The sequence below is a fragment of the Rhinopithecus bieti genome, unplaced genomic scaffold (genome assembly GCF_001698545.2).
Source record: "Rhinopithecus bieti isolate Rb0 unplaced genomic scaffold, ASM169854v2 scaffold_68553, whole genome shotgun sequence".
Lineage (NCBI taxonomy): Eukaryota > Metazoa > Chordata > Mammalia > Primates > Cercopithecidae > Rhinopithecus > Rhinopithecus bieti.
The window spans coordinates 663-72,751 of record NW_016826183.1 but is presented as its reverse complement, the minus strand read 5'-3'; the positions used below and the strand labels follow the sequence as shown (position 1 = coordinate 72,751).

General features: G+C 46.1%; 1 protein-coding gene across 1 annotated transcript; it reads right to left on the bottom strand.

The window, feature by feature from the left end:
• Nucleotides 1-11,998: 11,998 nt before the first annotated feature.
• ADAMTS16 (ADAM metallopeptidase with thrombospondin type 1 motif 16) lies at nt 11,999-71,234 on the bottom strand (the record flags this gene model as incomplete). Its single annotated transcript, XM_017863343.1, has 6 exons — nt 11,999-13,294; nt 14,035-14,182; nt 26,928-27,152; nt 29,281-29,475; nt 29,578-29,779; nt 71,108-71,234. Coding segments are annotated over 6 exons (1,013 nt in total), but the record flags the coding sequence as incomplete, so codon positions are not given.
• Nucleotides 71,235-72,089: the final 855 nt, after the last annotated feature.

Here is a 72,089-nt window from a genome sequence, read left to right as displayed (position 1 = left end):
GACAGAACGTCTTGAAGACGTGAACCTTTATCGTTGTAAGTGGCCAAGATCTCGAGGCTCTTGTTCCAGTGACCAAGTTGACAGATACAGTGGTGTGCAGCGACTGTAGGTTGAATTAATGGAACAATAAATGACCAGGGATAAAGGTTGTTTCTTTCCATGCCCTCTAGATACTGTGGTGTTCATCTGGATTTCAGGCCACTACTTTTACAAGTTGGTGATGTGATAAATGGAGTTAAAGTAGAAGAATTCGGGCAGGGACAAGGGATACCAAGATGAAGGAGTGTTCTTGAGAATACAGCCTGAGGCAGGTATGGACCCAGTGTGGTGACACTGCCAATATGTATGCTTTGCACGGCTCTGCAGGTGACCCACAGACAGCATCAGCTCCTGCTGCTGTCACTTCTGGTAGGTATAGTGAGTAAAGCCATTGTCTCACCTGGAGGAGACTAAAAGCAGTTCCAATGAAATGGCTAAAGCAGCGTGTTGCACGTGTTGGTGAGCCTGTGCCTCCCGCGCCATCCTGGCGAGTGTGTTGCTTTGCCCTTTCTTGTCCTCCGAAGTGAGGTGATCCTTCTTGGATGATGAGACACGTGGTTGCCCTAGGGAGGGCTCAACTCCAAATGCAAAACTAGTTCATCTGGACAGTAGCAGATAGGACTAGCCAAAGACTAAGCAAAAAGTCTTTAATCACTTTGGGTTGAAGATAATTAAAATGAATTGCTATGAAAATAACTTATTATGTATCTATCTGTCCTACTGATAACTCAAATACACACACATTACTTAAGTATTGCATTTGCATATCTGAACGTATGTGTAGAAATAAATCAGGATCTTGAATTCACAGATTTGTGTTTTCAATCCCTCATCACAGCACCCCTTTTCCATGTCTAGGTGATCAGGTAAAATTGGGGTTTGGTTCTAGGGCAAATGATCATCCCAGTGTAATCTCTGCTTGATCCTGGGACTCTGCTCACCTGAGTTACGCTCTCAACCTGGATGGGTCAAGGAATCTTTTCTCCCTGGTGAGCTCTTTTAAACCTGCTGTCGTGACACGGAGGACAATGACATGTAGATGGTTACCGAGCCTAGAGTCACCATAAAATGGGACAAAAATATGTGTGAGAACCAGGGTGTATTCATCCGTTTTCACACTGTTGATAAAGACAAACCCGAGACTGGCTAATTTATAAAGAAAAAGGCAGTGTGCCGCCAAGATATAACACATTGAAGAAATGAACCTTTATTGTTGTAAGTGGCTGAGATCTTGAGGCTCTTGAGCTTGGAAAGCCAGCATACCAAGTTAACCAAAGATGAGTGCATTCGTTAGGGTTCTTCTGTGAAACAGAACCAATGGGATACTTGCCTACGTACATAGACAGATATGAATATCGACATATAGATATACGAGAGGGGATTTATTACGGGAATTGGCTCACGTGGTTATGGAAGTCCCCATTTATTCCGTCTGCAGGCTGGAGAACCGGGAAAACTGGTGCTGTAATTTAGTCCAAGGCAGAAGATCCGAGAGCTTGGGAAGGGGCCGGTGTAAGTCCTGGGGTCTAAAGGCCCCGTGCTCAGGGGAGCTCTGATGTCTGAGGGCAGGAGAAGATGCGTGTGTGTCCTTGCTCAAGCAGAAAGAGCTGATGTGCACTTTTTCTGCCTTTTGTTCTGTTTGGGCCTTCAGTGGACTGATGGTGCATACTCACATAGGTGAGGGCAGACCTTTACTCCGTTTACCAATTCAAATGCTAATCTCTCCTGGAAACACCCTCACAGATGCGACTGGAAATAACGGTTTTGCAAGCTTGTCCAACCCGAGGCCTGCGGGCTGCATGCGAACCAGGATGGCTTTGAGTGCAGCTAACATTAAACATTCTTTCTTAAAACATTGTGAGATTGTGTGTGTGTGTGTGTGTGTGTGTGTTTTATAGCTCATCAGCTATCACTAGTGTCAGTGTATTTTATGTGTGGTCCAAGACAATTCTTCTTCCAACGTGCCCAGGGAATCCAAAAGATTGGACACCTCTGGGTTAAAGGGACCTGAGTATCCCTTAATCCAGTCAAGCTGACATCTAAAATTAACTATCACAAAATTAACCAACTGAGTTAGTTGGGCGCTGGCCTCCGACGACCTGCTGATCTGTCAGCACCTACTCAGCCTGATAAGGCAGACCATCTCTCTGCTTGCAGCAGTGGAACCATTTTCCAGACTAGCTGCTCCATGACCTCACCAGACTCCCAGGTGGCCCACGCCCAAAGGAATCCATTTTCAAGCATCTGAATTTATGGCACTCTTGAATGGCCACTATTTACTATTAAGAGTTTCACTGTATTCCAAACTCCTTATGACTTCCTGAAAATGGTCTTTTAAAGAGCTGAATCTTCTACAGGGTAAGGGGAGACGGTGAAGTCTGCGAAGCTGAGCTTGCAATGAGGTGATAGTCTGTTCTAGGATTCCGCAGAGAAAATAAGAGCCTATTAGGATGCTCTTGAGTTCTAAAAAATAAAGGGTACATTAAAAGTACCTACTGATGGCCGGGCGCGGTGGCTCACAACTGTAATCCCAGCACTTTGGGAGGCTGAGGCGGGCGGATCACGAGGTCAGGAGATCGAGTCCATCCTGGCGAACACAGTGAAACCTCGTCTCTACTAAAAATACAAAAAATTAGCAGGGTGTGGTGGCAGGTGTGGTGGCAGGCCCCTGTAGTCCCAGCTACTCGGAAGGCTGAGGCAGGAGAATGGCGTGAACCTGGGAGTGGAGCTTCATGAGCCGACGATGCGCCACTGCACTCCACCCTGGGAGACAGAGCGAGACTCCTTCCCCAAAAAAAAAAAAAAAAAAAAAAAAAACTAAATTATATATATTAAATATATATATATATATTTAATTATATAAATATTAATTTTTTAAATTATAATATAGTAGTTATTATCTAACATTTACTGATATATACGATTATGTTTAGCTTTCAACTATACAATTTTGACCACTAGAATCAATAATTATAGGAGCAGCAAAAAATTGTGCTTGAGATAACTGAGTTGGCCTCAGGCTGGGATCGTGTCCTCTGTAGTGTAAGCCAAATCATCCTAATTCACACTGCAATAGGTTTCCCCTCATTCTAGCAACCACAGAATGGCATCGGAATTAAATGTCAAAATATGGGACTCTTATATTTAGCCTTTAATCCTAATCTTGATACAATATCTTCTTGCAAAAAAAAAAAAAAATTGCAAAACATTGCCGAATGAGGTGCTGTTGTTTCTTTCCAAATGGAAGCTCCTTTTCTTTCTGGGGTTTAAAGTTTGCCATCAAGTAGTAAGGGCAGAAAGTGAAGGCTTTCCCCTGAGCTATGAAATCCTGGGGAAGGCGCCTGCCTTTCTTGGGTATCAGGATCTCCCTCTGTAAATTTAGGCCTGGACTGCAGGGTCTCTAAGATTCTTTTCAGTTCTGACAGCCTGTACCTCTGTGATACATTTTGGCTGTGTCCCCACCCAAATCTCATCTTGAATTGTGGCTCTCCTAATTCCCACGTGTCATGGGAGAGACCCAGCGGGAAAGCAGTGAATCATGGGGGTGGTTTTCCCCATACTATTCTCGTGGTATTGTATAAGTCTCATGAGATCTGATGGTTTTATAAAAGGGTTTCCCGTTTGTTTGGCTCTCATTCCCTCTTGCCTGCTGCCATATAAGACGTACCTTTCACCTTCCACCATGATGGTGAGGCCTCCCAGTCACATGGAACTGTGAGTCCATTAAACCTCTTTTTCTTTATAAATTACCCAGTCTCGGGTTTGTCTTTACCAGCAGTGTGAAAACAGACAAATACACCCTGGTTCTCACACACATGTTTATCCCAGGCAGTTCAAATCTCTCAGAGCCCTTTCCACAGGGTCTCTGGTCTTGGTGAGCCAGAGCCCAGCATGTGATGTCCCTGGAGGCTGTATCCCATCTTTGCTTATTATTTTCCTCTTTCTTGGTACCTCTTATTAGGTACCACTCTTGCCGACTTTTCCCTATTTCTTTGACTTCCTCTTGTATAAAGTCCTTTCTTCTCAAATCTTAATACTCTGTGTTTGCTGAGGCTCACTAGATGCCAGACCCTTACTAATCCCAGGACATGCACAGTTGGCTGAAAACAAAGTTCCTACCCTTGAAGAAATCCCCCCAAGGTGAAGAGGCAGGAGGCCAACCAGCCTCACATGCAGTGGTTGGTGCTGTGATGGGGTCTCCACGACCCAGTACTGGGGGCCAGAGGAACTTGGGAGGCTGGGGAAGTCCTCTCAAAAGTACCCATGTTTGAGAGGGAGGACCCCTTAAATAAACTGGACCTTTCCACCTGCACTGGAGAGAAAAGTACAGTGCTGGCTCAGAGGTGACTGGAGATTTCCAGTGAATGGCTATTGCTAATTAGGAGGAAACAGAGGAAGTTCGGTCCACAGTGAGGGGCTCTGCACACCCCACTGAGAAGCACAGGTTTTATCCACAAGTCCTTCACCCAGCGGCTGACTGTGATCTGACGGGTTCATATGGCAGATAGAATGAGAAAAGACAACTGAATGGCAACCATTTACAAGATTATTGCAACAATCTAGGCAAGACGCTAGAACAGAACACTTTTTAAGACCGGACAGTGACAGCGCTCAGGGAGTGATTTGGAGGGGGTTGTAGAGTGGAGTTGGAGCAAGAGAGGAGTCCAAGCATGACCCTAAGTTTCCAGTTGAGGACACTGTGTGAGTAGCGACCCCAGGATAGAGCAGACAAGAGGCATAACTTTGGGGGCTAAAGAGTAGGAAATAGTGAGCTTGGCCTGGGGTGTGTGGCATCACAGTGCCTGGGAGCTTTTGGAGAACTAGGAGGAGACAGAAGAAAGGTATGCCCCAGGCCCAGGAAGGTGAGTTCTATGGAGGAGGACATGTCTGTAGCAGAGATGCTTGACAGAGGCCATCAGCAGCTTTAGTAACAGCAGTTTCCTGAGAGAGAGCAGGGCAGGAATCAGAGACAATAGATGAGTGGGTGGTACTTGAGGGGTCACCAAAAGGGATCTCTCTCCCCTCTCCAGAATACTTTTGATTACTTAAACTACAATGAGACACTGGAGCAGAGAGGGGTTGGTGACAATGTTTGATGTACCCTCGGCCCTCTGTCCATGCAATGAGATGCGACCACCTGGTCTTTGGCCTCCAGCCATCTGAGCTCTGCACCCCGAGCCCCTGTGGCTGGGAGGGACGGCAGACCGGTGCACATCCTCTGCAGGTGTGCCCTGTGCAGAGCTTGGGGCCAGCAGAGTGCTGGGTGCTCTGACCTGTCTTATTACTGTGTCTGGACTGGGGTGAAAGCCCGGGGGGGAAGCTTGTGATTACATTCCTCAGAGTAGAGCCTTGCTGCCTCTGCTGACGGCCTCTCCAGACACAACTGAGCAACAGTACATCATGGGGGAAAGAGAATAGGGTTTTCTTCTGATGTATGCAGGAGCAACAAATGGCAAGAAGGAGTGAGCAACTCCCTGCCCACAGGAGCTTCCAGGCGAGTGGCTGTGTGGTCCTCTTGCAGAGCTGAGGAGTGGCTGCTGTGTAGGGAAGGGCCTGGTCTTGCCTATGGACCCTGGACATGATTCCCATTAAGGGGACGATCACTAGTGGCGGGTCTCAGGAGGCCCACCTCTGCAGGATGTCCCAGATGACCCCATCCTCATGGAGGAAGTGAGAAAGCAAACACAGGGCCCAGGGCACACAACTTGCATAAGTGAGGGCAGGGTCAGGAGGGTGCCTTTGGTGGGACAGGTGCAGCACCTGGCGTTGCTGAAGCTCTCAGAAGGGGACTGGGAGAAGTGGAACACCAGGGAGAGATTACGGGGGGGGTGGGGGGGCTTAGGGGGGTTCAGGGAGGCCGCGGGCTAGCCTGGCCTGCTGCCTTGGGGAGCAGACTCCGCTGGCAAACTGGCCCGAGGAGCCTCTGAACCCATCCTGTGCGATACAGAAGTGAGAATTCCAGGCTGAGAAAGGGCCTGTGCTGAGCCCCTGGTCCAGGCTCACACACACTATTCAGGATGCAGACACGATGGTAGGGGTGGGGTGGGTGGTTCACATGGTTTTTGTCATAGGAAAGGTGCAGTGTTCTGGGGTTTTGGGGAGAGTTTCTTCACTTTCCCAAGTCTCCTGCTGACTTTCTCTGTTAAGGCTGCTGAGCTGGGAGCAGTGGTGTTTCTAGCTGGGGTGGGGGTGGGGGTGGCATTAGAGAGCTGGAGGGAGACAGAAAGAGGCAGCCTGATTGCGGGCTGGGCTGTGTCCAGCCAGGGCCAGCCCCGCTCCTCCTCCAGCACAGCTTTGTTTTGTCTGGACTCCTTCACTCAGCCTGGAATTTCTGGGGGCTGCCTTTAGTCCAGGGCATTGTGCTTCCTGGCACACAGGGATGTCCCCCTTCTCCCCCTCAGGTTCCATGGGGCAGCTCCTGGTGGGCTTCCCGGGGGTCCAGCGAGACTGGAACAAAGGCTCTCTGGGCCCTGTCCTGGCACTGGAAGGCAACTGAGAAGCAAGTGGAGAAAATCCCCACAGGCAGCCCCCTGCGATAAGGAGAAGCCTGGGTCTCACCACCTGGTGCAGCTGGGCGTCCACCTATACCTCGGCCAGGGTGCTGTCCAGATGCTAAGACGGCTGTGTAACTGCACCAGTCTGGCCCCCTTGTCACCCATTTAGGGCAGGCAAGGGCAGTGAGGATCACACTGTGATTTGTGAGAATCAGGTTAACTCAACGCCCCCCAGACAAAGCCCCCCACAGCCCAGGAACCACACAGTGACTTCTGGGGAGCTGCAGTTTTGCAGCATGGTGGCCTGTGACTGAGTGGACAGGGGAGTGAATTGTGGGCACCTGTGGATCCACTGAGGCTGAGGATTCAAGATATTCATGTCAGGAGGGGACGCAGGGGAAGGAGGTCTCTCTAGACTTGGATTTTGAAGTCACCCCTGTGGTAGCTATCGACTTCACATCTAGAGCTTGTTTCCAGCCAAACATGCTGAGACTATATTGTGCAAAAACAAGGAAAAGAATCCCAAACCCCATCACTCCAGATGGAAAGAGATTCTCGGCTGGCCAGAAGTTTCCAGAGTGCTCGGTGGGCAAGGCCAGGCACTTGTCTCTGAGGAGCTCTTGGAACATCAGGAAGCCAAGAGGTGCGGGCAGGAAGATGGTGGCGTACAGGGAGGGGCTGCACTGTGGAAGAGATGATAGACATGGCCCGGCAAAGCCACCGAAGCCGAGATGACATGGGCACTGTGTGTCCACAAAAGACAGACCAAGTGGAGAGAGGAACAGGAGGTGAGGGGCACAGGATGAGGTGCGAGGTCACAGTTTAGCACCCACCTGTGCCATTTACTGGCTCCATGGCCTGGGAAAGTCAAGAGGCCTTGGTGTGCTGCTCCCTCTTCCTCCTGCCGTGGACAGGCCCATTGATGGTGCCTCCCCCAAGGGAGGGTCAAGTGGGGCTTGAAGTAGACATCTTAGGGCTTGGCACACAGCCAGTGCTAAATATAGCCTAAGGCAAATGCAGCCCACACGAGTTGGATGTTGTGATGTTGGCCATAGAAGCAGATGAAGGCTTTGGCCAGTGCTGACATGATCTAAGCCAGCCTCTCTCGAGCCCCTTGTGGAGGTGTGTCAGGCCAGTTGGAGCAGTCAACTGGGACAGAGATGGCCTGGGTGAGGGATGCTAGCCAGGTGCCAGGATGATGAGTCTTGCAGCCCCAACAAGCCGGGCCCTAGGCAACCCCTCACCTGCCACGCCACCCTTCTCCAGCTGGCATCTATCTCCAGTGCACAGTCATGAACAGAACACAGGCTGGTCATAGGCAACTTATTGGCAGATCATTGGCAGGTCACAGGCAAGTCATAGGCAGAGCCTGGGCAGGTCACAGGCAGACCATGGGCAGGTCACAGGCAAGTCACAGACAAATCATGGGTGGATCCTGGGAAGGTCATAGGTGCTTCGTCCATCTGCCCCTCTTGCCCATGCTCTCGTTTCACTGTAAGAGCCCAGGTTGAAGAGCCCAGGTCTCTGGTCTACCATTTCCCTCCTTAACAGAAGCAAATCCACCCCCTCATCCTAGCCCCATCCTGTGGTCATGGTCAACCTCATAGTACACCCATTTGCCGCCATACATTATTTCACTGCTGGAACATAAAGCCCTTGAAGGCAGGCCCACATCTTGGCCATTTTTGCCTCCTTCATGGAACAAGGTCAGCAGGTGTCCCATGAAGGGCTACTGACAATATGATAAAAGGATTACTGAAAAGCCTCTGTTTGAAGGACAGAGGTCTGGAGGACAGCCCCAGTGCCTGGGTGAATCAATAAGACTGTGGTACCTGACGGCTCTGGGTTTTGGAATAAGCTGCCCCCAGCTCCCCAGAATCCCGTAGAATTCTACAGAATCCCCCTTTCTCTCTGGCAACTCCAGAAAAAGCTATATAAATTTTCTGTCAGAATTTCTGCTCTGTAAAATGGGACTGGGAATATCTCCTCCCATGAGTGGGTCTGTGCGTTGGAAGAGGTGGTGCAGAGCCTGCTGTGCCACGTCAACAGCTGGTGTTATGCACAGACGAGGCAGCCAGAGCACGTGTAGTACCAGTTATCCATTCCAGCAGCTGACATCCCGAGAGCAGGTGTCTGCCTCTGTCACACCAGTGGTAGTGGCTTCTCACTGGGTCCCAGTTACTGCTGGTTAAATCCAACCCCAGGGAAAGGGGCATAATGGTGAATTTTATGTGGCAATGTGGCTGTGCAGTCTTGAGGCAGAATTGCTGCTTCTCAGGGAAATCTCAGTCTTTGCTCTTAAAACCTTCATCTGACTGGATGAGGCCCACCCATATTATGGAGGGTGCTCTGCTTACAGTCAATTGATTGAAACGTTAAGCACCAAAAAGAGCCCTATTCTAGATGGATTCACAGATGAATTCTACCAGAGACACAAAGAAGAGCTGGTACCATTTCTGCTGAAAGTATTCCAAACAATTGAAAAGGAGGGACTCCTTTCTAAATCGTATTATGAGGCCAGCATAATTTGGTATGCTGATACCAAAACCTTGCAGAGATACAACAACAAAAAAAGAAAACTTCAGACCTGTATCTTTGACGAACACCGATGCAAAAACCCTCAATAAAATACTGGCAGACTGAATCCAGCACACATCAAGAAGCTTATCCACCATGATCAAGTGGGCTTCATCCCCATGATGTAAGTTTGATTCAACATATGCAAATCAAAAAATGTTATTCATCACATAAACAGACTAAAGACAAAAACCACATGGTTTATCTTAATAGATGCAGAAAAGGCCTTTAATAAAATTCAACACCCCTTCATGTTAAAAACTCTCAATAAGTTAGGTTTTGAAGAAACATACCTCAAAATAATAAGAGCCATATATGACAAACCCACAGCCAATATCACACGGAATGGGCAAAAGCTGGAGGCATTGCCCTTGAAAACTGCCACAACAAAAGGATGCCCTCTCTCACCACTCCTCTTACACATAGTATTGAAGTTCTGGCCAGGAAAATCAGGCAAGAGAAAGAAATAAAGGGTATATTCAAATAGGAAGAGAGGAAGTCAACCTATCTGTATTTACAGATGACATGATCCTACATCTAGAAAATCCCATTGTCTCAGCCCAAACCTTCTTAAGCTGATAAGCAACTTCAGCATAGTCTTAGGATACAAAATCAATGTGCAAAAATTGCTAGCGTTCCTATATACCAAAAGGCAAGCCAAGAGCCAAATCATGAATGAACTCCCATTCACAATTGCTACAAAAAGAATAAAATACCTAGTAATATAGCTAACAAGGGAAGTGAAGGACCTCTTGAAGGAGAACTACAAACCACTGGTCAAAGAAATCTGAGATGACACAAACAAACCATTCCATGCTCATGGATAGGAACAATTAATTTCATGAAAATGGCCATACCACCCAAAGCAATTCACAGATTCAGTGCTATTCCCATTAAACTACCACTGACATTTTTCACAGAATTAGAAAAAAATCTATTTTGAAGTTCATATAGAACCCAAAAAGAACCGAAATAGCCAAGACAATCATAAGCAAAAATAACAAAGGTGGAGACATTATGCTAGCTAACTTCAAACTATAGTATAAGGCTGCAGTACCAGCATGGTAATGGTACAGGGACAGACACACAGACAAATGGAACAAAATAAAGAATGCAGAAATAAGATAACAAACCTACAATTGCCTGATCTTTGACAAACCTGACAAAAGCAATGAGGAAAGGAGTCCCTATTTAATGAACGGTGTTGAGAGAACTGGCTAGCCTTATGCAGAAAACTGAAACGGGACCCCTCCTTACACCATACACAAAAATCAACTAAATACCCTAGAAGAAAATCTAGGCAATACCATTCAGGACATAGGCACGGGCAATTGTAACAAAAGCAAAAATTGACAAATGGAATCTAATTAAACTAAAGAGCTTTTGCACAGCAAAAGAAACTATCATCAGAGTGAACAGGCAACCTAAGAACGGGAGACAATGTTTGCAATATATGCATCTGACAAAGGTCTAATATCCAGCATCTACAAGGAACAAATTCACACACACACACAAAACAAAGAACCTCATTAAAAAGTGGACAAATCACATGATTGGACACTTCTCAAAAGAAGACATACATGAGGGCCAAAAAATAAATGAGAAAAAGCTCAACATCACTGATCATTAGAGAAATTCAAATCAAAACCATAGTAAGATACCATCTCACACCAGTCAGAATAGCTATTATTAACATGTCAAAAAACAACAGATGCTGGCGAGGTTATGGAGAAGAAGGAACGCTTTTACACTGTTGGTGGGAGTGTAGATGAGCTCAAGCATTGTGGAAGACAGTGTGGTGGCTCTTCAAAGGCCTAGAGACAAAAATACCATTCAACCCAGAAATTCCATTACTGGGTATATACCCAAAGGAGTAGAAAATGTTCCGTTATAAAGACACATGCACGTGTATATTCATTGCAGCACTATTCACAACACCAAAGACATGATCAACCCAAATGCCCATTAGTGATAGACTGGATAAAGAAAATGTGATATATATACACCATGGAACACTATACAGCCATAAAAAGGAGGAAGATCATGTCCACTGTAGGGACATGGATGGAGCTGAAAGCCATTATCCTTAGCAGACTAACGCAGGAACATAAAACCAAATACTACATTTCCTCACTTGTAAGTGGGAGCTGAATGATGAGAACATACGGACACGAGGTTGGGGGGGAACAACACATACTGGGTCCTGTCGGAGGGTGGGGGATTGGGGTAGGGGAGAGCATCAGGAAGAACAGCTAATGGACGCTGGGCTTAAAACCTAGGTGATGGGATGATCTGTGCCGCAAACCAGCATAGCACACGTTTACCTATGTAACAAGCGTGCACATCCTGCACAATTTCGAACTTAAAATAAAAGTTGGAAAAAAGAGAAGAAAAAGAAAGAAAAGACACTCTGCTTGGGGCGCCAGGCAGATGTCCTGTGGAATTCAAACTAGAGGCTGCAACATCAACTTTTACCATATCTCCAGCCTGCCGGCCTGCCCTCCAAATTTCAAAACTGCCAGCCTCCACAATCCTGAGAGCCAATTTCTGAAAATAATTTCCTCCCCATCCCCCGCCCCACCAACCCTCTCGATATCCTACTCGTTCTGCTTCTCTGAAGAAGCCTGACTAACAGGAGTTGAGGTGGCACGGGGAGGTCCCACCTCCTTTTAATTAAATGCAGCAGGAAGCCGCCATCACCAGCCACCACCATCTCCCCTGCAGCCTCCTCCGTACTCAGGGGCACTTTCTTTAAGGCCATTTCTAGTTTTCTCCTACAGTCTAGAGCCCCATTTCCTCCGCTTTGAGACCCGTCTCCCAGTATGTTTGTTCCATCTTTCGATTTCAGAAACTAACCTTGTGAAGAATCATGAGGTAGTTCAGAAGCACACTGTACAATATAAACTTTATTATAAAACTTCAGCAAATATAAATATCCAGGTGCCGCTTCCGAATGGAGCCACAGCGCCGGACAGGAGAACAGCAGCGGCACTGAGGATGGCAGGGGGGCGTGCCGGAGACGCCGGGCAGATTCCCACCCAAACACCCGAGGCCTGGCTTCCCATCTGGCATTGTAGAAATGGCCAGACTCACCGAAAAAAAAAGAAAGAAAGAAAAAAACATTAAAATCTCACAACACACAAAAACAAAACACAGGACTCTAAGGTTATTGTCACATCGGCTGTGTGGCTGACGTCTGCTATAGCAGAACCATAACTCTTCTCAGGATGGTAGGGTTTTGATGTAACCTATACTTCTGATCTTTCATTTACAAAGAAAAGCATGAATAAATGGGGTTTTAAAAGGACACTCACTTGCAAATAACTGAGAAAGATAAAACATAAAATATAAAAATCTCTCCTTCAAGGCATGAATCTGAAAGAGATGGAAGCACCTTAGCAGGAATTTCATTTTTCCTATTTCCATAGGCAAAGTTCCAAATCAGAATGCAGTCCCCTGGCCCTAGAGATGATGCTGGCTCCGGCGGTGGCTCCAGGTTCCTGGTAAGAGATGCTCAGCAGCTGGGGAGGAGGAGGAGGAGCCTGGGCAGCCTCCTGGAGCTCCCCTGACCTCCACTCAGGAAGTTGGTCACTCCTGATGGCTCCAGGGTCCTTCCCAGTGGGAGGGGAGGCTGGTGAACTTGGGGGCAGATATTTTGTATGTTTTCCTTATTTCATGGCCTTCCCTTCTTTTTATAAGGCACCAGACATTAAGCAAGTTCAGCCCTGCCTGTCTTTTTGACTTGATTTAGCTGCAGTACAGGCAGGGGTGAGAACTGCCTCTCCTCCCGTTGTGGAGCCTGCCTTCTGCCTCAAGAGCCACAGCTGTGCCTGCCAGGGTGCCTCATTTCAGCCTAACAGGAGAGGCTGTATGCGCAGGGACACAGGTCTGCACGCAGGCTCACGGTGAAGTGTACATACATACACTCCTGGTCAAAGAGCCTAACACGGTTTTCTTCTTTTGGCTTTGATCTTCCTTGGATGTACTCCGACATAGATTGCACAGCTCATTTGTGGGAAATTTATCTGCCACACAGCCACTTTCTCTGCCATGGAAAGCTGTCCTGACTCACAAGTTAGACTTGGAGCAGGTCTTGCAGCACTGCTTGCCATAGAACTTGTGGCTGCACATCCCGTGCTGGGGTACCAGGTAGCACCAGTGGAAGTAGTCTTTGCAGAAGGCATCTGAAAATGAGCAGAGCTGCATTACTCAGTGATCCCGAGCGCAGTGACTGATGTTGCCAGCTAATAGCTCTGTTTGGCAAATAAAAGCGAATTTGTCACACTCCGCGGCTGCTGCACAAAGGCAGCCCCCAGGTCTGATGGGGGTCCTGTGGCACATATTATTTTCACAAGACCCTTCTTGGAAGCTTCCTGCAAAACTGAAATTTGCTTCTTGTGCTGAACCCACTCACTCAACCATGCATCTAACCATTGGAGTCTCTGTTGACTGAATTTCAATTCTCCAGTCCTCCGGTTGAGCCAAACCACTCGCCTTCCTCGAGCCACATTATCTCTCAGAATAGCCTTAATGGGCGCCTGGCCATCTGTCTCTGCAATGCTGGGGGAATTTCTGTGTGCACAGGGATGGCATTTAGAGGGCACCCAGTTAATAAGGGAGGCTTTTGTTTAACCTAGGGAGAAAAGCTGCTTTAGTTAAGATTGCTTTCTTTAAATACAGTGAACAGCATTGATATGGGAAAGAGGTCATGCTTATGTTATGACCATCTATGTTGTCCTGGGGTATCATGAGAGGCAACAGGGTCCGCTCTATGGACCATTTCATTGTAGAACTGGAGAAGATGCAAAGAGAGAAAAGGTAGGTCAGACGTAAGACCCTAACTCCATGCCCTCCAAGGAACTGCTCAGAAACCTGACATTCCAGCCCCATGCCCAGGCCATGCTGAGGGGCCCCAGGCACTCACCTTTCTTCTCTGCAATGGGGCAGAAGTGAGTGTTGCAGGCAATGGAGGCCAAAGGCTTCTGGTGCAGGAGGCAGCCTGAGGCCGGCCGGCCCCCCACCAGGCACTGCACGGACCTCGTCTGAACGCCACCCCCACAGCTGGCTGTGCACTGTGAGAGCAACACACACATGTCACCATGGCCCCAGGCTCTCAGGCACCTGGTTAACCTCGGTGTGCCCACGTTTCTAAGAGGCCCGCTGCTGCAGGCCAGTGAGGGAAAAGTGACTTCAATGGGGAAGAGAGCCTCGTAGAGGCATGTGGAGTTATGGTTGGCCAGGATGTGCGCAAGCGAGCCCCATCCCTGCTCACCTTTTCCAGAAGCAAGCACCAGGCACGTGCTTGGCCAAGCCTCAAGCAAAGCATTCTAAACCAACCAGCTGACAAAGCTCCTGGAACCCTTCCTGTTGTTCAGATAGAAGACAGCCTTGGCCACCGACAGGATTTGCCCAGGCTGGGATTGGAACTGCTAGAGCTGGATGATACAGTCTCAACAGAGGGTTCCTGGGCTTGGGCTTTGTCGGGGCTGAGTTCACTTTTTTAAAAAGTAAGTATACTGACAGGTGCAGTGGCTCATGCCTGTAATCCCAGCACTGTGGGAGGCTGAGGCGGATGGATCACCTTGAGGTCAGGAGTTTGAGATCATCCTGGGCAACACAGTGAAACCCCGTCTCTATTAAAAATACAAAAAAAATTAGCTGGGTGTGATGGTGGGCACCTGTAATCCCAGCTGCTTGGGAGGCTGAGGCATGAAAATTGCCTGAACCTGGGAGGTGGAGGTTGCAGTGAGCTGAGATCATGCCACAGCACTTTAGCCTGGGCAATAAGAGCAAAACTCCAACTCAATAAATAAATAAATAAATAAATAAATAAATAAATAAATAAATAAATAAAACTGATTTAAAAAGCTGATATTCATGGATGGGCATATTATCTCTTCAAATTACAGGCAGCAAGGAAGAACAAACTTAGATCCCTCTGCCAATAAAGTTACCTAAAAGTTATCCTTCTGATTGAAAAACATGAAAAGACTTAACATCTTGGTTTCTATTTACGGTATTTCAGAGAACACGGTTGCTGATGTTACCATCTGGGACCCGGCGCAAAGGTACTTACTTACCTGGGCTGGGTTCTTCCCTAACTCTTGTCCCCAGGGCCAGCCCTTGTCACTGCTGGTTGGGGTAACCCCTCATTTCCTCTTGCCTCTCCACTTGAAAGCACCGCCCCCTCCACCCAGACCATTCAAGGTGACCTCTTTCTCTAAAACTGGGAGTGGCTGGCCAAAATTAATCTCAGGTATGGATAGAACGAGAAGTGCCTGGTAGTCTAGAGTATTTTTTGAGTGTGTCAATGATGGTTGCGTGGCCACAAGGAAACTTGTGCATATCTGGGGATAGCAAGCTTGTTCTCTGAGCCTAGCGTGAAAGAAGTAGTGCCCTTCAGGGAATGCCCTTGCCAAGCCATCCTTTCTGGTGGTCCGATGGGGAGAAGCTTGACAAGTCAATCTTTACAGTGGCACCATCACCCACATTCCCAGGCCCCCCATGCATGAGGGTAGGCACTGGCAGCTGCTGGGGCTCATTTTGCTAAGGTGTTGGCATCCTATTGAGGCCTCCCCAATACTCGGAGTATCAACAGCACAGGGAGAGAGAGGGAAGGAAGGGAGTGGGCTTGGTTAGATTATTTTTCATGAGCCAGCCTAATGCACACGCCACAGAACACAAGCGGGACCCATCTCAGATCAACCACTGCAAAAAAATCAGGGGATAGGCAACTAAAGAGACAGAGACACTGGAATCTGTGATTGAGTCATCTGAAAAATAAAACTACCCACTGTCTAGACTAAATCATGTAAATTGTGCTCAGACAAGGCTAGGGTTGGAATATGTTGAAAATGTAAGCAATTAAAGGAGTGCCTGCAAGAAGACTGGGTCAGATAACATTTTGGAAGTCCTGGCGCATGGTGGGCAAACAAAACAACAAAACTGTTGCTTTAAAATGCAAGGATCATACTGTGAAAAACTGGGGACATGCATGACTCCCTTTGCTGCCCCAAACCTACAAGAGAGTATGTCAGAGACCATTCCAGCAAGTGAAGGCATCAGGCCTGGGGCTGGTTCTCCACAGCCCAAACCAGCCTGCCAGTGAACAACCAGGGACTGAAGCTTTCTGGGACCTCCTGCAATCAGAGCTTTGCAAAAGTGACTTAAATTGCTGGGGACGGGATTCAGTGATGGAGCAGTCAAACATCTTTATCTGCCCACTGAGAGGAGAAAAGTTGGAGACACAAATGGCCCTGAAAGTCAGAAGCTGAAACTGTCTGCCTGGCTTTTTTTTCCTCTTTGGATGAAGAATGGTTGAGCCCCCCAGCATGTGTCTGGAACATATCTGGGAGGCTTACTCCCTTTGCTTCAAACCCAATTTTAGCAAAAGTTGTCAACAATATATGATTATGGAAACTAGAAAAAATAATGTGGGGAGATTCATGTTTAATTTCAGAATTATCAGGGTCACAAGGATAGAGCCAGATGCTGCCCATCACATATTACATCTTTCTGAACATTCTGCAGAACCACATTTCCGCCTTTTTTCTCCACTGTCTGCATTCCAGACACCCTCTTAGCTCACACAGTGCACCGAGAACCTTGGGGCTGTGGTCACTCTGTTGAGAAAGCAGGTCCCAGGAACTCATTGGTCACATCCGCTTCCATCAGTGTCTACAACATCTTTTGTTTCTTGGGTTAGATTTATTTTACGATAAGCAACTCAGGCAGAATTCCATTCTTGCTTAAGATATGCCTCAATTAGAAATCGAGAGATCTCACCATTGTTTTTGGGGGTTTTTTTTGTATCATTTAAACAGTTCCAAAATAATATGTGGTTTGATTCATTTTTGTCACTGATTCACTTATTCAGCAGATTTTAATCACTGATATGGTTTGGCTGTGTCCCCACCCAAATCACATCTTGAACTGTAGTTCCCATAATCCCTAAGTGTCATAATGCCATAATCCCCACGTGACCAGGAGGGTGGTAACTGAATCATGGGGCCGATTACCCCCATGCTATTCTTGTGATAGCGAGTGAGTGAATTCTCATAAGATCTGATGGTTTTGTAAGGGGCTTTTCCCCCTTTCCTCAGCACTTCTCCTTGCTGCCGTCACGTGAAGAAGGACATGTCTGCTTCCCATTCCACCATGATTGTAAGTTTCCTGAGGCCTCTCCTGTCCTGTGGAACTGTGAGTCAATCGAACCTCTTTCCTTTATAAATTGAGCATCTCAGGTATGTATTATTAGCAGCGTGAGAACGGGCTAATACAATTGCCCACCTCCCCAGTACCAGGCCCTGTTCTAGGCACTTGATACAAGTGATGAACACAATCGACTTGGCCCCGAGCCTTAGGACAGTTGCAAATCCTTGCTACTTATGGTGAGGTTCTTGGCCCAGCCACAGGGCCAAGAACTGGGCCAAGAACTGGGGGGAAGCTTGTTATCAGGGCTGACTCTCAGCATCCCTGCTTTCAAGACGCACAGCGTCAGAATCTGCGCCATTCCCACATGATTCCTATGCACAGGAGGTGTGAGAAGCACTCATCCCGAGAGTTTTACAATTCCTCATGAAAAAAATTCATGGGGAAAAAAGCTTCCATATTTCTCAAAATTTTCATTTCTTTATGTAGGATGACAGAAAGATGTTCAGCTGCACATTTTAGAAATATTTTGAATGGATAAAGATGGTTATATGCTTGGAGATGAAAAAGAAGAAACCTGAAATGTTTATTCACTTTTCATTCCAAGAAGAAAAAAGTCCAAGTTATTCCTCAGTCTCACAAATACGATGGCTTAAAACTCAGCATAGCCATTTAGAATCCACCTTCCAGACATTCCCTTGGATCTGTGACTTCCAAACAGACGGATCCTAAAAATCACCTGGAGCCTTGATAATCACACAGCCTCCTGGGTGATGACAGAGGGGGCAGGCAGGTCTGAGAGTGTCCAGGAGGCTGCAGTCTGACAGGTGTGGTGGGTAAGTCATATGACACAGCACCTTAAGGAAACATACTACTCAGTGGAAGGGGGGCCTGGGATTTGGATCTGGAAGTCAGTGCTTAGTGCTTCTTCCTCCAGCTTCTTGGGATCCAACCTGAGCATGCTACCGATGGCGCAGTGAGAGGGGACACCGGGCTGTGCTGTGATGGTGACCTGCACCTGTACCTCCTACCTATCCACTGTCAGAGCCAGCTGTCCAAACCCCCATGATGGCGGCTCCACCCCCAGACTAGCAGCTCTCCAATTTGAATGTGTATTAGAATCACCCAGAGGACTTATTAAAACAGACCACAGGACCCCACCCCAAATGGGCTCAAGCTTGAGCCAGTCTGGGTGGAGCCCAAGAGCCTGCACTTCTAACTGTGACTTTGCTGCTGCACTGCAGGTGGGGGCCACGCTAGGAGAGCCACCGCCCTAGGTTTTCAGAATTACACTGGAAAATGCTCTTCTGCCTTTTCTTATTTTCAGAACTGACTTTAGCCACATCTTAATCTAACAAAAGTGGTGCATAGAGCCAGCGTGTGGCCTGACTGCAAGCATTAGAGAGACTGAGACTCCTTTCCATCATTCTAGACAGATGGTTCCCCACCCTGCCCCACCCTGTCACACCCTGCCCCACCCTGTCACACCCTGCAGAGAACCTCGTGACCCCCAGTTCTACAGAGCTCTCTCCTGTCATAGACCCCTCTTCTGTGCACACAGCAGTTTTGCAGCGTCTGTGAGGACCTGTCTTTAAGGCTTGCCTCTCCTCCAGCTGTGGAAACTCCCCAGGGGCAGAGAAGGGTAAGCCTTGGCAGGCGTCCTATCTGAATGACTGGGGTTGATTCATCCCCCATGGGAGCGTGGAGCAGAGTGTGATGCAGAAGCATTGCAGGCTCCCATGGCCATCATCGGGCTGGTCATCCCACAGCCACCCAATCTTCCAGTGCCTTAGTAAGCCTCTTGGTCTGCGTCCATCATGGGGGTACGTGGCACTGCCCAGCTGTCTACCCGGGGCCTGACGCCAGTCCCAGGTGAGCCCAGGGGCTCTTGCCAAGACTGTTGGATTTGGGAAATTGGATGTGGAAAACCATCAATGCAGTGTCCAGGGGGATAGTTCTCCCCGAGGTCCTGCAAGCAGGGCCTTTTGGTCATCTTAGGACTCAATGACTTCCTCAAGAATGGTGGCAGCTTCTTCTTCACCTGAAAGGCCACCTTGTTAACTTTCAGGCTCTAAGAGAGGCTCTGCAGATAGCATTAGCTCCAGCCCCCTTCCAGCAAGTCTAATCCAAGACATGGACTAAGCACCAAGTTTCCTGAGCGCTGAAGTACTAGAAAATCTCTCCCTCCTAATCTTCTGTATGCTCCTGTTTCAGTGGCAGGCTCCAGGCTTTTAGAGAGTTCAGCAGCTAATGTACCAGAGATGAACCACACAACTACACGAACACTATTGAAGAATAGGAAGTCAATCATTACTCTTAGTCATTAATAAAATAAAAGAGATGCATTTTGTATAAGAACATTTGCTTCTAGTTTTGTTTTGTTTTTCTGTTGCTGTTGTTGTTGTTGTTTTTTTTTTTTTTTGAGATGGAGTCTCGCTCTGCTGCCTAGGCTGGAATGCAGTGGTGCGATCTCGGCTCACTGCAAGCTCCGCCTCCTGGGTTCACGCCATTCTCCTGCCTCAGCCTCTGGAGTAGCTGGGACTACAGGCACCCGCCAGCACGCCCAGGTAATTTTTGGTATTTTTAGTGGAGACGGGGTTTCACCGTGTTAGCCAGGATGGCCTCGATCTCCTGACTTTGTGATCTGCCCGCCTCGGCCTCCCAAAGTGCTGGGATTATAGGCATGAGCCACCACGTCCAGGCTTTTTTTTTTTAATTGGAGCAATTCCTCCTTGTTACATCACTGCTCTTTATGGAAAGGAGCTAGTGGGACTTGAGGTTGCCAGTCTCCCTCACGAATGAAGCTCTGGTGGCCTCTCTCCAGCATGCTCAGAGTAAGCATGACAACCTTGGGGCTTCGGCAGGGCAGAGCTCATGTCTCAAACAAAGGGAACAGAAAATAAACAAACACATGCTAATTCCTGGAGGCCATAGGCTTCACACACTTATTTTCTTACTGTGAAGTCTCTCCTGAGAAGCCTGCTCCAAGTCCCCCTCTTTATTCCCCTTCCTCCTGAGAGCCTTGGTGCACTCTCTCTCTCCCAGTTTAGAGCTTCTGCCCTGTAACTTTCCCACTATCCCAGGACCAAATGTCCATGCTCATTTCAGGATGGGATGGCAGAGACCTCAATGGCCTTATTCACAGAAACCTCTGCTGTCCACATAACCGAGGTCGTGAATTTTTGTACAAACCCCACTGGTTCCAAATACAAACTCCCTCAAACTCAGGAGGTGTGTGTGGTAACCTCTACCCAGCAGCAGGCCAGTTCTTGTTTTTCTGGGCACCACATAATTTTGGAAGATGATGAGAGCAGATTTACTGTGGAATTATCAGAGGTGGGAGACTAGATCAGGGTCCAGGGGATAACCCTGGGATGGACTGCGCAGCGCTCACACAGCCTCATCGGTTGAGATGTCCATGCACTCCGTGTGCATCTGTGTACACACGCAGGCACATGTATGCTCCTGTGTGCGCTTGGTGCAGGATGCAGTCTTATGCAGGCTTAACTGCCACGGTGGAAAATCAAATTCATTCTCTGACATGGCTGCTGCCCCTCAGTGCCCATGAGTTCCAAATCAGTGTGTGCTCTGTCCTGGTCACAAATTGACCAAATTGTGGGGAGCTCCTAGAATGAGCCAGGGCTGCCCCACACTGCCCAGCACCAAGGGCACACCCTGTCTCTACATGTGGGGTCAATGTCCAACAGGTGATTGCACACAAGCCATTCCCAGACCAAATTAGCGTGGGAACAACCTGACACTAAGCCCAAATGACTGCAGTGATTTAAATCAGTCCTGCGCTGCCCTGCACCATGAAATGTGAAGATAAGCAAAACATTTAAATCAATAGAAATCCTGCAGACCAAATAATAGGAACGGCGATCTTTACACTGTCACAAGAATAAGCCTGTCTGGTGGCAAAGTTCAGCCAGGCCCGGGCCATTCATTACCGTCTGACAAGTTCCCACAGTGTGAAGGCAGAGACTTGGGCGCAAGTGCTACGGTAAACATAGCCCTTTCAGCCATTACCACCCCCAGAAAAAGTTACAACCTCAGAACGCAGCAGATGAATCATGGTGGATAAAGACTTCAGCCAGCTTATGGTAAAAATGACTTAGACAAACAGATTGAGTATCTCAGAACGGCAACAGCTATTAAAGATGCAGTTTAGGTTTTAGATGTATTTTAGGGAATACATTAAATAATGATAAACGTTGTTTTCTACTTTCTAAATTTGCTGAAGTCTCTGCAGTAAGCTGGGGGGTGGGGAATGCGGGCTTGGCAGCCAGAGGACAGGGTTCAGTTTCAGGGTCCTCAGTTTCCTCTTTGTCCCTGACCCACATTTCTTACAGACAGAGAAGGCAAAGTGTCTGCCTGAGAAATGCCTCGACTCAGCTGCCTAGCTCACTTGCTGCTTCACCTGGCTCAAAAGACAGCAGACTCAGAAGAAAATGAAAGGAAGGGGACTGGGTACAGTGGCTCACGCCTGTAATCCCAGCACTTTGGGAGGCCGAGGTGGGTGAATCACCTGAAGTCAGGAGTTTGAGACCAGCCTGACCAACGTGGTGAAACCCTAACTCTACTAAAAAATACAAAAATTAGCTGGGCGTGGTGGCGTACAGCTGTAGTCCCAGCTACTTGGGAGGCTGAGGCAGGAGAATCCCTTGAACTGGGGAGGTGGAAATTGCAGTGAGCCAAGATCACCCCACTGCACTCCAGCCTGGTGACACAGCGAGGCTCCATCTCAAAAAAAAAAAAAAAAAAAAAAAAACCGAGAAGCAGACTGATACACAGCAATGCCGTCTCACACACGCACACCCAGAGCTCCAGCGAGCAGGGTGAAGCGTGGTGTCATTTGGAGGAGATTTTGAACTGATTTTATTTTTGTAAAATTGTAGCTAATACTGAAGAAAGATTCCAGGGTGGATTAAATCGGTTTGGACAAATATTTGTTTGTTTCCCTTAGATTTAGATGAAACAATAAGAATGTGTGATTTTTTTTGGGGGGGGGTATGTCAAACTTGCCTGGTTCATTGCAGCTTCCCATGCAGGGCTAGGTTTAAGTTGGCAATGCTGATTTTAGGTCTCAGGTGGTGGTGGGTGTGAGTGAAGGCAGAGGGCTGCAGAGCTGGGGCTACTCCGGTTCAAGAGGAGTCAGGAAGGCCGAGAGTGGAAGAGCCAGCAAATCCGTCCCTTCTCAATGTCCTGGCCACAGGGGCTGCGAGGCACAGGGCCCTGAGGTCTTGATTCTGTGTCTCTTGGTTGACACAGGAGAAGTCCAAGTGCCAGCAGAAGCCACGGGCATTCAGTGAGACCCAGCCCCTGCTACTCACATACCCCTGGTCCTCGTGGCTCTGGGCTAGGGCTCTGCAGCACTTAAAGTGAAAGAAGACACTTGCCTGCAGGCAGCTGACCCTCTCTGGGGTCAGGAACAGACACAAAGAGACAAGGACACAAACAACACCCACGTGAGTTGCCTGGGGCTGCTGTAATCATTGCTACAAACTAGGGGCTTGAATCAACAGAAATTTATTCTTCCACAGTTTAGGATGCCAGAAATCCAAAATCAAGGTATGAGCAGCAGAGGTGGTTCCTCCTGGAGGTTGAGGGAGAGCCCGTCATGCCTGGTCCAGAATCTGCTGGTGCTGGCAGCCCTCGGTGTTCTTTGTCATATGGGCACCACTCCGACGCCTGCCTCTGTCACCCATCACGCAGCCAGTGCCACCCACCACTTGTTCCCCACGTGAGGAGTCTCTGTGTCTTCCTGTGGTCTTCTCCCGAGGACAGCCAGTCCTTGGGTTTAGTACTCACTCTAATCCAGGATGATGTCAGCCCAGGTAATTACATCTGCATCTATTTCCAATAAGTCTACATTCGGAGGTCCTGGGCGGACTTGAGTTTTGGAGACATTACTCAGCTCAGGACGCTGCCAATGAGACATGGTGTGGGGTACCTCTCCAGAGGAGAGATGACCAGTGGCGGGCTGGAAGTGGCCACAGAAAAGGGAATTGGGAGCTAGGAAGGATGAGAGATGGGCTGTGCAATGGGGGTGGGGTCCTACCAGCTGGAGGATGGTGGACACAAGAGGAGAGACACAGGCTTGGGGAGAGCTGGTCACTGTCAGGGACCAGTGATTCCAACTGACCAAGCATTCAGGGGATGCTTGGTTGCTGAGCTCAGCCTCCCTTGTTCACACCTTGACTCTGGCTGCCCAACAGGCACCTGCACTGATTTCTGCGCTCCTCTGCCTGCGGAGTGGCCTGTGGTGGGTTTTGCCCCATTGGCAGGTCCATCTCAGGAATTCCTCAATCCTTAAAAACCCAATCAAATTTGTTACTAGGTGATCTGGCCACCTGACCGGGATGTGAACTGTGCACAACTCTTTATGAGCTCGTCTGGCCACATTCTGTTTGCTTTCTCTGGCAGTGCCTCTCCCTCTTCTGATCACATGCGTGCGCACACACGCACACACACACACACACACGAGGACATGGCCTGGATCTCCTAAACCCACACATGCACTCTCCAGCCCACCCCAAACCAGCCATGTGCTTGGGTGTGTCTGTTTCCACTTGCATCATGGGTCAGCAGCCAGGAAGCACACGGTTGGCCAATGAGGGTTACCTTTGGCTTTTAAAGATGACACCATCACAGACAGGTCTCTCAACAGATGCACAGTATCCACGGACAATGAAAGAAAAACCCAAGACAAGGGTGTGCTTTGATGGTCTGTGCTGCGGGAGGAAACTTCTCCAAAGACAGAATCTTAGTAGCTGCCGGGACTCGTTCACTGAATTTGCCTTTCCTTTAAAATTCACCATTCAGCAAGCATTTCCTGAATACTTAGTATGGGTTAGGTGCATGGCTGCCATATATATGGTATATCAAAGACAGTGAGCCCTCCTTATCTGTAGGTTGCACATCCCTGAAATCAACCAACCAAATCAACCAACTACAGATTAAAAATATTTGAAAAAAATTTTCATAAAATTTCAAAAAGTGCACCACTTACTACACTGACTCCATGAGAATGAAGTGATGTGTAGCATTGTATTAGGCATTATTAACAATCCAGAGATGGCTTAAGGCACCTGGAGGATGTGTGCAGGCTGCATGAAAATACTGTGCCATCTTCCTTCAGGAGCTTGTGCATCCTCAGATTTTGGTATCCAATTCCCATAGATAGAGAGGGATGACTGTGTATGTGGTTTATGCATGTGTGTGTGTGTGTGTGACTATGTATGTGTGTGAATATGCACACATGTAAATATAGAGAATATACATGTAAAACATGTAGCATAACAAAGCAATCTGGATAAACATCATTTTTGATAGTTTTCATGTGATCCTATGTGCTTTCTCTTTTTTTTTTTTGAGATGGAGTCTCTCTCTGTCACACAGACTGGGGTGCAGTGGCATCATCCAGGCTCACTGCAACCTCTGCCTCCTGGGTTCAAGCAATTCTCCTGCTTCAGCCTCCTGAATAGCTGGGACTACAGGCATGCACCACCACGCCCAAGTAATTTTTGTATTTTTTAGTAGAGATGGGGTTTCACCATATTGGGCAGGCTGGTCTTGAACTCCTGACCTCAAGGGATCCACCTGCCTCGGCCTCCCAAAGTGCCGGGATTAGAGGGATCCTATGTGCTTTTGAGCAGCCTTGATCTATGCTGGCCTTACTAGGTTTGGGGCCCACTATGGGATGGGAAGCGTGTCCAGGCAGCTATCTGTTTTCTGTCCATACTTCCTTTCAGCACAGGCCCTGGGGGAGGTTGAGGGTGTGAGGTGCTCCCTGGGAGGACGTTCCCTCCTCCATGGGATGGGCTTGTTATGCTGAGAGCTCACAGCAACACTTGGCACAGTGCAGGGACCCAGGACAGGGTGGCCTGGAGAGGAGATGAGTGGGCAAACCGGGAAGAGGACTCGTGGGAGAGTTCAAGCAGGGACTTCTCTGTGGACAGTGGCAAGAGGTGGGCAGAGAGGGAAGGCTGGACGTTCACTGTGGATAGGGTTATTCCTGTGGCATCAGGCACCACGCTGATCATTTGGGAAATGTCTCTGGAGAGAGACAAGGACCTGTGAAAGGTTTTCTGAGTGACAGAGCACAGGCCACAGCCCAGTGGCCTCTGGAATCAGATGCTGGAAACCACGGAGGCCCAGCTGGAGGCTGCAGGAAAACTCTTGGTGATGGGCATCTTGGTGGCACCATCAACGTAGGACTTCACCTTGGGTGTGTTGGGGCAAATGCCACCTTTTATGGTCACACAACCCTGGTGGAGGGTGGAGGTGTTTTGATAAGGTGGGAAGCAGAAGCACACGCATGAGGTCATTTTTACTTGCTTTTTAGCAACCAGCATTCAGTCCCCATGACAACAGGCTCCCATCAGGTCAGGTCTTTGTTCTGCTGCCCTCATCCAGGAAAGACAACCTCTGTCTGCCTCCCAGAAGTGGGGATATAGAGCAGAGGGCCCCGGGCAGCAACATCGCTAGGACCCAAGGACCCCGATACAGAGACTATTCTGACTATTCTCCGAAGCCAGACGATGCGTGTGGCCCCCATTGAGCAGGCGAGCTCGCACCTCTCACCAGCACTGTGGGGGCTGACTCTGTGCCTCAGTTGCCTCATCTGTGAAATAGGGATGATAATGTCACCCCCTTACAGGGCTGATAGGAGACAGAAAGGAACTGGCTCAGAGCAGCGCCAGCACACGGGGCTCTCGGTGGGGGCTAGCTGTCGTCCCTGTGCTTATTCCTCTTCATTCCACTGTGGGAATCCCTCATTCCCTGAGGGCCTAGTTAGGGACCCTCATGGAGATGGGCAAGACAGTGAGAGAGCGCATGTAGGGGGCTGCTGTCACACACAGTCACTTCTGTTCCCTTCTGCCTGCTTCCCTCCACCTCCATCTCTCCGAAACAAGAGAATCAGAGCCAGGACCTCTGCAGCAGGCAGAGAACCTCTGTGTAAATTGGAAAGAGGCTCACTCTCCCAGCCAAGAGATGGGAAAAGAGGGCCAGATAAAGTGCCACTCTGCTGGGCAGCCACGAGCCAGCGCACACGGTTGCGGTGAGCTGCAGAGAACCACGTATCAGCCTTCGGAACTCCTCAGGGGTCTGGGCCTACCACCACCCGAAAGCAGAACCGCCAGCGGCGTTGAGGGGCGGAGCGAGGCGCAGGCACAGACTCCGACGAGGATGAACACAGAAACAAAGGCTTCAAGTTAGGAACCCCCGCTCCATTGTGGGTGTGAGGCTGCTAGGGACCCCAGCAGGAAACGGTGAGGGCCGAGGGTGGGCTGAAAAGAACCGTAAACTTACAACCACCTATTTATTCCAGGGCCCACATTCCTTTCCCGGTCACACTCATCTCTGGGGAATTCAGCCCAGCTTTTACCCAAAGCATTGCATTTCCTTATACTTCATTGGGTGACATTTAGAGGAAAACACATGTGCCCTAAAAGATTCAGCAACACTTGGAGACCATCCTCAGACAGCCACACCCACACCCAGGAACCAGGCCACCCGCACACGCTCTGGAAAGAAAACCTCATGCAGTGGCTTGGCCAGCTTTGGAGGAACACCCTCGCAGAAGCATCCCCAGGAGCCACGTGCCAACCCCAGGCCCGAGCTGTGCTCGCCCACTCTCCAGGAACCGAGCGCCTCCCCTACCTGAGACCATGGTGAGGCAAACCAGCTGCCCCTCGAGGGTCCTGCAGCAGCAAACGGGGGGTGCTTGGGGCACGGAAGTGGGGCACAGGCACGTTCCAGCTCCAGGCTGGGCTTTGGCAAATGCGAGCACTTCTTTGAGGCCAGCTCTCGATACTTTCCAGAAACATACTTTTCGGCACATTTTAAGAACCTTTTCTGTGTTCCTCTTTCACATGTCACAGAGCACTACAAATAGGAGAACAAAAGATGTCCGTGAAAAAAAAATCTCTTTTTTTGCAAAATCTGTGGGTTAAAATATCAAAGCTATCTGCTTGAACATCTGTGTAAGTGTGAACATTCAGTGAAAATTGTTGGACCTTAGCATTTTTAAGAGACATTATCGAATCTATCATTAAAGATAAGAGGACTTTGAGGGCATCATGGGGCATAAGTAGGGGCAGGACAGTCAGAAACCATGAAGGGAATAATTCTAAAGCTACCATTTCACTGGAAAATTAAAATGTTGGGCTGTCATTGATATTGGAACATACTGAAACTTAATACATAAGTACATGTGGTAACTACCACGGCTCCATGGATTGACCCACCCAGCTGCAGTGATGTTGGTTCCCAAAGCAGGGGCACGTAGAAGAAACTCTGGGCTCACAATCTTCCCTAGGAATCCGAGTGCTGCCTGTGAGGAAAGGAAGGGTGCATGGAGAGCAAATCCCTTAGCTCCCCGCTAAGGCAGGCTCTAAGCTTGAGCTGCTCCAGTTGCAGACACCCTGGCTTATGCAGAGGTGCCCTGTGCAAACCAGCAGCCCAGGCGGGAGGCTGCACTGGGTACAGGTACACTGTCCCACCACAGACTGGGCACGGAGGGTCTCTGGGGCAGAGGTCCCGGCCCCTGGTGTTGCTGTCTCCTGCTGGGGTAGAGTGGACGATGTTGTGCAGCTCCAGTGGACCTCTGACTGAAGCGCCCTCAGGTTCCCCAGCAGAGAAGCCCAGGTGGCAACACCCGCCCAGGTCCTGACCTCGCACTCACATCTTTAGGCTTACAGGTGTGCTTTCTGTGCATCCTGATGGAAGACGGAGAGGAGTTGGAGCACTCCTCTTGGCTGCTCGCTGATCCAGGCCTAAGAGAGAAGCTCTGGCATGTGTGTGTGTGTGTGGTGTGGGATGTGTGTGTGTGCATGTATTCAATTTCAGGGCAAGGACTGTCTACCTGGACACAGCTCACAGATTATGCAGCCCATGTCACTTAGTTTCTGTAGACTCTGCCTCTAGGGATATGCACACAGGGATATGTGTTTTCCAATGACACTGCATTCGGTTCTACGGGACACTCATTCCTACCCTCCAGGTGAAAGAGGACCTGAAGTACATTGTTAGCAATGGCAAGCTCACTTAAGCGAGCCAGGGTGCTCTTATTTTCTAGTGACAAACTGAAACAGTGTCTCAACAGGATTCAATGCCTTGCTTGGCACTTCCTACCAATCTGAATAAAGAAGGCATCGTTCGAGGGTGGGGAAAACACAGTGCCTGATGAGACCTGGGTCCCTCCCTGAGGAGCGTGGGATCAGGGAGGAGCTTTCTTCCCACAACTGCTGTGGCAATACAGAGGTGCAGCCCTGGGTTACAGTAATCTCTCAATACCCCGTTCAGACAGGTTCATGCTTGGCTGGTGGTGCTGTTACCACTCTGTGGGGTGTAAGATTTCCGAAGCACTTTTGGAACCATTTGGTCCAAAGCTAGTCATGAAACCATCAGTATTCCAAACTAATGATTCCAGTGTGATTCCCATGATGAAGGGGTCCAGGACAGCTCCTGAATGGTGCAGAAGAAAGGGCTTCCCAGCCTCCTGCAGCACCAGGTGACTGATTTCAATACAGGAGAGTTTCCTTTCACAAACAGAACAGCTGCCCCCAGAAACTTGTCTCAGGAGATGGGTACTGTTTCTTTCCAAGCAGTCCATGTTCTTCCTGCTCTCCAGGAGCCACGCATTTCCTGGAATGTGGCTACACCTGCCCGGGAGTTACATGATCCCCTATTCTCACGCTCACACCCCCTCAACCCTCTTGTCCTCTGCTCCACACCGGACCAGTGATAAGGACATGGATGCCACTGTGTGAGATGCCCCCAGGACATGATTCAGAAGCCAAAGGAAATTAAGCAACCCCATGAAGTTGATGGAAGCTGAGAGGGTGGTCCAAAGCTGGCAGACCAGAAACTTGGCAGTGCAAGGAAGTCAAGAAGAGATAAAAAGGGAGAAGAGAGAGGAGCGGGAGCGGGAAGAGGAAAACCAGGAGAGAAGAGGCAGTCCTAGTGGGGAAATCTGGTCAACCTTGCTCCCCCGAGACCAGGGTGTACCTACCTGGGACCAGGCGGACACCAGCCACTGCAGCTTCTTGGGCTTGTGGCAGCGCTGAAGTAGACAGGCTTCATGCATCCTGGGCTTGGGCTCTGAAGTGCAGACAGTGTCGGGCAGCAGCTGCGCTCTGGCCGAGGGGTTGGTGCTCTTACAGGCCACTGCCCGCTTCCTCCACCCCTTCCCACAGGTGTGTGAGCACTGCACAGAACAGTCAGGATCAGCACCCAGCAAGGTCCACGTGCAACACAGCAGATCATGCAGGGGCCCTGCCGCCACCCATGCCAACCTCGCCCAGGTTACCTCTGCCCAGGGCCCAGTGCTCCATGCCGGTGGGCAGCTCTGAGAGTTGCAGGCCTGCCTGCTGGAGGGAGCAGGCTGTGGGCACAGGCTGGCCGGGACTGGCTCCGAGTCATAGTGCACGCGCCGTGTGCACTGCACGGGGCGGCTCTGGGCACCCCCGCCGCATGTCCGACTGCAGGCACTCCAGTTCCCCACGGACCAGCTGGGCAGGGACAAAGAGACCTCGGTGAGGGATGGCTCCATCACTCTGACAGAAGCGGCCCCACACCTGATGTGGAGATGGCGGCAAGATTTCCCAGCCACGGTCATGTGTGTGCAGTTATTTTCAGTTCCACCGTTCCCGGGTGAGCACTCCTACCAGAGTCTCCCTGCCCCTGCTGTTTCTCACCTTCCTGATCCTGATTCATGCTATGCCATTCTTTCCCTTCCTCTGGCTTTTGGGTTCCAGTGGACTTGGAAAGAACTCTCTTCGGCACAGTGTGTCTGTTCTCTTCTTTTTTTAAAAATGCAAAATTTCAAACATATAAAATACAAAACATCTATGGGTTCCTGTCCACTCAACTTTCACATTTCAGTGTATGTCCCCAACCCTTACTGCATTTTGAAGGTGATTCCAGACATGAAAATATCTCAGTATGAATCTCTAAAGAATAAGGATTTTTTAAAAACATAACCATAATATCATCATAACATCTAGAGCACTAATGATTCTTTAACATCCCTGAAGAGTTAGTGTTCCAATTCCCAGAGGTGTCATCAATATCCTGATTTGATATGTTTGTTTGAGGAATCCAAATAAAGTCCAGATTGTGCAACAGATTCACATCTTCTCTTTCAGTCTTTAGGCTTTCCCTTAAATTTTGTTTATGTTCGATATATTTGTTAGAGAAAGAGGATCTTTCCCTTACTGAGTCTTCCACAGTGTGGAAGTTGATTTTTTGCTGATTACAGGATCCTTGGAATTACATCTCTGTGACGTTGGTTCTTGTGTTCTTCTGTTTTCTATTTTTAATTCTTTAGTACTTTGTTCTAGAGGCGTCTTCAGATTCTGGTTCAACTTTCTCATATGATTATTTCGTAAGCGATCACGCATTCTTCCAGCAGGAGGCTCGTGAAGTCAGATTATCTTTCTTTCGATTTGTTAGCAGCTGTGGATGCTTGTAAAGGTGTTTTTCTTTCCTGGTGATAAAAGCATACCCTGTCAACATGCATGTTGTCAGGTGATGGGGTGCGGAGTGAAGTTGGAGCCAGGCTTTGTCCAGTGGCATCACCTTTGATCGAGACACTGTGCCTGAGTGTGTCTACCAAGCCTCAGCTGGTTTTGCACAAGCCCATCTGCAGGAGGACTTGGTGTGCACCTTGGAGAAGTTGTCAAGAGGAAGGGGGAAACGTGACCCCATAACAGGGACTCACTGGGAAGGAGGGCTTGCGCTCCCTCCTGGAGTCACTTCTGAGGACTTGACGATTTCCATTCATGTTAATTTCCCTGTGCAACCCCCTGTGGGCCAGTCACAAGGGGATGGGAGGGGAGCTGGCTTCCCACCACCTCCTTGCAGCACATCAGTGCAGGGCACCAAGGGTCCCACCTAGAGGTTGCCTGCAAGGCTCTGCCTGCAGCTGTGTCTGTGCTGAGGACCCAGGGCAGGGGTATCCTGTCTTCCACTCTACAGCATTGCTGAGTAGAGTCAGGGCAACAGTTACTTGCTCCTGAATCTCAGGGTAAACCCGAGGACTTGTGACGATGCCCAGGCTCCTCCTTTGACCCTCCATCCTGTGCTCCCACACTGAATCCCACAGTCACCCTCAGGTTTAGGTGTCAAAGCAGAAGCCCAGGGAGCTTGGCCAGGAACTCCGGAGGAGCAGCCACGGCACCTGGGAGAAGTATTCTCGAGGATGGCATTTGTGGACCCAAGTTATAGAGAGAGAGACAGAAAGGAGAAGGGAAATCCACCATGATTCCTCCTACGAACATCACTGCGATGATTTCCTCACTCCTGCTTCCGGTGCTGTCTGTGTGTAAACATATTTTTAACATGGTCAAGAGCAGGCAGTATGTGCAAGTTTTATTCAACATTCAAAAAATTCATTGGCTAGGCTGGGTGTGGTGGCTCATGCCTGTAATCCCAGCACTGTAATTCCAGGCTGAGGCAGGAGGAATAAGCCTAGGAGGAAAACTCTTAAGCCTAGAAGCTTGAGATCAGCCTGGGCAACATGGCAAAACCCCGTCTCCACACACAAAAATTACAAAAATTAGCTGGGTGAGGAGATATACAACTGAAGTCCCAGCTACTCAGGAGGATCACTTGAGCCCAGGAAGTCAAGGCAGTGGTGAGCTGTGATTGCACCACTGCACTCCAGCCTGGGTGACAGAGCGGGACTCTGTCTCAAAAAATACAATAGAATACAATAAATAAATAAAAATAAAAATTCATTGTCCAAAACAAGCGTTTTTCTTATACTTCAAAGCCTTTATAAACACATTTCAGTGTGTCTCTAATTCCACAATCTGGATTGAGGTATGCAGATATCTAAGTAAGAAAATACAGACAAAAAGTTTGGACCTCAAGCTCCAGGAGATCCAGGAATATCCTGAAACTGCCCCAGTTCTATGCATGGCTGGCTGGACGTGATTTCTGAGCAAAATGATGAGGGCCTCTCCTCAAGTTCTCCAGGGAGTCTGTGACTCAAGTCATTTTAGAGCCAAGGTTTGGACTCTTCTGAAAGTCCTGAGGATGAATTAGGTGGCAGAACCTCAAAGGAGAGGGAAATTGATGGGAAACAGAATTGATTCCACCCCGAACACACCACATGACTTACGGCTTTCAGATCGAGCACCATGATAGTTTACATCCTTTGGTTTGTAGAAGCTTTGAATTATTTTGCACCAAGTGTTTTTACCGAAAAGATTCAACTGTAGTTTTAAGAAAATTATAAAAGACTAAAACGTAAATTGTGTCCACATAAAAAGTAAACACGTCAGGGTTGTAGGAGTTGCCCCGCATGGATTGTGGTGATGCTTCAATTTTTCAGTGTCAACAAGATTAGTGTTTTTTCTTTTTTTTTTGTTTGAGACGGAGTCTCGCTCTGTCGCCCAGGCTGGAGTGCAGTGGTCGGATCTCAGCTCACTGCAAGCTCCTCCTCCCGGGTGTACGCCATTCTCCTGCCTCAGCCTCCCGAGTAGCTGGGACTACAGGCGCCTGTCACCACGCCTGGCTAGTTTTTTTTTGTATTTTTTAGTAGAGACGGGGTTTCACCGTGTTAGCCAGGATGGTCTCGATCTCCTGACCTCGTGATCCGCCCGTCTCGGCCTCCCAAAGTGCTAGGATTACAGGCTTGAGCCACCGCGCCCGGCCTAGTGTTTTTTCTTTAAGTCCATGTTAAGCCACCTAAATTACATACCCTCATTATGAAAGACTGATTATGGGCTTCCTGGCTGTGATCATTCTGCAGGTAAAGCCTCTCGGTTCCTCTGTGGCCGCTTCTGTGTGCTTTCCTGTTGTTTTTAACTTTCCTCCCATTTCTTACATTTGCTCTCTCAATCATGCAGCTTTATAAATTACAATGGGTGTTCTACACTGTGTTGGCTGTTCAAGAGCTTTTCACACTGCCTTGTTAAGTCTTCTGTCTCCACCACCTTAGGACGTTCCAACTGGGTGGATCCATTCTCTGCCTTCTCTCTTAGCTGCACATCATTAAAACAATCCTCCGGAACAAAGCTCCTTCATACCACGTCTGGAAACACCGAGTGTCTGTTTTGTTTAAAAAACCGAGCTTTAGGGGAATGTCTTCACTTCAGCTCACGAATGAGTCAAAATCCATGCAAGCTTCTGTGCTAATGTCTGAGGGTTCCATGAACGGTAACAAGCTGTGTTCAGTAGCTCACCAGTGGCCACAAGTGTTCTCGCTTTGTTTTGGTTTTCCAACTGGAAGAATGCAAAGTGGCTGGCATTACCCAAATCAGTCAGTTTCCAAGACAGGACTCTGGAGACACAGTTTCCACTGACCCTCAGGACCTCCATTGCCCAAGGCTCCCTCCCAGGGTGCACCTTTGTGGCTCTCAACACTGCCCAGAAAAGTGATGGGGTTTATAGCCTTCATGTAACAGTCTACCCAGGATTTCCTGGTACCATCTAATCAATATGCAATATCCCTAATGCGAAACAGTCTTTAGTCATTTCTCAACAAAATGACTCCCTCTTCCCCATTAAAAAAAATTAAATGACATTTTGGCTTTTAAGTGTAATGCTTTCTTTGAAAATGCCAGTTTCCAAAAAGGGTTTAGTAAAGTCCCTTGTCATGACGCACCACACCAGCAGATTATGTGCCCTAACGACAACTCAGACACAGAGGCCAGCCCTGGGCTGGACCCGAGCTGCTGCCTAAGGGCTAAGCCCCACCAGGGCAGCCGTGTTCTGCCTGCGGCTTTCACATCAGCACGTCTCCCCAAGCCTCACTTTCAGAATTTAGTTTCAGTGTCTTTTGTCTGCTGATTCTTTTCGAAATTTCACCATCCAGCACTCTGTGGTTCCATTTTCAAGAATAACTCTAGGAATCCTACACAGGAATCTCTCATAACACAATAAAGACAGAGAATAACAATGGGGCTGGATCCAGCTGCCAGCTGGATTTAGTCCAGAGGGATGGGTGCTGGATGCCGTGAGATGCAACTTTAGAACACAGCATTCATTACGCCGTGCCTCTTCAGCATCAGAGTTAGACGTGGGGACTCCTGACTTCCGCATGCTGGTGTGTGGGTCACAACTTCCCAGCAGGCTGTTCTACATGAAACCGTTCATGTCACTGACTATACCCAGATACTCATACACTGCAGATTCAATGGCCCAGGGGTCAAGACAGCTGCCAACGTGGTCTGACAGGATCAATATTGCTTGGTTTTTGAAGACACAACAACCATGTCTTCATATAAAATAGCAGCATCTTCACGTGTGTAATTTGAGATCTAATGTAAGTAAATTGAATGTTTTAAAGATAACAATGCACATTCAACAATAAACAGATGACAACTGGAAAAATCTGCCTCTTCCACAGGGAAAACATTAGTTAACAAATTAACTAAGAGTGCAGGCCAGCTGTAAGCTGAAAGCACAGAACCCAAGATCAGCAGAACTTGGGAGACACTGATGTCCTAAGCCTGTCTGACAGGGGGCCAAGGGCCTTTTTAGCTTGTCATCCTCCTCGGCTGGCTTGGGGATTTGCTACGGGTCTAGGACAAAGGACGCTTCATCAGTATCACCTGGTGCCAGCTACACACCAAGTAAGTTCAAAGGTAGAAGTCCAGCTCTGAAATAAACAATGATCTCCGTGACCAAGTACATAAATGAGCACAGAAGGTAGAACGAGTTATTAGACAGATTGCACCGTGCCCACACACGATGCCTTCTGGAGCAATGCACTCCAGTCTCCAAATCCTCCTAAAGTCCACCAGTCAGTATATCAGAAATCACATCCTCCAAATACCCAGCAGTCAGGACATCAGAAATGACAACAACATGCCAGCCCATCCCTCCCAGCCGCAGTTGGTTTTCATAGATGCTCCTGACACTGCCTGGCAGGGCAGTACCCTCAGACTGTCTCCTGGGAGGTGTCCATCTAGGAGTTAATGCCAGGGTCTGGTCTGGTTTTTCACATGGGAACGGACAGCCCATTTCTGATGACTGGTTGGTAAGGATCAGGGCCCAGCACCCCAGGGCTCGCTGTGAGCATTTGGAAGCTTGCAACTTGACAGTCACTTCATTTTCTTCAGCCTCAAAAGTCAAACCACTTTGCCTGACTTGTGAAACCGAAGGAGAGATTTACAATGAGCCAGACAGACACTGAATTGTTTTCACCTCTAAATGCAGGATTTCTTTGCTGAAGCACACAAAGCCAAACCGAGGACATCAAAGCTCCCCGCAAAGGCGGCGCTGTGGGCGTCAACTTCAGGGACTGTGAGGAGCCAAAGGTGTGTGAGGAGTTACTACTCCGAGGCCAGCATGCCATTTTTACCAGGTTTTCCTGTCTCACCATCCTGTCATCAGATCTTATCTTCAAAGGAATCAGTATGATCTACAGAGCTTTCAGTGACGGGGGAAAGACAGGAACATGGAATTATGAGACACACAGACCAAAGAAACTGACCTCGTTTTTCAAAACAGACAGTCTCGGTAATTCCCTCTTTCAACAAAAACCCTTCAGCTGAGGGTTTCCTCTGCAGAACCCTGGGGGCTTTTGCATTCCCTTTTAAAAGGGAAACCGGTCAACTCTAAATGGCAACAGCGCTCTGGTTCTTGGGAGGTTGCCCCTCTGCCCACTTTCCAGGGAAGACTGGAAGGAAGAGCAAGGCACTCTACTTTTTTCATCAGAGTAAGAGGTCTTCTCTTCTGTCTGGTGTTGACTCCTGCATCCTCTGTGCTGCGCTCCATAGCCATATATGCCATTGCTTACAGACATCTCTGTCTCATGGGTAAAGGGCATCCGGAGCCAGTGGTCCCCATCTTTACCCTCTATGCGCTGGGAAGGGCTCCAGCATTGATCACACTTACCAGCCTTGTCTTCTGTATGTGGAGACTGAGCTCCCAGAAGCAAGGAGACGCACATTTTACTGCCAGTCCCCTGTTCAAAACAGCACTGCTGTCGCAATCAGAATCATTCCTACTCTGCTCCAAAGAACAAGAGTATTTTGCCCTCTTCAGGTTTCTGTGCTGGAAGGGCACCTCTCCCTTGCTGCTTCTGTGCCCCTTCAACACCCACCCATTGAGCCAATGGTTTCTACTACAAATAACTTTGCTGTAGACTAAAAACTCCTGGGGTGGTAACACATGGGTAGGCAACCTAATGATCTAGACCTAATTCCATCTGAGGTTGAGTCCTGTCTGAGTAAGAGGTAACTCCCTCTTTACCAGGCTTAACATCCAAGTTCTCATGCCCAAAAACAGCACAGAGGTGCAGCTGCTGTGGGCTCTCAAACACCTGCACATTCCTGGTCTCGCTCCTGTTCTGTATGAACCAGAAATCAGATGGCCTTGGCTCTCTAGGGGTTAGGGGTCAGGAATCTGAAATTGTGCAAAGCCCCGGGGGCCTGGATGACTGGCAGCTTTGGAAACATGATTTTGGAAATGTGACATCCAGCTCTTCAGAAAATCGCTGAGACTGACCACAAAAGTTCTGAGCTATCCTCCCTTCCCCTTTGTGGCCTCAATTTCTTGTATTAAAGTTGTACTAATTTTATTTTTCAACCATTATGAGGACTAACTAGGATGTGCCAATAAAAAAACTGGGGAGGGCAGGGGAGTCTGGTCAATCGATTCTTCCGGAGGAAAACAGATGCTTTCATTCCCTGTCATTCGCATCTCAGCAAAGCCCATCTGAGCTCCTCTGTGGAGCAGGCTCTCTGGTTCTGCACAGCCCTGGTGATTTTGAAGAGCGTGTCTGCAGCAGGCTGCTGGTCCAGAGTGCGTGACTTAGCCTCTGTGAGTGCAAAGTCATGGAAGCTTGAGTTCCTTCTCAAAGAGGGACCCTCCCAGAACCAAAGGGGTTTCAGAGCTGGGATGGACCATGGCTGCTTCCTTATATACTGACTCTTCCAATATTGAAATACAGATATCTGAAAAGTAAAGGTAATGATCTCCAATATTAACGTTCTTTCAAGCCTCCTAAACAACTCAGCTTAAGAACTGTGGAAATATTCCTAGCCAAGGATGTCCTACCCTCAGGGCAAGATCCTAAACTTACATTGTATTTGGACATAGAAGGTTGTAATGGATGTACTGATAACTGTTCAGGGTACAAACATTCTTCTGCTACCCCGACATGGAAGCACACAGTGGTTTTCCAGTGGGTATATAACTTCCTGTGCAAGAACCCTCGGCTTTGTACCCTCTGGAGGGCAGAGCACTAGAGTATTCTCTGGATCTATTTCTGTGCTAGTGGCTCTCTACCTGTCTGCTCTGTTCATCTCTGGACACTAGATGTGCTGCCTGGATGGGCTCCTCCCTGCCCACTGGTTTACTTCCAGCCTCGTTAGAAACTCTTCTTTAGTCATTCTGAACTGACACATGAGACTCACGGCGCCTCTTCATCCCTTGGCAAAGCACATTGGCGGCCGCCCACACCATGCTGAGCGCCAGTGGGTGAGGTGCCAGCCTTGCCCAGGGATGTCAGCATCCTTCTGCTGCCACTCCAGGGCTCACAGGGAATGGGCTGAGTCTGTCCTCCAATCTGTTTATGGCAGCTGAGCTTGTTATTGGAATTATGTAATATAATTAAATTTGGTGTAGCTCTATGAAACACGAGCATTAGAAAAGAAAAGCTGTTTCTGTGAAAACGAAGTTAGATCTTTGGAATGACTCAGCTGAGACCAGTCATTAAATGGCATTGCTGTCAAATTAGGTGTGGCTGAGACAAAAGTAAAATATTGAGGAAACATAAAAATTTTAAAATGACTTCCCACTCAGATAAATGGGACAAGCTTCATCCTTCTTTAAAGAAACTCAAACTGGAAATTATATGCAATGAGCATGTTCTATGAAATAATCCACTTAGATCCTTCCACAGGCAGACCCTACTCAAAAAACAGTTCGGATCATAATTAAAAGAATTAGCAAATGAATGCACATTTATGTCTTTTAAGTGAACATAAATATTTCAGGTATGTGTGTGCGTTTTTTAAAAATAATTTTTCCCTCTATCTACTTTTTTCATCAGAGTAAGATGTCTTCTCTTCTGCCTGGTGTCGACACCCCCATCTTCTCTGCTGTGCTCCACAGCCATATAAACCATTGCTTACAGACATCTCGGCCTGGCGGGTAACGGGCATTCGGAGCCAGTGGTCCCCATCTTTGCTCCCTCTTCCTTTCCTGTCACCTGCCCTTCCTGTCATCCCAGAAGTGGGATGCCCCTGGCTTCATCCTCCAGCCTTTTTCTGACCCCACCAAATCACACAGACTCTGCTTCCCGATTTTCCAGCAAAGCTACTCCCTCCTGTGTATCTGATATTCATGTTGGCTGTGTCCAGGTCTGTGATGGTTAATTTGATATGTCAACTTGTCTAGACTGCAGTAGACAGATATTTAGCTGAGCATTATTCTAGACATTTCTGTGAAAGCATATTTAGATGAGATAAACATTCAAATCTGTAGGCTTTGAGTCAAGTTGATGACTCCCATAATGGGGGTGGACCTCATCCAATCTGTTGAAGGCCTGAATAGAGGGAGGTCTCCACAGAAGGAGGGAATTCTGGGCTTCAGACTTGAACTGCAAAACTGCAACTCCTTCCTGGGTTTCTGGTCCACTGATCTGTCCTGCAGATTTTGGACTTGCTAGTTCCCACAATCACATAAGCCAATTCCTTCATTTGTCTCTTGTCAGCTAAAGAAAAGGCAGGCTTTTAAAGAATTATAGTTAGTTTTCTTTAGAAGTCTTATAGAGGATTGCAACCAGGAGAGCCTTTACCTCACACAGGCACATCCACATCCAATTGGTTCTGGTTCTTTGCAGAACTCCAATATGAGATCCCTGTCATTTTTCACAGGCATTGCTCCTTAATTGTCCCCTAGCTTCTGAGTCTGAGTTGATAAAAGCCAATCTCCACTCTGCTGCCAAGAAGAAGTGTTTTCAGTGTGAACATGAGCACACAGCACTACTACAACATTTGAAATTCTCCAAGGCTCCCCATTTCCCAGGACACAGGGCTCACGCACATGGACCTGCGGCCTCCACCCCCCACCTCTCTGGATGTCCACAAGCCCCAGTGGGTCAGTGGTTCTGGGAGTTCAAAGCTCCCAGGAAAGGGCCCCTCAGCTGTTAAAGATGGACTGTGTTGGCAAAGATACCACAGGATGGCAAGTCTCCAGTGTTGCTTCCTTTACGTCCAGACCTAAGGGTTCATTTGGTCACTCCAAGTACCTAACTAACATGTCCACTGGTTGCTTTTTTACCAAACGCTCAATTTGGCAGTCTTGCCCTGTATGTGGCCCCTGCCTCAGCAATATAGTAAACTCTTAACCTGTTAAAAGAAAGGAACGCAAGCTCACTGCAAGCATACTGGAAAGGCACGGACAAGGATAGAAACACAGCTGCTCACGATCTCAGGACAGAGAAACCCCCTCTCACAGCATCCAAGCTCCAGGACAACCTGACCGCCTCCGCTCCTGAAACCCGGCCTGGGGTGCTCTCTGGCCAGCTCTTTTCTGACAGTGCTGAAGAGAGACATGGTGATGAAGGGATAGCAAGAATGAAATCACATATTTTAAGGGAACGAAAGAGACTGGTTTGCAGATCAAGAGGAAACAGCATGAAGGAGCTCTGAGGGTTTCGTCCTGGGCAGGAGGCCACTTTGCCCACTGAATATTTTCTTCTCACACAAAGGACTTGCGTGAGGGAACCGAGAAAGGAATCTGGGAACACACAGCCACACGAGGCAATGGCTCCTAACTGTCCTCAGGTTCAATGCCACACCTATCGAGCTAAGAATGTGCTAGCACCATCACCAGAAAACCAATGTTAGGAATCACATCTCATAAATTAAAAAAGAGCTAGAAAACCATGACACCATCAGAGCCTTTTCCTGCCACCTGCACACAGGCCAGGAAATGGCCTGTCAAGGTGCCCTCCATCTCTGTGTCCTCCACCAGGTCCCCTAGACTCACAGGGTCCTTGTGGCTTCCATTCCTGTGAGACGCACTGCCTGTGCCTTTCCATCCATCCACGGCATTTGCTGTGTTGAAGGGAATGAGGGAAAGCCTGTTATCCCTGTCACAGACACCATGTGGGGCCCATGAGCCAGGCACCACAAGCTCATGCACCCAGCCAGACCCAATCGAGGGCCTCCCTGGACATTAAGAATGGCTATGAAGAGGCATGATAAACAAATGTGTCCCAAGAAGGGGTGGATGTTAAGATAGGCTGTGCAGGAAGTCAACAGTGAAAAGTTATGGTGACAGCAGGGCAAGGAGGTCTTCAGTGTGGCAGGAATGAGGGCTGCTAGGACAGGGTCCGTGAAGACACTGGAGGAGGCAGTAGCAGGTCCTGGAGGGTCACGGAGGCCACATGACGGCATTTAGATACCAAGCAAATGACAATGGAAAGTCATGGAAGGCCAGACTTGGAGAAATGTCTGTACTGGGTTTGTATTTTATTTTATATGTATTTTTAAAATTATTATTATTATTATTATTATTTGAGCTGGAGTCCCACTCTGTCACACAGGCTGGAGTGCAGTGGCACAATCTCAGCTCACTGCAACCTCTGCCTCCCACGGTTGAAGCCATTCTCCTGCCTCAGCCTCCCAAGTAGCTGGGATTACAGACTTGCACCACACCCAGCTAATTTTTTGTATTTTTAGTAGAGACAGGATTTCTTCATGTTGGCCAGGCTGGTCTCACACTCCTGACCTCAGGTGATCTACCCCATTCAGTCTCTTAAAGTGTTGGGATTACAGGCGTGAGCCACTGTGCCTGGCCCAGGTTTGTATTTTAGAAGGATCACTGTGACTGGGGAATGAATAAGACACTAGAGGAATCTAGACTGTAGGTAGAAATTTCTACTCAAACCTCCTGAGGCTGCAAGGGTGAGAGGCTGGTGGCTTGACTATGACTAGAGCCTCCTTTCCATTAGAGGGGGCCATGCTGTCTGTCCACAAAACCTACGCTTTATAATTTGACATTTCGTCAATGCTTCTGTGAAACTCACAGGACTGAGCACAAGTAAAAATACTAAACATTTGTTGACCAGTTGACAATGAACATCACCCTCCTCAATTCACAGACACAGAGCTATGTTATTTCTTAAATATAGTAATATATATATATATATTAATATAGAAGTTTCCTTTTGGGCTCACCATAATGTACCTGTGTTTCAGCAGATTTGCTTTTGCCTGTGGATATAGAAATCCATAAAGTTATAACCAGGCACCAACAGGACAACACAAACCAAAGTTCTTTGTGAAGTCTTGCCCTGGTCCATGACCCTGGCTGGCTGACCGCCCGAGGACTGCCTTCCTGTGTCTGAGGCCTTGTGGTGCAGGGTTAGGGAAGCGGGGGCTCTGCAGTCAGGATGCCTGGGTTCCACTCTCAGCTCCAACCTTGCCAGCTGGATGGCCTTCAGGAAATCATTGGACACCAGTGTCTCCATTCTCTCCTCTGCAAAGGGGAGATGGTCACAGTAGCTTTTCTATGCAGTGCTGGGCAGGCTGGGAGGACTAGCAGGGAGGAAGTGCTCAGGAAGGGCTGGCCGTGGTTACCATGATTTCATCCCTTTGTCTCTTCCTCATCCTGTCCCCTGTCTCTTCTCCTCCTCAACCCTCACCTGGGAAAGGGAGGTCATTCACATGTGGGCCACAGGATTCCAGACACTCAGTCCCTCAGCCTGTGTACAAGAGGGGAAGCCACGTTTCCCTACAGCAGTATTATTAAATACTTATTATATACATCCCTTCTGAAAATCAACAAAGAACCACTAAAGACCTGACTGGTAAATATGAATTAAAAAAAAAAAATCACAGAGACACAGACATTAATTTTGTTATATTGCCTCTTAATGATTTTCTGGCATGGGTAAAAATGATGTAATTATGTGGCCATTACATGGACACTATGTGATTTTGGAATATTGACTCTTATGAGAACTATTGAGAAATTTTGGAATTTCTAAAATGAGAAGAACGGGGAGGTTGAAAGAATGCAGAAAACAATGCTCCCAAGCAGCGGTAACTGGATGGATTTATTTACACCTAACGAAAAGAAAGTGAATGCCATCTCAATGATGCCGGAAGAGCCCGCACAGGTGTTCTCCACCTCGCTTGGGGAGAGAATGAAAGCAAATGGTCACAGTGGGAAGAACAGGCCTTTCATGTCCTACGCCATGAAGGTTTACAAGGGGAAAGAAAGGACAACCAGTGCCTCTTACAAATCCCTCCTTTCAAACAGAAAAATGATATTAAATACTTGATTAACTCCCAACAGAAGCTGCTGAAGCCCACTGCATCATGGAAACAAGAATTTTAGGGCCTCCAATTTGTGCAACACCTTTTTTTTTTGAGATGGAGTTTCGCTCTCATTGCCTAGACTGGAGTACAATGGCTCAGTCTTAGCTCACTGCAGCTTCTGTCAAGTTCTCATCTCAGTCTCCTGAGTAGCTGGGATTACAGGTGTGCACCACCACGTCCAGCTAATTTTTGTATTTTTAGTAGAGACAGGGTTTCACCATGTTGGTCAGGCTGGTCTCAAACTCCTGACCTCAGTGATCCACCCGCCTCGGCCTTCTAAATTGCTGGGATAATAGGTGTGAGCCACCGCGTCCGGCCTGGGCAACACCGATATTAACATTCCCAGGGAGAAGTGGCCCTTCTGCCACAAAGTTCATGGACTGTGATCATGAGACCACTGACTTTGTTTAGATATTTTAACAGCCGGCTAGGAAATGTCTTCCTCATACAGTTTAGGTGAAAGCCAGCTGAAAGAATACAAGCTTGTGTGTAACACAGATTTGATGATTTCAGATCTGACTTGCTTCTTTACCTAGGGAAATTTCCCTATCCTGAAGACAAGCCAGTTTCTTGAGAAAGGAAATATGTTTCCCAAATCGCTGAGAAGATAAATTTACTAAACAATACATCATCTAAGTCAACAAAAGATACTCGCACGCTAATAATGAGATGACTGCAGACTGAAACTAGCTTTAGGTCTTCTGAACTACTTGGAAATTCGTGGCGGCAATGCCATTAACACTATTATTTTGCCCGGATTGAAAGGTGATGTAGAGGCAGCACTTTTGATTAAGACACGCATTTTGCTGGAGGATGCTTTCATCTAACCCAAAAGTTGGCAAATATCTTATTAAAGGACCAGATAGTAAATATTTCAGGCTGGTGGCGATCTCTGCTGCGAGGACTCACCCCTGCTGCATCAGTGAGAAAACCACTGGAGACCCCGTGTAAATGAACAGGCCTGACCGTTCTCAGGAAACCTGACTTATACAATCAGGTATGTCAGGCTGCACTTAGTGCACAGTCCATAGGTTGCCAACCTGCTGATTTAACCAATTCTACTTATAAATAATAGAATTGGACATATCTGCGAAAACCAGGAAACAACTAGTGTTTTTAAGCACCCAAGACACCTTACAAGATAGACCTGTTGGAGCTTGATACCTACGTCGAGCCTAGCCATCATGGATTACTGGGAGATTAGGACAAATGACCCCATTGTTGGGAATGTTAACAATGAAACTACAGCAATAACAACGAACAACAACAACAAGCCCCACATATTAAAGCCTGAAGTTCTAAAAAAATATTTACAAATCTTAAAGGGACGAAATGAAGCTTATGCAGACGGCTTCAAACATTGCAGCAAGTAAGAAAGCAAACCAGCCGCACCTTACACGTAGTATATGAATTTGGTTATTAATAGCCACTGCAGTATCAGTGACCCTGCAGGGCAAACCAAACACTAGGCAGGGCACTAAGCTTTTTTTTCTATTATCTATTGACTGGTTTAATTTTCCCCACAAACCAATGATGTGGACCAATGCTATTATTTCCTAAAAGTAAAGTGCAGAAAGGTGACATAAGTGTGGTGTGGGATGGGATTAAACCCAGGAAGCCCAGGGCCTGGACTCTCATGACTAGTTCTGGTTCCTTTTAAAGCGCACACACATACCAAGTAACCCATTCACATACATTAGCCCACTGAACAACCTTACAGGGCAATGGCATTAGAATTTCATTTCACAAACAAGGAAGCTAAGGCTAGAGACACCGAGGGCCCTGTCTGCAGCCACAGAGGTTGATGATGGTCAGCATTATACAGCTGGAGCAGCAGGATCAGGAAGGAAGCCCAATGAGCCTGAGTTCTTATCCACTGTGCTGCATTGCTCCCAGATAAATACAACTTCTACAAGCCTGGCTAGTTAGCTGGAGAAAAATCTGATGTGAGTTTGTAATTTAACATTGCTTAGCTCTAAAATGACCTGGGATAAATGTATATATTTAGTAATTTTGTGGGGTTGAATATTTTAACTGGACAATGGCAATTTATGTGATGCCTATCTATTTTATACCCAGGTAACTATAGAATTCATTACTCCTGGTAAAAGTTGTGTATTTCTACTTTCTGGCTGATTATCTACTCAGAGCAGTTTTCCAAAAAGTCCTGAATGATTCAGTATTGAATCAGTGTCAAGTTATTCAGGGCCTTGATTGTTCCAAACAAGTTTCCCTTAGTCATTATGCACATACAGATTGTCTATAACATCTGAAATATCTTTTCCTGCCTCTCACAGGAGCTATTTCGTGGTATTCTAGAGAAAGCCTACATGTCTAACACGAATTTAAACACTTCATGAGTAACGTAGGTTCATTTTTCTTTCTTTTGAAATGAATGACCTTCCCGCAGGAGATGGTTTAATTCATTTCTCAAGGTGTGAAATGCAATTTAAATCATGGAGGATTCACTAGCCACTGTATGGGCTTCCGTTCTTTGGCTTTTCATTTCTTGGGAACACTGTCAGCTTCCCATTCTATTACAGACATGAACCCTCCCCGCTGTAACTCCTTCTTTACGACAAGGATTTTAAAATGATGGCCTCCCTCTTCCTCTAGTTTCAGGCTTTTCTGGCGCTATTGCGTTAGGGTTTCTTAGATTAATACTTAGAAATGATCTTCTCCAGGCTCTTGAGCCATTTTCTGAGAATTTTTTCCAGGTGTCCTCCTGCAGCGAACCCAGATGCTTTGAGGCTGGCCTGCAGCCGCCCGGTTCCCAAGGCTCCTGAGCTCCACCAGTGCCGGGGCTGTGAGGGTCTGGGCCGAGCAGGACTGGCCAGTTAGGACCATCCACAAAGGTTTTATGTAAAGTCTTCAGTGACACGGTCACCAGGAATCACCATAAATCTAATGGGTTTTAAGAAAGAAACCAAGGAAGTGGATCGAATCCGTATTTCACACAGATCAAATCCACAAGCAAGCTGACACCGTCCGTGAAATCAACATCAATATCCCGCCCGGAGTCTCAGGGACATTCTTTGCTGTCAGGCAGTAAGAATATCTTGGTCACATCATTAGATCCATAAACTCTCTACATTGCTTTCTAAGTGGTTAGCTTGCTCATGCTAAACAAAACTGGGAATCGAATTTCCTTGTTTTTAAAGAAATTGGTGAAAGCAGTCAATTCCATTCAGCAACTGAATGATAAGGTATACCTCATATACCTTATACGTCTGTAGACGGGTCTAGGCAAAGAATTGAAAAGTGAAGAGTTGAAATGACAGCAGACTCAGGAATACTGACTGTCATTTCCACATAGGATTTGATTTTTTACAATGATTTGTAAGCATCTGTAAGTTTTATCTTTTAAGCTTTCAAATAGCTACCATGATGACACTCAGGTATGAGGGCATCAGATGCTGCAGACAGTTTTTCTGGCCAATAGATGCTGTTAGGCCAGGGGTCTGCCTAGAGTATATGGCTAACATTTGACATCACAGTCATCTTTCTTGATAAGTCTGGAACAATTCCATTCTCTGCAGGAAGGACTTCACACTGTGGCACTTTGAGGAGATGAATCAGCTCCAGGAAATGAACATATTGAGTAGGTAGAACAATATTTATGTAACCTCCTGGCTCTCGTCCCTTGAAACTACCTTTCAGATGCCTTCATTCTTCTTCAAGACACCTTCAGATTAGTTATTTCTGATTTGCTTACTAAGTCTTAGGTACTCATTGGTTGAATCTTTTTCCCATCAAGTGGGTTCTATATATTAGCAGACACTAAAGGGTTATAAAAACGATTTAAAATATTTAAATAATATTGTTAGCTATTTAGGTGAGTCAGCTAAATAATTAGTTCAACAGCAGTTACTGTTTCATTCTTTGGAATCAGCTTCCCAATGTAAAGCTTTAGCCATTACGTCACAAAACTTACCAAATGAGTCATGTTGCAAATGTCATATTTATCTATTGCTCTTAAAAACACTGGTCCAGAAAACTAAGGGAATATGAGGAGGAATATACTGTACTGGTATCTCATTAATGAAATTAGCTGTATTATAGTTGGCATAATTTATTGGTCTATGCTGCAAAAGAGCCTAACGATTCTGTGATATTTATGTACATAAATATAGACATCAGAAAATACTCTATTTTAGATTTCAATGGTTTCACATATGCTCAGTATTCTTACAATGAGTTGGGGGTAGAGAAAGGCTGTATTTAAAGACCTCCTTCTCTAGTAGCATTTATAATAATTCATTCTGAAGAGTCGTATGTAGAACAAAGGAGCAGTGTCTGGGTAGTGTAGGCAGTGTTGTGATGTCTTCCTTGAAAAGCCCCTATGATGCAAAGTCTACATACACACAAGTTGCAAGAGAGAACTGCATTAGAATTCACAAACTCAAGAAAGAACTGGGGAAATTAAATTCTTTGAAGTAAAGAAAAGGTTCTCCTGAAGAAGAAGTGAAGGCATCTGAAATGCTGACATTAGTGGAGAGTTGAATGCAGATGTCTAATGTACGGTTAGTTGTGTATTACAAGCTAAAAGGCATTAAGTGGCCTTGAATAGACAGTTAAAAATCTCATTGTTTTAAAGAAATCAACATCTATTGCAAGTCTCTGAACCATCTACAGTCAGATGATCCCTGCTGAGTAATCCAATGCCAAATCCCTCTAGTTTATCGAGTTCCTATAATGCTAATAGCTAATGTTTAATGAGGTGCTTTATCTGCATGAAATTTTTAATTTTCACAACAAATCAGTGTGGTAGGTTTAATTATTGTGCACACGTCAGAGATTAATAAACAGGCGCAGAAATACTAATGAATGTGCCCAAGGCGATGCAGGAGCACGTCGTGGAGCCAGGATCCCAGCACAGACAGGCACATGGGGCTGCACTCGAGTTTGGAACATCGTGAGACCCATCACTTAGAGGCAGACCGAAGGCACACCCCAGATGTGGGCATACTGGCCACTGCAAGAGTGTGGCCACTGCCAGTGCTGGGGAAACCTTTCACAAGTATCCTTCACTGCAGGTGGAAAGGCAGCAGCATGGTTTTCAGACAGAAATAACGCTCCTGTTGGTCAACATACCAGATTCTGAGTTAATGTCTTTGGTAACTATAAGGCCATACAATAATTTGACAGGTATGGACCACTCTTTGATAGATTTATTAAAAAAAAAACACATCTCTCTGAAACTTATTTTTTATTTTAAACATCATGGTGGTCATTTTGGGAGAGACGGTGCAAGTGAGGTAGTACAGATTCCTTTTCCCCAAATCAAATAAAGGCTGACAAACTGTGAACATCTCAAAAGAACCAAAACAAAACACTATTCTTGTTACAAGCCATTGATACTGGTTCCATAAAGCACTCAGAATAAGTGTGCCAGAGGAACAAGGCCTGCAGCAGGGAGATCAGCTCCATTTTTGGTCTATAAATGCCTTGTATGGAAATGCCCTGGTCAGAATGAGTTGGGAAAAAAGAAACCTCACATGGAACCTACAGAAAAATTACAAACCCCTCCCTACAAAAACACATATATGAAAAGGGTATATGGCATTAAAATTTTTAAAATACTCTGGAAGAAGATTGACTTCAGCAAATCAATTTCACAAAATGTGATTACACTGTCAGGTAACATAAGAGAGTGAGAATTCAATGACGACACCAAGTGGAGGAAAGAAGACAGAATTCTATCAACAGGAGCTGGCATGGAGCAACAGAGAAGCAGCAAGCAGCCAGGAAATCCAGGAGCAATCATCCTTCTGAACAACACTCCTGAGATGTTCACTCGCTGAGCAGGGAGACTTATACCATCAAACTTAAGAATCAGAAAGCTACGGCACAGAGGGACTGGCAAGGCCACTGGATCCACTTAAACAGACAATTCAACCTGAACAACTGTGGTCAAGATTGTAAAACAGAATTTACATACATTACTATTGAAAGGTTAGAGGTACACAATATAAAATTAATATTAAAGCTAAACTGAAACAAGGAAACTGCAAGCAATTATAACAAAGGTTGGAGCTTGAACTGAAATGAGAGGACTAGAAAATGAAAGAGGTGGAAATGTGCCAATAGCTTTACTTTGCCTGGGAAGGTCTTTTTGGCTTTAGTTTAATTTGTAACATTAATAAATCAAGAAAGAGTGGCATAAGCAATGATTTTAAATTGTAGAGGCAACTATAGTAGTATTAGAAATATACGGTATGTTTTCTAAATGACAAAAGGGTACAAAAAAGAAGACAGTCATATAGCAAAAGCTATAAAAGTAAAGGTTAAAAAAATGAAATAATTCAAATAAGAAGTAAACTTAGATGAAACAATATAAGACATCTTTTGAAAGGTAACACACAAATAATATAGACCAATCTTATGAAATGTAGAAACAATTATAAAGAAAATACTATTAAAGCCACCAGACCATTAAAGAATACATAAAGATCAACTGGGGCTCATTACAGGAATGCAAGGGTGGTTTAACTACTCACACACCCCAAGCTTCATTCACTTAAGGCTATATAACGAGATGCACTTTTCTTCACAAATGTAAAGTCCTGACTGCTTGCTTCTTTTGAGCGATGGAAATGTGAATGGGTTCAAGTGTTCTTCATTGGTGGAGCTAACACAGTATCATGAACACAAAGACACAGAACATCAGTCAACACTCAGTATCCTCTGTGACTCTCTGACTCTGGGGTCTCTTGAGTTTATACCTTTTGACTGTTAAGCCCAGGATCCTGTGTGACTGGACAAAGCTAATCTTCTTGATAAAAGAAATAGTCACCAAGGATTGGTAGCCACAGAGCTTGAGGTAACAGTGTCCTGTGGGCTTTCTGGGGTGAAGTGGGGTAGGGGCATGGGTCTCTTCCTTGTGTCGTGTACAGATTGTCACAAACTTTAAAAAACACATTTGTTAACTTCTTTTCTTACAATTTCTCCAAGGCCACTATAGAATAGTTATGTAGGAGAAAAGCCATGAGCAAAAATTTAGTCAGGCTGAGAAGATGGAAATAAGGGAATGTTTCTATAATCAGATAAAAAATTACAATGTAATAGGTGATACATATCAAATAAGAGCCAGCACTTAATTGTAAAAATGCAGAAACATTCCAACTGAGATCAGGGACAGGAAAAAATACATTGTAGTATTGTTCTAGAAATATATGCCATTGCCTTTAAACTAAGGGCAGGGGTGAGCAAGAGATATACACACTAGAGAAGGAAGCCAAAATTATCAGTATTGACTTATGATATTAAAATATAAGATTATTGTTTGAAAAAATGTAAAAATATAAAATTTTAGGATCTGGTTACACAATGAATGTTTTACTCTATAAAAATAACACTAAATAAAATATAAAATTTTATTCCTGATATTAATAAAATTATTCAACATTAATAAAAAATAAAACACTCAAATTCCCGTACATAAAATAAACTATATAAACTATTTGGAGAACTCTGTAAACTAAAGTAAAAAAATTTTAAAAACGTTTCTGAAGGTAGTTTCCAAGTTTTTGAGTTTAACTTTGCACTAAATTTATCTAATTAATACAATGTAATCCAACCAAATATTTCAGAAAGATTTTTTTTTTTTTTATTTTTAAACTTGACAACAAGAATATAAAGTCCTTCTGGGAAAAACATTCAGGAAGAGCCCTAAACCTTCTAATAAAGACAGGTCTTGACAGGTGGACTTTTCCTGTTGGGGAGTAAGCTGTGGGAATCACTGCAGGGATGAAACAGTGGGGAGGAGAAGCCAGTGTCACAGGGAAGGGCGGGGAAGGACGGCCAGGCTTTGTGAACCACAAGTGGATTTAAGTGAGGAGAGGGCTGGCCTTCCAACTCAATGCAGAGAAATAAATTTTTCAATAAATAGTGTTGGAACAGATTGGTAGGCATTGGAAGAATAACCAGGAACCTTACACTTCATTCCTTATATCAAAATAAATCTCATTTTGATCAAAATCAAATTTAAAGTAATCAAAATGTTTGAAGAGAATATGAGTAAATATGTCATAATATTAGAGTATTAAAAACTTTCTAAGTGTATCATGTAAACAAGAATCTATTAAGGGAAACTCCATTACGGCACACAAATATAATGTGTAACAGCAACAAATCAATGTGTCTGGCAAGATGCAACAATGAACCATCATGATCGCTACCCAGAGTGTGAAGGTTATGCACTGAGGGCCAAACAGTTTATCTCCCAAACGAGGCCACTCACGAGGGTGGGAGGCTGTTAACAACAAAGGCGCAAAGGTGAGCATACACCGCAACTGTTCTGAGCAAATTAATGCATTATCACACTCATCGTCATGATGCAATAACTCGTCACGTTATTACACTTATCATGAGGGACTTCGTTTTCTATATTTTGTATACACACACTCAAACACACATTATTCACTTTTATCACACACACATATGTCTGTATTTACACATTTTCCTAATACACACACACATTTAATAAGGTAAAAATAAGAGTCTGTGAAATACACTTTCATACGGATTCATTTACATTCAATACCTATAAACCACCCACTAGGGTGGTGGATTAAGCATGTCCCTGGTATTTTTCTCACATTTTTCTCACTCTACAATCCCCAATGGCCAACTCCCCAGTATCCCCATTTACACATGTTTTATTATTTTTTTATTTTTATTTTTTATTATACTTTAAGTTCTAGGATACATGTGCACAATGTGCAGGTTTGTTACATATGTATACATGTCTCATGTTGGTGTTACACATTATATTTGTGCTCTGTAATGGAGTTTCCCTTAATAGATTCTTGTTTACATGATACACTTAGAAAGTTTCTAATGCTCTAATATTATGAAATATTTACTCATATTCTTTTCAAACATTTTGATTACTTTAAATTTGATTTTGATCAAAATGAGATTTATTTTGATATAAGGAATGAAGTGTTAAATTAAAATACATGTTTTAATAGAAAAGTTTTAAAAAACTTTTATCATCATCATAAGCACTATTATCTATTATCTGAGTGGGTCCTGGAAGTTTTGTGAGGCCTGGAGCTTATGTAATTTAGGGCTACCCCCTGTAAGAAGAGTATTTCAAAATTACGAACTTGCGATTAGAGGAGCCTTAAAGCGTCAGCTTTCTTGACTTCATATGATGCTCTCCTCCCCAATAATTACTATCGTCTCTGCACTGACACTCCACTTGTATTCCCTGGACGTTTCTGTTTGGACAAACGGAGGCAAGATGGAGCAGTTCCGGGTTCTTCACTGTCAACTTTCCCGCGCCCGGGAAAGACACAGGTGGACTGCGCAGGCGCAACCCGACCTCCGACGGAGAGGAACCGGAACCTGCCTAGCCACGCCTATCGACCCGCCCCTGACCCGCCTATGTTCCGCCCACTGCCCTCCCACTCCCGGGCCCAGGACATAAAAGATGCTCCCGGCGGGCGCGGGGAGCGAACTTCCTCGGGAACCTCCCGAGAACGCCAGAGCGAGCTTCCTCGGCCCCTCCTCGTGCGCGGGACCCAGGAACCTCGTCCGAGAACACCGGAGCGACTTCGTCGACCTCCACCGCCGGAGGCCGGTGAACCTCGCCCCTCCCTCACATTTGGCTTGTAAATAAAGTTTTTTTGCCTTGCCTACTTGCCTTTTCTCTGGCATTTGCTCTGGGGGTCGCATTAAAGCAAATCAGTTTCTGCTTCTCTTTTTAAAGAACAGTGATTATTTAGCATCCAATGGTGAATATTGCTGGCTAGAAGGAAAATAACTGGATTAACATTTTCTACTATAATTCAGTATGTTTATCAAACATGAAGAGATAGGGTAGAGTGAACAGCTGTGCTGGTTTGCTTGAGCCTGAGAGGGTTCCCAGACTTGGGATTTCCAGTTTTAAAATGAGGACAGTTCTGAGCAACGTGGGACAAGTAAGTTCCCCTAGAGGTAATTTACTTTATTTCCTTCTCAATATATTTAACCATAGGTTTATATCATTTTTTCCATATTTCAATTGCTTTAGTTTCAATTTATTATTGCTAATTGTTACAATGAATGTCTTATGACTAATTAGTTGACGTTTTAAGCAACAACAATAGAATTGTTACCCAACAGGTAGGTTTAGCATGCACTAAACCTCTCCACCACCATCCCCAATTCTAAGGAAGGCCAGGAAGGAGGTTCCCACTGCAGAGACTGACTTGGGGATACCAGTCAGAGGTGTTTAAGTGGGAAATTCCAAGACACTTTCCCAACCTTCCCTCTGTGCTTCAGAGTGCTAGGCACACATGTTGAGGCACCCCGGAATACGCACATATCTCCAACTAAGTCGTCTCCAACTAAGACACACAACTTCCAACTAAGTAGTCATAAGACGTTCATTGTAATAATTAGCAATAATGAATTGAAACACACACACCCTCCAATGTCCTTCACTCTGCCACAGGATCCTTCTCCAGAGAAATGGATGAACCCAAAGGAAAGAATCTGGGAGGTGGCAGGGCAGAAATAAAAGGCTTCCTGCCCAGCCACTGATGAAGGAGTCTCTCAACACAGAGAACATCTAAGTAAAGTCTTGGTGACTCAGCCTTAACGTGCCTGGATTCAGGATTCAGGATTCAGTTCAGGATTATTAGATATTTATGGAAGATATCAACACCCACAAAAAAGGAGCATAATCTACCGCTCAGACACTGTGAGGAATATGGAGGAAAAATACTCTGCAGATAAAAATACTTTATAGAAGACGAAGAGAAGAGAAAGGAAAGAAAAAAGGAAAGAAAGAAAGGAAGAAAGAAAAAAGAAAGAAAGAAAGAAGAAAGGAGGGAGGGAAGGAAGGAGGGAAGGAAGGAAGGAAAAAGAAAAGAAAAGGGAAAAGAGAAAAGAAGAAATAAGGAAATAAGGAAGGAAGGAATGGAGGAAGGGAAGGAAAACTAGTATCTTCATAGAGAAACAAGTAGAGCAGGATGCTTTAAAAGAGAAGAAACAAAGACCGAAAAAGAAAATGAGCATTTGAAAATATAAAGGAGGATAATCAGGTATAAAACAAACGAACAAACAGAAGCAAAACAAAAGGCAGAAAACCTGGAGGGTAAAATTTAAAAAAACTTCCAGGACAAAAACACAAAGAGATGAACATTTGAAAAGAAAACACAAGAACATCGTAACATTTGTCTACTGTGTTAAAGTTCAGAAGGCAAGAGAGTAAACAAATGAAGGAGAGTATTAGTAAAATCTATTTTCCCCAAATTGAAAGGAACGACTGTGGACTCAGCAAATGAGTGAAAATACAAAGCCATTAAAGCACATAAGAGACCAGGAATAAGTAAAAGTCCCTAAAGCTTCCAGAAAGGGGAGAGGAAAATGAAAAAAAGACAGTTTCCAAATGAAGGACTGGGGATTGGAGGAGCAATGAACTTCTCAGTAGCCACAGTGAATGAGAGACAAGGACATTACGCTAAAACTCCTGGGAAAAGTGACTTCTGCCCCAGAATCCTGTTCTCTTTGCTAGTTGAGAAGCCCTAGAGGCAGTCAGAAGATTGCTTCTGTGTTTCCCACATACAGACAATGCCTGGCATCCACAAACAGGGTGTTCAGCATGGCAGAGACACACAGGAAGCTCCAGGAGGGTGACAGGCCTGGGCTGGAACAAGGAGGGCAGCACTGGGAATGAGGAGTGCAGGGAAAAAGGGATGGAGAGATTGGCCTGTGTGGGCGAAATAGAGCATGGGCATTTCACATGCTCATCTCCTCCTAACCTTTGTTCAAATGGTGCTTTCTATTCAGTCTACCCTACCACCTGCACCTCCTTCTCCTGGAATTCTAATCTCCCTTTCTCCCTTCGTTTCGTTTGTTTGGTTGGTTGGTTTTTATTCGTTTTTTCCTCCCTTTTTTTCATTTTTATCCATGACACATCGCTTTCTAAAATATGCTATCATTTAAAATACACTATATTTATAAACATCTATAAATAAAAAAATAGAAATAAACAAAAGTCAAAGCATATGGTCTAAATAAACACTGTATCTGTTGTTTACTCTGTGTTGCCCCCAACTTAAATACACGCTCCTCCAGGATGGGGAGCTTTGTCTGTTTATTCACTAAGGCGTCCCAAGGGCCTGACACATAGTAGACACTCACTTATATTTGTTAAATGAATCCATGAACTTAATATATCTTTTGGAATTTATATAACAAACTTAAGCAAACAAAAGTCAGGCAATCATTAGCTTCTAGACAAACAACATTCTATACAGGAAAGAAGACAGAATCAGGGAGCTCTGCTTAGCTAGCAACAATAATAAGTAGTGATGACAACGAGTAACCATGGGTTCTAATCATGTAAGCAGGACGGAGGGACAGGGAGTTGGTGGTGAGAGGGTTGAGTGATATAAAACTGATAAAAGGTGCCACAAAAAGGCTAAGTCCTCACCTGCAGTGGATAATAGGATAATCTTTAAGATCAATAAATAGGAAAATGGCTATCATGCATGTTATTTCCAAATATCAGGATCCCAGAAGAGAGAACCAAAGTCACTGCAATTCTCGGTGCTGGGTCATTGAGATTGGAAGTGGCTGGGGCAGGGAACTGTGACTTCTCATAGATGGCTTTAAAGTACAATACAATGTTTTAAACAATGCTCATGTGGTGACTAAGTAATAAAAGTTCACTGAAATACTAGACGTAAGAAAAAAACCTAAATTTAGTTTAAGTGTTGAATTTTAACAATTTATACAGATTCTTCTCTTTACTTCTCTTTAGTCTTTTTTTTTTTTTTTTTTTTTTTTTTTTTTGTTTTTTTTTTTTTTTTTTTTTTTTTTTTTTTTTTTTTTTTAAGACAGAGTCTTGTTCTGTTACTTCGGCTGGAGGACAGTGGCATGATCATAGCTCACTGCACCCTTGACCTCCCAGGTGCAAATAATCCTCCTGCCTCAGCCTCCTGAGTAGCTAGGACTACAGGTGCATGCTATCACACCTGGCTAATTTTTAAAATTATTACTATTTGTGTAGATGAGGTCTCACTGTGTTGCCCAGGCTGGTTTTAAACTCCTATCCTCAAGCGATCCTCCGGCCTCACCCTTCTGCAGTACTAGAATTACAGGTGTGAGTCACCACACCCAACTTAGTCTTTGTAAATTAAGGAAATAGATCACAAATGCATCAAAACAATGAAAAAGTCCTAACTATTGGAATTTCATTTGGCGTAAAAGTAAAATCAGACTCTGGGACAGTGTGGGCGGCTGGAGCTGAGAGGAATTCTTGCATGGATTCTTGCCTTGCACTGGATCTAGACAAACCCACGCATTCTAGGAGACTGTGGTCTTCCTTCATGATGACTGCAATCATTTCAAACCTTGAAATGATTCTGTGCATTCACTGGTCGGCCTGGTGAGCAACCGCTCCTCTCTAGCACGTTGGCCCTATAGCTCAGGGGCCACTTCCAAACCATGTAGTCTGTGGCAGGTGCTGGGCTGTCTATCACTCAGTAAGTATCTGCCGAGTAACTGAACACATGCTGTAGTATATACAGTCTCCCTGATAAAAGTTGTCTTGGTGAATGGGGAGGAAGCCTGGTTTTCTTCTGTGATGTGGTTGAAGCATCTGTCCTTCCACTGACATTTGACTGTTCTTTTAAATTACATTAGCAAACCTCAGGCTGTGAGACAGCATGAGGGGAGATTTCAATCCAACTCTGTCATTGAAAGTCACAAATTCTAAAGTAGTGACATCTTCATACATTTCACGTCCCACACATTTAGGATCTGCGATTTTCAGAATCAAAGGATGGTTTAAAAGACTGCAAAGTTTTGCCATGTTTTCGTTAACAGAGTTCAATGCTCTCGAAAACGAGGCCTAGGTGAGTATCTTGAAAGAAATCGTGACACTAAAACATATTTATTCTTAATAAACACAGGGTTAATAAAACAGTTTTTTTTTTTGTTTTGTTTGTTTGTTTTTTGCATTTTCGTTCATTTTGTTTTGTTTCTTGTTTTGGCAAGAAAAAAAGAGAAAATGAGGCTAGTGGTCATACTCTGAGAGAGATGTTCCCTTTCTGGGACTAGTTGTGCTGGGTCCTGTTTCTAGGCTCAATAGTCCTGGCTGACCCCACTCCAAATGCGAGCAGCTCCACTGTGTGAGTCAGGGATGTCTTCCTTTATGTTCACTGGCCCAGTCTCTCCAGAGACCTTCCATCCTAGTGTGTCTGCGGCAGAGCACCTGACTCTTGACCTGCTGCTTTCCCACACCCCTTGAAGAATGTGCACAGAAAATCTAGCAACACTGCATCACGGGTCTGCAAACAGATTTCATCTTCAGTTTAAGCTCATCACAACTCACTTAGCTCTTTATATAAATTACTTATTTCTCAGAGTTTTAAGATAATCATGTGTGAGTAATCCTGGATATTTAGCAAGTTACAGTAATTTATACTAGGGTCTGTCTTATCTATTTTAAATCAGAAAGTAGTGGTCTTATAGAAGAAAATATCACTTCCAGCAGTAGTGGAAATGGAATAGAATAAAGACAATTCTATGGATTCATTAGAAATGAGCAGAGGAATGAAATGGTAAGATGAAGAAAAGACAACATGGTAAGTAGAAGACATACAATAAATTGGTGGACCTAAATCCAAATATAGCCACCCTCCATAAGAAGAGATTCAGCTTATGTTAAAAAGGATAGGTTTGGCTGGGCACTGTGGCTTACGTCTATAATCCCAGCATTTTGGGAGGCCAAGACGGGTGGATCACCTGAGGTCAGGAGTTCAAGACCAGCCTGACCAACATGGCAAAACCCCTTCTCTACCAAAAATATAAAAATTAGCTGGGCATGGTGGTGCGTGCCTGTAATCCCAGCTACTCAGGAGGCTGAGTCAGGAGAATTGCTTGAACCCGGGCGGTGGAGGTTGCAGTGAGCCAAGATTGCACCACTGTACTCTAGCCTGGGTGACAGAGTGAGATGCTGTCTAAAAAAAAAAGAGATTCTTCACTTGATAAAATCAAAATCCAGCAGAATATTATTAACTAAAGACATAGGAAAACCTAATGACACAAACATATAAATATAAAAAGAATTAAGAAATGTAAGACAGGTCAAAAAAAATAATAAATGGAGCTGGTGCCCGTAGTGTTAATTTCAGACAAAATAAATCATAAATTGGAAAGCAACATTAGAAATAAGGATGGTCATTACTTAATAACAAAAGAACAATTTATGCAGAAACTATAACTACCTAACAATATAAAGTGGAATTTTAAAGTCAATGGTAAAGTAAAACTAAGAGAAGAAATGGGAAAAAAAACAATCATAACGTGAGATTTTAATAGACTTCTCTCAGAAGCAGAGAAAGTAGACAAATATAAGAACATAACAGATTTAAACAAATAACTATGGAATTTGATCTAGTTGTCATATGAATAACCCTATTCAGAACACATTCCTTGATTCTCACGGGAAATATTTATAACAAACTCCCACCGCTAAGCCATAAAGGAAGTCTCAACACTGCCAAAAATAAGATAACTTTAAAACTTCCTTTTATTTCAACGTAAGAACACTTTAAATAACAGAAAAAACTGTACCTGAAGTTTCCATACATTTGGACATACAGAATCAAAATTCTAAATTAGTGATGGCTCAGAGAATACAGCAATGGTGCCTAATTGTGTCTAAAAACAATACATTGTGTTCTTCCCTCCAACCCCAGAACCTTGATTCTGAATGAAGCTTGCAGTTTTCAGGAAATATTTCAGGAAGCACTTATTAGTACACTTGCAGTAATTGCATGGACATAGATATAAATAGGTTCGTAATGCAACCTATCGATTCTATGTATCCACCAGTTTGTTTTGTATTCTCATTCCAAAATATTTGAAGCATATGCCATGGTTTTAATTATTAAGGGACAGTTATGCTGAGTGTGGGAAATCTCAGTGAATTTTAGAGCCAACCACACTGGAGTCCCAGAAAACAGAGTAATGAAAATATGAAAAATTTAATGATTTAACCTAAATAACCCGTTAAGTTTCCTGAAAACCAGAAGTGTTCTTAAGTTCACAAGGTATCTTTCTGTCCTTTCTTATATGGATCTCATATGTGTGTGTGTGTATATATATATACATATATATACACACAAACATTTAAAAATAAATGTGTATATATAATATATAATATATATTAGTATATTACATATTACACATTAGTGTGTATATATACACGTTAGTATATATATAATATACATTAGTATTTTAGTATATATAATATATAAGTTACAATATAAGTATATATAATATATACTTATATATAATATAATATATTATACTAAGTTATAACACATATTATATATAATATTATATATATACATACACACACACACACATATAAAATACTAAAAATGTACTAAAAGTAAAGCAGCCAAGATGTCCATAAGCAGCTGACTGGATAAATAAAACTGGTGCATCCAGACAATAAAATGTTATTCAATGCTAAGAAAAAATGAGCTACAAAAAGACACGGAGGAAACTTATATGCGTGTGACTAAGGAAAAGAAGTCAGTCTGAAGAGGTCACATGCTGTATGATTCCAACTATATGACATTCTGGAAAAGGCAACACTATAAAGACAGTAAATAGATCAGTGGTCGCCAGGGGTTGTCAGGGAGGGACAGATGAACAGGCGGAGCACGGAGGATCTGCCGGACAGTGAAGCTCCTCTGTATTGTACTATCACGGTAGATCGATGTCAGAATACATTTCTCCAGACCCACAGAATGTACGACACTGAGAGTCAGCGCCCATGTAAACAATGGACTTGGGTGGTAGGGATGTGTCCACGTGGGTTCACACATTTTAACAAATACAGCACTCCGGTGGGGAATGTTGATGGAGAGGAAGGGTGGACGAGTGTGGGCCTAGGAAATATATGGTAACTCTACTTTCTGCTTAATGTTGCTATGAAATGAAGGTAGAACTGCTGGAGAAAAATAGTCTTTAAAAATAAATAAGTAAATAAAACACATACACACACAACAAAATGAAAATCAAGCAAACAAAAAACAGAAACCCAAAGTACAAAATACTTTACAGAACCACTTAAGTCACATTTCTAGATGTACAATGACACATTCACATTTAGAAAGTGAACGTTATATCCCCACTGCTTCTGCAATGGTTTCTGTGCTACTTTTCAGTGTTTCACGAAATAAGTCCAATTAATCTGGCTTATGGTTTATTGTGTTTGTCTGTAATTATAACTTGACTTTCATTAGAGACATATGTAGGCCAATGTCTGTACCTGCTTAAATACATTTCAAGCTCATTGTTTTGGTGCGAAGTGACATCTTCTCCAGGGGAGATACAGTAAGGTGTCATGTTTTATACCTCAGAATCAACACATTGAGGTGATTAGACAGTTTCAAGTCACGGCATTCCTACCTGATCTGGTGACGTCACACTGTAGCTGAACAGTTCCCTAACAGTGTTTATCTTTTATTTTATTTTAGTGCTGTTGTGTGTTTTTTTGTTGTTGTTTTTTTGAGACAGGTTTCACTCTGTGGCCCAGGCTGGAGTGCAGTGGTATAATCAGTGCAACCTCTGCTTCCTGGGCTCAAGTGATCCTCCCACCTCTCCCTCCCAAGTAGTTGAGAGCACAGGTGTGCGCCGCCACATCAGCTAATTTTTTGTATTTTTGGTAGAGCTGGGGTTTTGCCATGTTGCCCAGACAGGCTGGTCTCGAACTCCTGAGCTCAAGCCATCCACTTGCCCCAAAGTGCTGGGATTACAGGCGTGAGCCACTGTGCCAGGCCCAGCACTCATTCTGGAGGGGCCATAGCACTTCTGGTTTCCCTGGTAAGACTGAGATTGGTTAGATGTCTTTGCAAAGGGCACAGTGGTGGGCAAACAGGTACCCAAAGACGATCAGGTGGGCCTCAGCACGGTGGCTCCTGTGGGTAAGCCACATAGTCCTGTGTCCACCCCACTGAGCTCTCTCTCAGCAGAGCGGGGAAGCCTTGGGATCTAGAGAACGAAGCTCTAATGACTCTGGAAGGGCCCCTCACTGTTACTTCTTCCCCCTGCAAGTACTCCAAAGTTGAGTAAAACTGGCTCTCATTCCAGAAGCACAAGGAAAGAAACAGCAGAGAACTGCTGCCCGTGGACCTTCGGGGCTCACACCCATGATCCGACAACGGCATAGAATGGCTTCCTGAACTCAAGGAATGAATGCATAGTAGATTTGCTAAAACACCCAGCATTCTAATACAATTCCCAAGTATTCCAGAAAGCCATGTTGACACAGAAGTGGGGCTGCCTGCCACCCTGGCTGTGCCATTCGTGGGCCCCAGTGAAAACAAATGTGCCAGGTCCCTTGTTAAAAATCCTTTGGAGGCCAGGCGCAGTGGCTCACACCTGTAATCCCAGCATTTTGGGAGGCCAAGATGAGCAGATCACAAGGTCGGGAGATCAAGATCATCCTGGCTAACACGGTGAAACCCCGTCTCTACTAAAAATACAAAAAATTAGCCAGGCATGGTGGCAGGTGCCTATAGTCCCAGCTACTGGGGAGGCTGAGGCAGAAGAATGGCATGAACCTGGGAGGCGGAGCTTGCAGTGAGGCGAGATCACACCACTGCACTCCAGCCTGGGCGACAGAGCGTGACTCCGTCTCAAAAAAAACACAAAAAAATCCTTTGGAATTTCACACTGGAATTTCACAGTATCAACAGCAGAGAATAAAACCACACAGGAAGTTCCTCTAAGCAGGGAGCCCTGGGGGCTGCACAGGTCTCACTCCCAGGAAGCCCATCCTGCTGCTTGGGAAGGCGCAGCTACTTAGATAATTAAATGAACCGAGATGCAAAACCCTCTCCTATACAAACACCACCTAAGCAAACAGGTTTCCTTTCATTCACCTGGTAACCTGTGCATTACTGGGTGGTTAGTATTTTCACGGCCTCAGATCGAAAAGAGATAAGGAACAAGAGAAAAGGAAATTGCTCTTCCCTTTCCATTGCAAGTGTTTCTAAAGGAGAGCAGTGGAAATAAAGCTGCCCTGCTGAGCCTTATCTTTCATTTCTAGAGCGTGCAACAAGCAGGCAGAGCTTTGGACCCATGTATCTTGGTTGTAAAAGGAATTATTCCACTAATGGGTTTTGTATAAGCAAGAATAATAAACCATCCAAATATCAAGTGGAGACGGGGCTACACAGAAAACAAAGCATTTGATCACGATATGTGATCCGGACTCTTACTCAGCGTTATCTAGACTCTTACTTGGCGTCCCTAGAAGAGTCCTGAAAACAGAGGGGAAGTCTCCATTTACCATCTGGAAAGCATTTCCTCTTGTATCTCCAATCCCCTATCCAGGAAGGTGTGTGATTAGTGTTAATACTTAGAAAATGAGAGTTAAGATCAATGACCTGAAGAGCCACTCCATTTAGATAAACTGAGAAGTATAAAGGGAATAAATATTTGTGTGATTTATCATCTATGTTTCAAAAGCAAGTGATAAAAATGCCTGATTCATGCTAGAATGCAGACGGAGGCAGGGCAGCCATGGGAGGGCTGTGGGCTGCTTGTCTGGGCGGCGCCAGCGCAGGGAGGAGGCTCTGTGTGAGGGAGGAGCGGGACAAGCGAGAGCTGGAGGCTGAGCAGCTCCCCTCCGTCTGGGAGGAGCAGGTGGGAATTGCTGACGCCTGTTATTTCTCCAGGATACTCCTGCTGACCGAGGCTGCACAGACATTTTAAGAGAATCTCCGACAAGACTTCTAGACACCCAACACCCTGCCCCCGGCAGAGATTTATGACTTAGGGGATCCCATCCGGCAATGCAATTGCAGGAGTCTGCAAGGCTGCAGGATGGTCTCTGGGTGCTGAGGAGGAGGCTGGGGCTCCAGCCAGCACAGCAGGTTTCCTTTTTCATTTAAGTTAAAAGCGAGAAGGCTATGGATTAAGATGTTTTACAGGTTCCACCCCTCAATCCTTGTGGGACCCTCCTTCAAGTTGAACATGGAACACCAGATCACACCCCACTGAGCCCCGCTTAGTGTCAGACAGAGCATGAACTGTGGGGAAGGAGAGCTCTGCTTATTCCCTCGGGGCTGAGGCTGCAGCTTTGCCAGGCTGCTGAGGACACAGGTCGGAGCACCTGCAGCCTTGAGGCCAGGGAAGCCTTGCAGGGAGACATAATTCGGTAAGAAAGATGCACACTCCATCCTCAGAGAAATGGAACATGGGTTTCCTGACCATTGAGTCAGGAACAAAAAAATTGTTAGTATCCAGAACATAATAGAAATATATTTTGCATTTCAGAAGAAAAGTAAAGTAACATTTTAAATTAAAATCTGTGCTCCCAACTCAATTGTTAAAATAATACAATGAAACCACCATCCCCACGTGTTGATATATGCAATGTAGGTCCATTATTCTGTGTTTTTGCCATGGATGGTTTTGCTTTATAGACTAAATACATAACTGTTGTGAATTTGTTTCTCCTTTTACAGCAACAATAATCATAGCCAAGATTTAGTGAGAGTTTATCACACATGAAAGCGTTTACGTGGAATCCTCACCTCATCCTAGGAGACAGGAGGCCTGGATCATGCCTGAAGTGGGGAAGGCAGGGTCAAGCCCAGGGAGGCAGGCAGTGTCATGGCTGCACCTTTGACAAGGTGCAATGCCACCCCGTGCCTTTGTCTGTCTCCGGCCCATGGACATAACCCATGCCAACCAGGCCACTCCACAGAAAGAATTCCAGTGCAGGAGAGTTGCAGGAGGGGAGTCTGGAGACCTTGTTTCTCCTGTGAGACATAAATTTACTGAGCCTCACGTGCGATCAGACCCCTGCTATTTGCGGGCGTTGGATGAGGGGTGGGGAGATCGACTTGGTTCTTCTTAAGATTCTCCCAGACAAGAAAGCATGGCATCGGGTTCACAGAGCGGCTTCTGTATTGTCTCAAAGTTCCTGCGTTCAGAGGGCAATATGAACCTTCCAAAATATGAGGTCCACGTGTCAAAGGGTGCCATCGGATGGGGGGCTCCAGGGTTGACTGAAGTGGATTTGGGGCAGCCTCAGTCTCATGTTTCTACTTGCTGTCGGATACATCAGCTCCAGCTTCCCCTAGACTGGCCCTCTGCTGCTGAACTGCACCTTTTCTTCCAGCACACAGTGCTCTTGACAGCACGTGTGTATTAAATTGTGTTTGAAAGAGTCAAGTGTGGAAGATAGGACACAGCAGAATGCAGGGATGTCTTTGGCTCCGAATCTCTCAATATCAGAAAGACCAAGCATAGAGAGGCGGAGGCAGGGGAGGCCTAGCCAGAAAGACAACAGGAACCATAGGTCACTTACATGGATAAAAAAGGTAACTTCCAAAGGCTCCTCTAGAGGCTCGGGCCATCTACCCCTTGTGATGGGAGGGAGAGCAGAGTAGGGGGGTTGGAGGCACAGAGAGATATTGGCAAGAGGAAGGGATGGTCATTGCTTCCTTCTCTTTAGTCTGAGGTCCGAGGTGGAGAGTGTGGGGCAAGGAGATGGAGGAAATTGCAGGTGACATGAACCCAATGTCCTGGGAGGTGGGGAGAAAATGACCCAGGGACAGGTGTAAGGATTGTGTACCATCCTTGGGTGACCACACTTTTAGAGTGAGAACATGGGCTTTAGGGGGTAGCATTTACTGCTAATCTCCATGTGCAGAGTAGGTCAAGAGTTGGGGGTATCCAGGCTGAGGTGACCAGGGTAGTGTAGGGGAGGGAGGGTGAAGCAAGGCAGCTCAGGCCTGGTGAGGGGAGGCTCCAGCACTGCCATGGACTCTGCCTGGGTGCAGGCTCCAGGCTCCTGGGCAGTGAGCGGTGGGAAGACCAGCCATGCAGTGAGACAGAAGGACAACATCAGTGTGGATCCTGAAGCATAGGAGCTGTATGACAAGAGGCATGGCCTGTCTGGAGAGGGGTGTTCAGGGCCGAGAGGTCACAGGTGAGGTGTGTATGAGCTCAGAATGTGGCTGAGCTGCACCAACTAGATCCAGCAGGCGTGGCTTAACACGAGAGGGAGCAGTTCCCTTTATGCAAGTCTGAGCTGGTGGGAAGCTGCGGGGCAGGGGAAGCACAGTCCTTCTCCAGGTCACCAGGCTCGACTACCTCCGTCTTGGCCCTCTACTCCCCCAGGAGGTGACCCCCGCCCAAGGGGCTGCAGCTGCTCACTAAGGCTAAGCCCTGCTGCAGCCACAGAGGTGGGCAGAGGAAGAGGAAGGAGCAGCTACCTCTTGAGGGCCCGGCATGGAGAGCACAGGCTTGCATCCCATGGGCCAGACCTCAGCCTGGGAGGACAGAAACAGTGTCCAGCCCGGATCCCCGTGCAGGTGGGTGTATACAGTGTATGGGGCAGGGGATTCTATTAACAAAGACGGGAAGGAGAAATGGACCTTGAGGATCCTTCTGGGCAGTTATTGTTGATGGCAGGAGCGAGAGACTGAATTAGGGGAGACCATTTGAGTGGACAGTCAAGGAACAGACAGGTAGGTGCGTTGGAAGGATCCCACGGGTGGATTTAGTGTTGACAAACTGACCACAGCAGTCGCAGTCGCAGTCGCAGTCGTAGTCACAGTAGCTGTGGTGACTGAGTGTCTGATGAGACCTTCGGTTGCAGCACTATGGTGAGTCAAGGATACCGCAAATGCTCCTATCTTGGGGTCCTCCCAGGGGAACACCTGAAGGAGGCTGATGTGAGGCAGATACTTTACACGGGAGACACGTGGGAACATACAAATGTAGTTGAGATGTGTTAAGGAACAGTTGATTACAGAAGCTTTGTGATGTCTGAGTAGTGACTATTTCTCAATGGTGGCAATCCAGACAGGACCTGCCAAGCTTCTCTACAGAACAGCCTCAAGGCAGAGTGGACTCACAGAGCTTGGCATGTGACTCCACACATTTTCTTTTTGTCATCTCACAGCTGGGCAAACTGAGGCATCAAGAGGTGAAGCCACTTCCCCAAGGCCACACTGCAAGCCTGAAATGTCTCTTCCTGGCCTAATGGGACCATGGTTCATCCACATCTCCTATGAACACATATTGAGGTCCCACGTGAGCCAGGCACATTTCTCATTCCTTGGGATGTGTCAATGGACAAAGCAAAGATCTGATTCTGATATGGGTGCATATCAGGGCAAGGAAGTGCTGGGAGGAGAAGGGTGGGGTCCCTGGTGAGGGCTCCACCCTCAGGCCTGTGCCCATGGATCTAGGTGAGGACAGGCATTTCTGTTTTCATGTCCAAATGTTGCATTTTCCAAGACCACCCTGGCCCACCATGCCCCCATTCTGTGCCTATACAAACCCTGAGACCCTAGCCAGCACATAGACAAGCAGCTGGATGTCGAGAGAAACACATTGGTAGAAGAACACACAAGCGGTTGGGTGTCGAGAGAAACACGCTGGTGGAGGGGCATGCTGACAGGCACCAGCAGATGCCAGCGGGCCATCAACCAGAGTTTGTCTGGGACGGTCAGAGAACTCAGCTGTGGAGCAGCCCAACTCCAGGGGAAAGACCACTTTCCCATTCCATCCCCTTTCTGGCTCCCCATTTGCCTCATTGAGAGCTACCTCCACTCAATAAAACCTTGTACTCATCCTCCAAGCCCATGTGTGATACAATTTTTCCAGTACACCAAGGCAAGAACCCAGGATACAGAAAGCCCTCTGTCCTTGGGATAAGTCAAAGGGTCTAACTGAGCTGATTAACACAAGTTGCCTAGGGAAGGCAAAACTAGAAAAGCACACTGTAACACATGCCCACTGGGAATTCAGGAGCTGTAAACATTTACCCTTAGACGTTGCTGTGGGGTCGGAGCCCCACAACCTGCCCATCTGCCTGCTCCCCATAGAGGTTTGGGCAGCAGGCCATCAAAGAAGCGAGCCACACCCTCATTGTACACCCTGCAAGCGGGAAAAGGGAGCTCCTGTCATTTCAATTCCAAAGAGATATTTCCAGATAATAAGTGTGAAAATTCTGTACCAGGAACAAAGATTTATCTAAATGGATACAAGAGGTGAGGATGACAGTCTTAGATAATGGTTGAGGGTAAGGGCAATTTTACCTGACCATGTAAGAAGCTGCTTAGATTTCCATTATTAAAATTCAATAACTGTATTATGGTCTTTCTTGGAAAGCAATGTTTTGACAGATTTAAAACAGGGTGAGATGAGATAGAAACAGCAAACCACTAAGAGTGACAGTAAATGAGCAGCCACATAATCTCCTGTTGAGCATGTTCTACCTGAGGTTTGGTTGAAGAAGAAGTCTGGGTAACACCAGGAAGAGTAGCCCCAGGAGGAGGAGAGCTCCCTTCCCACCAGGCCCATCCCCAACATCCCAGGTTTCCTCTTGCAGTGAGTATCAAGGAGGACGTCCCTCTGGGCACTATGGGGGAGGCGGCAAGAAAGAAAACAACCAACCAACAAGCAGATTGCAAAAATGGGCAACCATAATTTAAATGAACTCTTCTGCTCTTTCCAAGAAAGAACTGAAGCAGCTACTAGCATTCTCCCCATGCGGTAGGACGGAGGCCCGTCCTAGGGAAAGGACGCAGTTGCTCCCCTCTGCCACTGCTTTTGCTTCTCTCTGCTGCCCTGAGGCCGCCAGCTCTCCTGCTTTCTATGCCTGGTCCTGTGGAGTTTGCAGATGCAAAGGGGTCTCTTCAGGGGTGTCCCAACTATCACTTCGTATCTGAATTATGTGATACTTTGAAGCACACAATTAGGAGCCCAGACACTGGTAGCTTGTTCCTGTGTTGGGGTGAGTTTTCTCTAGCATTCTTTCTAGATGGGCTTCACTGAGTAGACCAGGGCCGACTAGACTGCAAGGGTATGCTTGATCCTTTAATACGACTAGCTTGAGAAACAGCATTCAAGCACTCAACATTTCCAATTACCCTGAGCTTTAACAACCTGACGGATTTACTGCCACATGGAACTAGTAACCCTAGTTCCTCCTGCATGTGAAACTCACACATGCACACACACCCACACACTTCTCTAAGTCTAATTTAGTGGTTTCCCCACTTCACAGAACTGGTAACTAGGTGCCTTGAACCACAGATGCTTCTCGCTTAACAGACCTGGACTAAACACAGTATGGAAAGAGGAATTCAGCACAGGAAGCGATGCTCCCAATTTCCATATGGCAAGGCAAGGACCTGCAATCAAGGTCACAGTGATGTCAACACCAACTGGAACGCAAGCAGACTCCACTGTCTAGGGAGCAGGGGGTGGGAGGTCAAGTTGCTGCAGCAGTTGACAATGTTCTGTCCTTGGCCAAACTCTAGCCAGGTTCCTCTGAGCCTGCTTCACCACAAGGCCTCACCTGGGCTTATAAAGTCCTGAACAAACACCAACATGGTTTCTAACAGCTCAAGGCTACATCCCTAAGATAACCCCAGCCCCTTTTAAAGTGCCTGTCTGAGAAATCTCAAGGCTTCCCAAAGCATTTCCTGTTTGTTCCGGCTGACACCTGAAGATACGACCCCTGTCTTCCAGTCTCTGTGGGAAGGTGGGAGCCTCACTTCTATGATCGCCAGTTGGCAAACCGAGAGATTTCACAAGGACCAACCTTTCTTTATGCTTTTTGCAGGTTTTCACCTCCCCAACTCTCCTGAGCCCTGGTTCTGCCCCTCCCCACTCTTCTAATCTCCCTGTAAAATCCCTGTAAAATATCTGTGCTGATTGAAGAGGAGTTCACTTCAGACCACAATGTTTTCCCTATTGCAGCAGGGATCACTGACTAAAATCTCTCCTGACCACTTTACCCAGTATTTGGCTTCATTTTTCTCTGACACAACTCAGCAAGGGGTCTCCATTTCCTTCAGACAGGAAGATCACTTTTGCCCACAATGGTGCCATGCTGCATACTGCCTCAGCCAGCCATGGGGTTTATTTCCTAAACGATGTGGGTGTGTCTGTATTTGGTGTGTCATTCCAGACACAGAGGGAGCCCCTGGTGAGTGGGCTGTGCTCTTGTCATGGAGCTCAGCATAGGCTGGAGGCCTGTCAGGGTGGGAAAGGCCAGCAGTCAGCTCTCCTGCAGTGGCTCACAGGGTTGGCTCAGGGACAGCTGAGGGCCTTGGAGCATCATCATGGGTGTGCATCAACTCCATAGGCCCTGGTTGATACCAGGAAGAGTCCCCCAGAGGGTGTCCCACGCCTCAGTGTGCTGCATCTTAAGCACTTAATTTCTTGTGTAAATTCTGACTGCATCTCTCTCGATAGCAGGTCTTGGGAAGTGGTGGTTCAGGAACCGTGACTGAGGCAGGGCTGGTGGCTTTATAAGGTGACATGTCCCCAATCACATCAGGGGCAGGTGTGCTGGAAGGACAAGATCTTCCCAAGGAGGTGTCCTCCTTACTGTGATTGCAAGAAGGGTCCTGGCTCTTCAAATGTTGGTAAGTGACCTCCTTCTCTTTACTGAGAGAGAGACCAGGGGTAACACCTCCAACAAGAGACAGTGCCTCCCACCTTCCTGTACTTTATTGCCTCGGGGAGAGTACTCAGCTTCATGCTTTGAGGCATAGTTCAGCAAACCTGGGATCAATTTGCCAGCTATGGTGGATCTTTATCATCAAAATGTATTAGACTATCTTGTATTAAGTCTTTGAGTGCCTTGGGCTATTTGAAAGATCTAGTTGGAGCTAGAATTTCATTCTGTAAATATGTGATCTTAGGTGCATTTTAATAGAGGCAGGAGGCAGAGAAATCCTAGGCAGACAGGGCCAGGTCCCCATGAAACCCCAACTTCAAGCCAAAAACAGCCCAAAACCCACAGACCAGAGTGAGAACTTTCATTCCTATTTGCCTACTGTCTTTCAATTGGTTCTTTCTCAATAATGCCTTTTAAGCAATCGAATGTTGCCCTTCCCAATAGTACATATGGCCTGGCCTGCCCCCATCCTGTGCCTCTAAAGACCCCAGGCTCAGTTGGGAGAGGGGAGATGGCCTAACTTGAGGGAGGAGACCTGCTGACTTTGGGAGAAGACTACCTGCCATTTTCATACCCTCTCCAGCTCCCCTCTCTGCTGAGAGCTATTTTTATCGCTTGATAAAATTATCTGCCCTCACCATCCTTCAGTGGTCAAGCATACCTCATTCTTCTTGGATGCTGGACAAGAGCTTGGGGCCCACTGAGTGTGGGTACCAGAAAGGCTGGCCCTTTGCCCTCGCTGGTGGAGGGCAGCTGCCCCACACTACAGGGTCAGGGCTGACTGAGCTGCTAACATACCTCTGTCCATTGGGCTGTGGATGATGGAACTAAAAAAGCTAATTAGGCCGGGCGTGGTGGCTCACGCCTGTAATCCCAGCACTTTGGGAGGCCGAGGCAGGCGGATCACAAGGTCAGGAGATCGAGACCATGTTGAAACCCTGTCTCTACCAAAAATACAAAAAATTAGCCTGGTGCGGTGGCAGGCGCCTGTAGTCCCAGCTACTCAGGAGGCTGAGGCAGGAGAATGGCGTGAACCCGGGAAGCGGAGCTTGCAGTGAGCCGAGATCGCGCCACTGCACTCCAGCCCGGGCGACAGAGCGAGACTCCGTCTCAAAAAAAAAAAAAAAAAAAAAGCTAATTAGCACATTAACACCCACTCTGAGGATCTGGGGTCACGGGCACCCTGCCTGGGTACCACTGTGCTCCTCTCCAGGCAACCCGCCTGGTCTGGCTGCGGGCTTTACTCGAAGCTTGCTCCTGTGTCTTCAGAGCAACGAGCTGGATCCTGTACTCACTTGCTCACACGCTCCCTCCCACAAGGGGCTGTGTGCAAGAGGCCAAGTAGACAAGGCGCCCCTGCTGGGAGTCCAGCAAAGAGCCTGAGAAAAATCCTGCATCAGTTTTCACAACCTTCTGTGACGTGTCCCACGTAAAGATGAAGAAAGTGAAGAACAGCGGGATGAAGGCCTTGCCCAGACGTGATAGCTCCTGACAGTGCAGTAGGACCATGGCTGCCTCAAGGGGTCCTTCCCCACATCCTGCCTTAGAGAACCCAAGCTTGGGTTTAGGAACTCCTAGGGGCAGTAGCAGCGAGGGTAGAGTAGGATGACAAGAGCCCTGACTTTCTGTGGCTCCAGCCCTCACAACTGTATGTTTGCAAGGCACTGAGGAATCCAGGGTCCATTCCCCACTGGCAGGCCTTTTGATGCGTTCTTCCAGCAAGTTTCATTCGGCAAGAAAAGCACACACTAGTGGACAGGACAGCAGGCTAAGAGAGAATGCATCATTATCACCATAGCATGTTATCACTCCTGCCAGCCTGCAACCAATGAAAGCACAAATACAACAAATAGGACGCCATTCTAAGAATGTCCACTTACAGCCACAAGAATTTCCAGACCACTTCCCAACTAAACATACTCTCTAGGTCCCTTGTCCAGGAAGCTCTTGTCCCCTTTGCTTCTCCACTGTTATGAGCGACATGATGGCAATCAGCACTTCTCTCTCTACATCAGGAGCTATAAGACTCGCTGAGCACGTCTGCAAACTGGGAAACCTGCTTTGATGAACATGATGCTTCTTACCTGGGAGGACAGGCGGATACTTTGCAAGGCACCAGCCCCGTGACAGGTCGAGTCTTGGGATTGCAGAAAGATGTATTTACTTGAAACTTCAGGTCTCTGTAGCAGCCCTCTCTCACAGTCATCTGTCCTGTAGAAAAGGATAAAATGTAGAATAAAGACTCACATGCATGCCCCACAGTAAAAGGCAGACGGTGAGCTAATAAAATCTCTTTCAAAAAATCTTAGCCATACCGGCATATCTTTGTGTTAATGACCAACTGGCCAACTATTAATATTCTGCTTTTCTGATCTGTCTTTATAAGTTGTAATTAGTGAGTTCCATTCATTTTAAGATGCATATATTTTCCCTCCATATTTTTATTTTAACATCTTCAAAGTCAACATTCGTTTTGCGATTGATGTCATCATACATTTGCTGAAATGTACCTGCTTCTTTTCTACTCTTTCCACAGCTGAAAACACCAGTGGATTTTCAGCAGAAACACCAATATTAAATGTGCCTATTCCATGTTTCCATTTGAGATGACAACAAGAAATAGTAATAAATCAGCAGGAAACACAGACAACAAAATAACAAGCAGTTTGTCACCAGAGAATTCAGAGAGCTAAATCCGAAAGGCTAACTTTAACAATCATGACTTAGGTGTTGTATAGAAGGAAGTCGATGGAAATGCAAGTTTGTTTGATTCTCAGCCTCTATCTATTTAAGACTTTGTGAACATTCCTATATTTGTTTAATATTTCAATTAATTAAATTTATCCCAAAGGGACTTTAACTTAAGTGAGGTACCAGGAATAGTCAATTCATTGAGACAGAAAGTAGAATCATGGTTACCAGGATCTTGGAGGAGGAGGAATTGGGAGCTAATGTCTAATGGTCACAGAGTTTCCGTTTGAAAAGATGAAAAAATTCTGGAAATGATGCTGGTGATGTTTGCACATCAATGTGAATGTACTTAACAGTACTAAAATGTACATTCAA